The sequence below is a fragment of the Quercus suber genome, unplaced genomic scaffold (assembly GCF_002906115.3).
Source record: "Quercus suber isolate HL8 unplaced genomic scaffold, Cork oak 2.0 scaffold_83, whole genome shotgun sequence".
NCBI classification, from domain to species: Eukaryota; Viridiplantae; Streptophyta; class Magnoliopsida; order Fagales; family Fagaceae; genus Quercus; species Quercus suber.
This window is the reverse complement of record NW_027069548.1, coordinates 1,570,167-1,642,255: the sequence shown is the minus strand read 5'-3', so window position 1 is coordinate 1,642,255 and position 72,089 is coordinate 1,570,167. Positions and strand designations below refer to the sequence as shown.

The 72,089-nt window shown below is 35.3% G+C and overlaps 1 protein-coding gene, 1 long non-coding RNA gene and 1 pseudogene across 2 annotated transcripts; 2 read left to right on the top strand and 1 right to left on the bottom strand.

Annotated features, from left to right (window-relative positions):
* Nucleotides 1-12,926: 12,926 nt before the first annotated feature.
* On the bottom strand, nt 12,927-27,820 carry LOC112002048 (protein P21-like; annotated as a pseudogene).
* Nucleotides 27,821-45,910: 18,090 nt separating this feature from the next.
* LOC112002024 (uncharacterized) lies at nt 45,911-51,525 on the top strand. Its single transcript, XR_002881844.2, has 6 exons — nt 45,911-46,079; nt 47,122-47,235; nt 47,344-47,387; nt 48,884-48,981; nt 49,091-49,152; nt 51,238-51,525. It is a non-coding gene; the product is annotated as an uncharacterized LOC112002024 (long non-coding RNA).
* A 17,509-nt stretch (nt 51,526-69,034) lies between these two features.
* Nucleotides 69,035-70,862, top strand: LOC111984226 (monolignol oxidoreductase AtBBE-like 13). The gene has a single exon (XM_024015854.2). It carries the CDS (start codon nt 69,112-69,114, stop codon nt 70,729-70,731), a length of 1,620 nt encoding a protein of 539 aa, XP_023871622.2. The 5' UTR covers nt 69,035-69,111; the 3' UTR covers nt 70,732-70,862.
* Nucleotides 70,863-72,089: the final 1,227 nt, after the last annotated feature.

Below are 72,089 nucleotides of genomic sequence, written 5' to 3'. Positions count from 1 at the left end.
GTGATAGTGGAATTGGGTTTATTGGATTTTGAATCTGTGGTTGTGTTTGGGTTGAGAGGAAAGTGTGGTAAAGAAGAAAAAGAACTAACTGTGAAAGTGTGGAATAATATATCGTTGTGGAATCCTAATTGCTGATTGCTTTATTTCTATTTGAAAGGAATTCGGGTTTTAGTAAGTTTACTATATATTTAAGCTTTTGGGAAGTACTTACTTGCCCATTCGATGTAATGAGATGGTCAATCAAATAAGAATTGGGCATATTGGGGTTTCCTTGAAATGTTGCTGATCCATTTAATGGTTCAAATGTAGATCCTGAGCTTCTATTTTGTATTGTCTCTATAGCACTCTGCCTATGTTCCTTGTTTATTGATGTATGAGCGTGCTTATTAGGATGGAGATGTGGTGTAAAGAATAGTGGAGTAGTTGTCATGTCTTTAGCAAATTTAGTTTGATTACCTGCTCTAAAAGGAAAAGTTTAGATTGATTTCCTTGTGTATTTATATTTGTAGAACTTCTTGATAGAAGGGTAGTTTAACACCTTTAGTTACTATAACATTGTGTTTCCTTCTTTATTGAAATTCTTACATTGTCTCCATCAAGAGGTAAAGTTGCACTTATCTATGTGTTGCATGCAGGTAAAACTTCACTCATCTTTTTGTGCTTATCATTGGGTCTACTTAACTATTCACTAAAAGCTATCTTTGTTTTTTTTTTAAGCTCTCTTTTGTGGCTGAAGAAATTGTGAGGAACAAGGTGAAGAATACAAGTTAAATTTGGATTTTTTCTAAAAGTTGTAAACTTAGCATGAGCAAAGTAAGTATATTCTAGTTAAAAATTTATAAAACTCTATATATACTGACAGGAATTTAGACCCCTTAAACAACCAGATTGCGTAGCCTAAATTAATTAGCCAAGTTGTTACTTAGTCAAATTAAGCAATTCTAGGTTAAAACAATCCAAACAATCATATCAAGAATATAAAGCAGCGGAAAATAAATAACACAAGATATGATCACCTAGGAAACCACACGGTAAAAACCTGGGGAGGATTTGACCCACCGATCCTTAAGGCATAACAGAATTCACTATGAAAGAATTGAAGTTCTTACAGAAGGACTACAAGCTCCCCGCTCGACTTCCTAATGCTACCCACCAGTAGAACTTCCTGACACGACCACGCGCAGGCTCCGAATCCACGGACTACTTCTTTCTTGAATTCCTCAATCAGCTACAAGCTCCCCGCTTGCTTTTCTTTTAATTCCAATGGTTGCAACAGTAATGATCTTCAAGATGTTGAAATCATCTCTACCATGAAAACCCTAAGTTTTGTGTAAAGGAAAGCTCCTCAAAGATCTCACAAGAGATTCACACAAAACAGCAATGTATGAGCAACAATACAATATGGACAACCTCCAAAAACGTGGCTAGGGTTTAGTTTATATACCTAGGGTAAAAACATAAAACCCTAAACGTTTAATGAAGTAGGGCTGAGTTGGAAATTCTGCAGAAAATTCAACCTGTGCGATTTTCGATCGATCGAGTCTATTCTTCGATCGATCGAGCCAGGCCGAAAGTCCCAAGTACTTCTGCAGCCACTCGATTCCAACTTTACAATATTAAACCAACTTTGAGCAAGTCTAAATAAGACTAAATACAATGTTTTGATCATGGTTTGCCAACATTACAAATTAGAGTTCTAAATACATAAAATCCTAAGACCTTAGAACCTAACAGTGACCAATGAGGAATTCAAGAAAATTTCATCCACGGAAGTTTCCAAGGAAGCATGGACCATTCTTGAGAGCACCTATGAAGGTACCAGGGCAGTATAGAATGTAAAGCTTCAAAGACTCACTAGTAGTTTTGAAGAAATAAGGATGGAGAAGGATGAGACCTTTGATGAGTTCTACGCTAAACTCAAGGATATTGTGAATTTTGCTTTCAACTTTGGAGAATCTATAGCAGAATCCAAAATTGTTAGGAAAATCCTTAGGTCTTTACCTAAAAGATTCCATGCCAAGATCACTGCCATTGAAGAAGTGAAGGATATTGATAAAATTCCTTTGACTGAGCTTGTAGGCAACCTTCAAACCTATGAGATAAGATTAAGTTTAATGGGAAAGGGTGGAAAGAGTAGAAGCTTAGCTCTTAAAGGTATAGAGGAGGAAACTGATGACTCTAAAGATAAAGATGAAAGCGAAGATGAAGATGAAGATGATGATAAGGATGAGGATCTAACCTTCATAGCTGATGACATTATCAAACTCCTTCAATTTAGGAAAAAGGACAAGGACAAACCTCCTAAGAAATCTAAATCCTCTAGGAAGGGTAAAAGTGAGAAATGCCATATCCAGTGCTATGAGTGTAAAGGTTTTGGTCATAAAAGGATAAAGTGCCCAAACTACCTTATGAAGGAAAAGACTGAGAAGTCAAAAGATAAAGGATTGGTTGCTACCTGGAGTGATAATTGGAATAACTCTTTTGATGAGTATGTGGATGAATGTGGTCACTTTATGGCTTTTGCTACCACAACCAATAGGGTGATTGTGGAGAGTGCTAGTGACAGTAAGGATTCTTCTGATGATAAAGTACCTTAGAAGATGACCCTTCAAGAAGCCTATGATAAGCTATGCACTGAATTCATAAAATCTGAAAAAAATTCTCATCATTGTAGAAAAGAGCTTAATGAGGCAAAAACTGAAAAACCTGATCTATTAGTTAAACTAAATGATAGTACAAGTTTAGTTGAGACTCTTATTGTAGAGAACTCCTTATTAGAAAAGAAGGTCAAGAATCTTAAGGTTGAGCTTAGTCAAGCTAGAACTCAAATAGAGAAGATGTCTAGTGCAAAGCTTAATGAGGTCTTGAGTGCTCAAAAGCCTAGTTCTAATAAGGCTGGCCTACGATATGTTGACTCCTCCAGCCCTTCCTCTTCCACGGCTTCTGGATCAAGGACTGTCTTTGTGCCTCAATATGATAAAGGTAGTAAAGGTATGAAATCCATAACTGATTTGTCTAATTCAAAATCCTTTGTTAGACCTCATGTTTGTCACCATTATGGTGTTTCTGGACACATCCATCCTAATTGTTTTAAGTTGTATCCTCAAAAGCAAGTGTCCAAACAGTCACAGGTTTTCTCTCAAGGACCTACACCTTTGTTTGGAGAGTTATTAAAAGCTTTGATCTTTTTAACTCAATTTCAGGAGGATTCTAATTCTTTATGTCCTTTAGTAGACATATTAGGACACATGCCTTTTCATCTCATGGCCAAAGACTCGTGCTCTGTGGGTGAGAAATGAGCCTAAGACTTAATTGTCTTTTCTGTTGTTCTCTACCTTAATTCTTTCTATCTTAAGTAGGACTCTCTTTGCTTGATTTCTTATCTGCTTTTGGAATCATGCTTTCATACATATGCATCTTTGTTTCATGCCTTCATGCTGTTTACTTGCTTTTGTTTGGTTGTTTAGTTTTTATTTTGTTTTGTTTTCAAAAAAAAAAAAATTAAAAGGAAAAAATTATAAAAATACAAAAACAGTGTGTATTTATGTACATTGATACTTGTGTACCTTGGATGGCCATTGAAACAAAGTCTTCTAAACTTTGTATCTCTTGTAGCTTAGATGAGCATCTCTATGCACAACTAAGCAAGTGAGTTTTGTGACTCGTGTTTGTGATAAGTAAGATTAAGTAATCTCTTGTACTTATCACTCGTATCACTCTTTTTGATGGGAAAGACTTGAAAATCCTAAGAGAAAGGCATAAATAATCATCTCACCATTGTTGCCTGCAAATCATGAAATGACATTTGTATACTTCCGTATAGCAAAAGTGGAATGTCAAATGCTTAACATCATTGAGAATTTCTTTTCTATCTCTTATATGCCCATACATGGTTTGCTTAAAATAAAAAGATGCAAAGAAAAATAAAAAAGCAAAAAGAATAAATATGCTTTATATATGATTGTAAGCGTGTATTCTAAGAGATGTGGGAGTTATAGGATGTACCTCGAAGGTGATAGTCCCCATTAAACAGTTATGATTGTGTATGAGTTAAAGTGATTTTCTCATATCTCAAATCGTCATAACATGTAGACACTTATGCAATCTTGCAGTGTTTTTTACACACAACACGCAATATTCTTTGCTACTTTTAATACATGTGCAGGTACAATGTGATTTGGTCATCACAAGGAATACTTGTGTTAATGTATGCTCACTAAACTGTCTTAACTTGTTTTTTAAATATAAAATTGGTTAAACTGTTTAGTGTGTGTGTGTTTTTTGGGATCTATGTGCTTAACAAAAAATCAATTAAGAGAAACGAGAAAGAGGAAAAGAAGCATACCACAAAGCAACGATCGGGTTTTCTGAAGGACGGCTCCGTCGGCTGGGTCGAACTAATGGACGGGCTAGGAGGCAATTGTGGAGGCCACTTTTGCCTTCAACAGTGGCGATGTTAACAGCCCCGGTTTAGATTAAGCCTGCTTCTTTATTGTTGTTAGATTCAGAGAAAGGCGAGAGATAAAGATTGATGGTGGTTTTGGGTTGTGGAGAGAAATTGATAGTGAAGATGGGCAAAGAATCGGGTTTGAGAGAGGATAATTTTTTTTTATTTTTTTTTTTATTGGGTTTTATGTATTATTGGGTTTTAGTGACAAAAAAAATAATCAGAATTTTTGTTTTTTTTTTTTTGTTTTTTTAAATAATGTTGATGTGGAAAATTGTGGTGCCAGTAGAGGCTTCAATTATATATATATATATATATTAACAAGGATGAAGAAGATGGTTCATGAACTCTGGGATGCCAATGTTCAGAAGCAGCAACTGTCTATGCGTCGCCCTCAAGCTCGTTGGTCCCTTCCACCTGCTGGTACCTATAAAGCGAATTTTGATGCTGCGATATTTGATGAGCTACACTATGCAAGACTTGGCGTCATTTATCAAGATCATTCAGGCCAAGTTATCGTTGCCTTGAGTCAGAGGATTGGTCTACCCCGTACGGTGGAGATGGCTAAAGCCTTGGATGCAAGATGAGCGGTGAGTTTGCCAGAGAATTAAGCCTTTTTGATGTCATATTAGAGGGTGATTGCCTGTGGGTTGTGCAAGCTTTAAATGCTTTGGGTGGGTGCAATACTTTGTATGGTCATATAGTCAATGAAACTAAGAGGATAGGGGCTGTTTTGAGGCACTGTAGTTTTCAACATGTTGGTCGGGACAGGAAAAAATTAGCTCATTGTTTAGCTAGGAGAGCAGTTTCATCTGCAAATATTGATGTTTGGGTAAAAGATCTACCTGGGGATTTGGATGATGTGTTCCAATCTGATTTTTCTTGATTTGTCTCATTTCTTTACTAAAACTACGCTTACATTTTTTCTCCAAAATAAAAAATAACGCGGGTTCTATATAATAATTGTGGGAATATATAATATGCATTCTGGTTCTAATGGAGGAGACCTACTTTTAATTTGTCAAGTTGGGTTTACTTTATTAAACGCCGGAGGTATTATCTGCATGGGTCTAGTTGGCGGCCAGCAATGGGTGAGGCCGTGGCCAAAACGATGTAGGAACATTGGTTTACCATATCAAAGTTGGCTGAATAAGTAATAGGCGTAGAAAAGGCAAAAGAGAAGGGAGAGAGAAATGGGAAGAATACTAATGAAACTCATTTTGGCTAGCGAAATAATGGCCACAAGCAGGCTTCACTATTAATAACTTGTATTAGTTGTGGTATAATGATAATAACACAAATTGTTTTCATAGTCGTTGATATTGACCATTGTGATTGAATTGACATCATTTATACTTGGGTCTACAACTGATACTATTTTTATTATTCACTAATTTTAACAAACCTTATCAATATTTTTTTAAAAAAAACTTACTGAAAAATATTGTATTCCTAGGCTTAATGACCAATAAATGCTTCTAAAAATTTAAAGCACAGCTAAAAGTCTTGTTCATAGATGTGTCTGATTGTGTAAAATTGTGCACTGAGTTTTGATTGTTTTACATCCAACAGTGTCTACACTCTTTTACATTATACGTAAAGTGTAGGCATTTTTGGAAAATGTGCATACTAAATGTACGCGGGCATTCTATGAAATAGTGTACATTAAGGAGTGTGAAACAATAATTTCCCTATATATTTTGAGAGTCTGAGTAGTAAAGGCCACAAGCTAATTTAATCTTATTTATGTTGAGAAGTTATAGTCAAGTTAGAGGGTAAAAAGCATACATCCTCATCTATATTAACATGGAAATGTTAAAAGTATTACAAATTTTAATACAAAAGACATATAAATCAAAGTGATTTTGAATGTGATTAGTGTAACTTCCAATAACTAATTAATAAAGAAATATGTTAATTACCTTTCTATGATTGGTATCACATTAGTTTCATTATAAGTTTCACTGATAAAGAAATATGTTAATTATCTCTAATTGTGTGGATCGAGAATCAAGATATATGAGTGAAAAGGAACTATTCGATCAACAGGGTTATCATTCCGCATGAGATAGGAGTAATAGGGATAACGCTAATTTAGGTAATAGAGTTGTTGATAACCCTAGTTTAGGACAATGCTTGGATCAATGCTCTTATTGAGCATTAGACCCATAAAGATTATGACACGTGTCCAATTTTAATCACATGTTATGATCTTCAAGGGTCCAATGTATGAGCCAATATATTAACTATTGTGGTACAACATCATTTTCGGTCCTATTCTAGAATGAATAGACCTTAAGTTGTAAGTTTCTTAAGCCAGAAGAAAGAACATTCATGGTTGGGTTGTCTAACGATGGCTGCAATATGAGACTATTGACTGTATATGAGACGTAGTGCAATAAGCAAAGTTAGAGGAGACTCTGACTGTCAGTAGCGATCATTGTTGTAATGCTAAACCTACCATATTTAAAGCTCCAAATGGTGAATTGCATGCAAGACTAGTGCTCAGTTTAATTGCAATCAATGTATAAAAGATTGAAATTGAATATTGAACTGTTCTATGTCAATGTCATCCCTTAAGAAGGCGTATTGCTTAATTATTAAAATGTTCAGATTTCTCATTTCTCTAGAATTATGACTTTTTTTTTTTTTTTTCGTTTTACGCGCTTGTTCCTCTTCATCGGAATTTTGGTGCGCGACTTTTCTTTTGGTTATAGTTATATATATATTTTACAAATTTTTTACCAAAGCAGTAATTGATTTTTTTTTACCGTTTTTTATATTTTTCATAAAGATAGTATCGCAATTTTTCTAAAATGATTCATTAACAAATACTCTAAAAACAGCCCCTTATACATAACTGTGCATTCAATGACAGCATGACACAACAATACTTATGTATTTGAGATTAATTAGAGACTCTCTAATGTATTGTATTTTAAAAATCGTATCAAAGTTTTGCTTTTTGTAATTTATTAAACACTTGTATAAGATAAACATAAAAGCCTTTTTTTTTTTTTTTTTTTTTTGAGGTAAAGATAAACATAAAAGCTTAGCTCACATGCCATATCAACATATTATTGATTTTTGGGTAAATCTCTTTAAAGCTCAAAATAAACTCATATCTCATTCAGTTACATGGATTGAGCTCACATGGCCCACTAGATCCTTACTCCAAGAGGCAGATTCATGGTCCATATTTCTTCTTCATTAATTGGGATCATACCCCATGACATCATCAATATCAACATATGAATCAGGCTCAAGTAATGAATCAAAACTCGTGGCCCATATTACCTCTCTTATATTCATGGAAAGCAGCTTCTCCAACAAAAGCCCATATTTACACAAAATGACAACAAAACCCAAGGTATGTCATCTTATCTTTGGCTTATAATCCAAGTTCATGAGTCTCTTTGGGAAAACTTTGAGAGTCGTGGTTTGGAGGGCCAATAGGTATGTTCTGTAAAGCTCCAACGGTTTAAAGTTGATAAAAGAAACATGTTGCTTTGTGTGTCTTCTCCAACTCCATGAACACTAACGAGTAAGTGTGTAGCGGATAACATATGGTAAGCCTCTCTTATCACCTAGCACTTAAAATAATAAAACTCTCCATTACTCTTTTCCTAAAACTTAATATTCATCATATGACAAACACTCAAAAACTCCAGCCATCTAGATGCTGAACAACTAACTATCCATTCAATCTCTAGTTGTTCCTATACGATTTTGGGAAACCCAATCATATTATTTCACATAAACTACATTACTATTTTTAGCTAAAATCCAACTCAAACACATGACTAAATTTGATTGGCTATCTTCAATTTTCAAATATAAAATATTCATAATATCTCTAATACCCAGCTACCATCTGCTATAATCAAACCAAATATTCCTCTACATGCCGCTAGTGTAGAGCATTAAATGCCCTTCTTGCTCACCAAGATTAAGTCACAACACAGTGAGACCTTGACTAGATCTCTAAAGTTTCATTAACTATCAATCAATCATTCTATTACTTACTAAAAATGTATTGTAATAGAATCTTGGACCAAAAATACAAATACCCAAAAGAGGAAACCTTTCTAGCAAAACACTAGCAGTGTGTTCAACACACGACACCTGGCTGAAACTAACATCACCAACCATTTAATGCCCAATCCCAGCAGCCAGTTGTTATGCCCAAAATAGCAAGTCATCCTTAAAAGAAATCTTACCATTTTTCTACCAAAATCATAAAATAAATGTTGAATATTCCCTCCAGCTGCTTGACATCATCCAATTGACCTCATCTACTTTTGTCCTAAGCAACAACTATCTTATGACAATGTGACAACTTTTTCTGACAGTTGGGATAGCTTTTTCAGAACATCTGTGACAGCTAACCCAACAACCTTCAAATTACAAATTTTCCCTATTTGACTAAAAACCAAAACCAACCAAAGAAACTATATATATGTATATATATATTTTGCTAAAATTCTTTCCTTTTTTGCTAGTCTTTCCTCCAGCTACTATTACCCAAAATAGCAAGAACACCTTAAAGCTGAACATACCATTTTAGGCCAAATGCTAGGAATGATTTTCTAAGGATTTTCTAAAGATTGGGATAGATTTTGGCAAAGATTAATTACTAACCCCCCCCCCCTCCTTAAACTCAACTATAAATAAAGCCCTTCATCAATACCTCAAGACACACTAATAGAGAAGAACAACTCTCTCATAAACTTCTCTATTTTCCCTCTTCCTCTAATTATCTTCTTAAACTCTTAATGATGTTTTGAGCTTCTGAGTTCTTAGTTTCTAAATTAGAAACTAAGCTCTTCAGCCCTTAGCTCTCAAATACCCCTCATATCACTACTCATACACCTTTATCCATCCTTTAGCAGAAAATCCTAGCAACGTTGCTAAACACACTACAACACCATTACTCTTCTCATACTCATTCTCTCACTCTCCATATATAAAAAATACATCTAACTTGTTACTCATATCTCCAAATACCTAAACACGTCTCCATACTCTTCTCTTACAAAATCTTTCCTCTTGGAAAGCAATACAAGCCATCACTATAATCTTTCTAGCAACTGTAGCATAATTCTTTTACCATTTTACATATCTCTCATACATCTTACAAATTACATCTCTCACAAATTATCCATACATATTTTCATATATATTACAAACCTATCTCTCACCAAGTATCCATACTTATTACCCACACATATTACAAATACTACATCCTACAAAACATCTATATCTTCTACCATCTCCATACTTCTCAAGAGATATCAAATACTTTTACTAAAAGCCCTTCTCATGGAAGGCGTTGCTAAAGCCCTTCTCCTAAAAGGCACAAATACTTTTTACCAAATCCCTTCTCCTAGAATGCACCAAGATCTCATATCAAAGCCCTTCTCATGGAAGGCACAAACCTATCTTACAAAAGCCATTCCCATGGAATGCAATGCTGTTTATAACTTCACAATAACCAAAAGAGCATTATTATAGGAGAAATTCATTTAAGTGCATGATAAAAGGAACAAACTTAACCAGTTTCTACACACAACTGGACATACTCTCTCTCCCTCCAATTACACCAATTTTTCCCCTCCAACCTTGAAGTAATCATGGCAAACTGTCTCTCCACCGCTAGAGTCATTCTGCTAGAATGCTATCAACTCACTGATGCTATACAGCTAGAGTTACAAATCATACAAATAAGTCACTACGTTTCCACATCTCTATATCTAATTGAATACATGATTACTTCACATTTAATTACATATTACTTTATTTCAACTTCTATTACAACTATTGATCAAAACTATTATATCAAACACATATTATTTATTTATTCAACTATTATCATGGTTCTTAGACTTTAGGCTTTACCCATTTTGTAGGCCTAAAAATACGTTGGTAGCCATTGGATTATGTGACCTAATGTTGAGTTCCGGATGCAACTCCCCAAACATTCAAGTCTAACAAGGTCACCCCTTCAGTAAATAATACGTGGCTGCGCATCGAAAAACGCCCCCTTGACATATTGTATTATATAGCAATTTTTTTTTTAAATGACTAAAATGCCAAACTATTTATAATAATAAAAAATTAAGTTAAGTAGGTAATTTGGAGCGTAAGAAAAAATTCATACGGTTTTGACTTATACAATCAAGTTGAATGAGTTACAAAAAATTCACTGGATTTGATTGAGTTTGATGGGATCACTTATACACTTAAACGGTTTAATTAATTAAATACTAAAATCTGTAGTGAGCTTGTCCTAGGGGAGTATATTTATACTATCAAGCATAGGTATCAATTTTTTTCTCAGTATTTAAGATAAGAACATACTTTTTTCTATTTTAGCCAATCACTTTTTCTTTTTATTTACGTTAGATTTCCTATTCTGAAGCTAATTTCATCTAAATATATTATTTCTTTATTTATCTTTTATTGTTTTTCTCACGGTTTAAAATCCGATATTTTATTTCTCACGGTTACTAAGACACAAAAACAAATAATATGATGTGGGTAGATTTTTGGGTAATTTTTAGTTTTGGTTACTAGTCCAAGCGCATACTTTCATGCAGTTCAGATGGAAATTAAGATCTTATCTTTTATGTATTGCTTGTTGACGTCATTTGAAGATGAGGCCAAGTCTTTTTTCCATACAGCAATTCACGAAACATCATGCCAATTGGACTGTTGATCAACAACACGGAATAAATAAGAATGACTTTTCCGGACAGGATTTCTAGTAATTGGATTTTTTTTGGGTACCATATATATTGATTTCTACATATTATTTGATAATTAAGTTAATATAATTTAATTCTATATGATCAATGAGAAAATATATTGTATATGGATACAAATTACTAATCATCATATTAATCTTCTTTTTTCTTCTCGCCAAGATATAACACCAATAACAATAACTCTTAATTCCAAAATTTTGGGGTCAGCTATGAATTATTGACAAATCAATTAAAGTCAGTTATATGTACTTTTTTCATCAATTCTATTCTATGATTTCTATCTAAAGTCATATTCTTAATTTGTTACTTTCTTAATTCATAATTTTTTTTTAAATTTCTACTAATGTTAATTTGGGTCTTTCTTTTCTTTTTTTCATTCCCTCAACTCGGATTTAACTCACTTTTTATTACCGGTGTATTAATTGATACCCTTTAAACATGATTAAACTATATATCTCAAGCAACACTCTTGTCCTTTCATCAATAAGAGCTATCTCTATATTTAAGTGGATTTCCTCATTTCGAATCTTATCTGAAGTTATATTTTCTTTTTCTTTTTTTCTTTTCTCTTTTTTTTTTTTTTTTTTTTTTTTTTTTAAATTTCCTCAACTTGGATCTAACTCACTCTTTCTTACTTGTGCATTAATTGGTATCATCTAAACATGACCAAACCATCTTAAGTGACTTTCTCATATTTTCGTCAATAGGAGCAACCCTATATATTTAAGTGAATTTCCTCATTTCAAATCATATCTTTCCATCTATCTCCATTTATCCATGTTCATATTCTCATTTCAATTGTACTCATCATGTGAATATGCTGCTTCTTAACAGCCTAACATTCAATACAATAGAGCATAGTTGGTCATATAGTAATCTTATAAAATTTTCATTTTAACTTAATAGGTATTCTACGATCACACAATACCCTTGATACACTTCTCCATTTAGTTTGTATTCTTATTTAAACTTACATTCCATGAACTTTGTTTTAATCATACTTAGTCAAAATCCTTTAGATTCTAGAGTGTCTTGCCAAATTTCTAATTTGGTATTAACTTCACTTCATCAACTAAAACCATATCATCTAAAATCAAAATAAATAAATAAATAAAAAGCAAACATAGAAGGATACGATTTCCCCTTGAATTAATTTAGTAAGCTTATCAATCACTAGTCCAAAAAGAATATTGACTTAATACTTTCTTCTTGCTAAGATAGATATAGTATTTTTATCTTTGAGTATTTACCTTAATGTCATTAACACCTTTACCGATTCATCTCAACATTAGATAAGGCGCTCAATTATATTTTCAACAACCTTTTAGTGTCAATAGTTTGTTCATTCAACCTTATATGGGCGCACTTAGACTTTGATTACTTCCCCATAGGCCAATACTTGATATATCAGCCAACGAGTGAATTAGTCAAACATGTACAGAAGCACCGACATAAAGAGTTGCTAACCGTAGTTGTAAATCAAAACTAAGCATTGTTAGTTGTTAGGTTAAGCTGAAAAATAAAATTATAATTCACCAAAAAAAAAAAAAAAAAAAGTAAACAAAAACAGACATTAAGGAGGTTATGACTTATGAACGTTAAGTTCTTCCATATTTCATAGAGGTCTTTTATTATTATTGATTTTTGGCACAAGCTTACATAGATATTTTAATACAACTTACGTCAAAGTGAATACGTTTCATAGCGTCTGGGCAACACTAATTACGCATGCTCACAAAGCTTCAGAGCTTTGATTACTTACACCTCTTATTTGCATAATTGCTACTAGTTCTATGCCTCTTATACGAAAGCAAAGTTCTGCTTCAAGGGCAGAACACCACCTTATAGTTAGTCCCACCATTGCAAGTAAATGTGCTTGTTGCATCATCCTTAGGGTAGCTATAAGCACTCGGGCACCGATCCTTGAAAAATTTGGAATAATTTGTAGGTCCACAGTTTCCAGAATTGCAACAATATTCATTGGTCTTGAATACAGTACAAGGGTTGTTACACCCACTAGGAGCTTTCAATTGAGCTGGGCACTGTCCATTGATATCAGCGGTACATCTTATTCCTTTGGTGCATCCACCAGAGGTGGGACTAAATTCCATAGGAACATTAAACCCATCAACAAGAGAGATGTCAAAGAAATCCAAGTTTTGAAATTGATTTAGAGCAAATTCAGCAAGGGTGTTTGGAGGTGCACCATAAGCTTGGCATTGAAGAAGTCCACCACAGTCACCGGTTTGACATCTGCCATGCCAAAGCCATCGAAATTGCACCCAATTTGAGCCCAAATGCGGGCCCCTGTTGTGCCAGCGTTGACGTCAAGGGGCTAAGACTCGCGTGAGTTGAGCTGCTTGCCACCACCAGGAACGGCTGCTGCCTGTTAGAAATACTGAATGTAATTGTATTGTATTTCATCATGAAAGAATGTACATAGGTGCCTTTATATATGAGGCATATAGGTGCAGTACAAGTAAATATGTGTGTAGTACAAGTAAATATGTGTGCTATACAAGTAACCTAACTGAGGCTAAAGCCCACAATATATTATACATATTAACAGCCCCCCTCAAACTCAAGGTAGATGTGAGACTAGCTTAAGGTTGTCAACCAAAGTACGAAGGCGTTCCTCAGGATGTGACTTGGTGAAGATATCTGCAAGTTGATCTTTAGTGGAGATTGAGATCAGCTTGAGAGCACCATGGACAAGATGAAAACAGATAAAATGACAATCGATCTCGATGTGTTTAGTCCGTTCATGGAAGACATCATTGTGAGCAATATGAATAGCACTCTGGTTGTTACAATAAAGAGGAGTAGCAGAGGATGTAGACACACCTAAGTCTTTGAGAAGCCATCGTAGCCAAAGGAGCTCAGATGTGGTATCAACAAGGGCACGATATTCTGCTTCAGTACTGGAGTGGGCCACATGAGTTTGTTTCTTACTTCGCCAAGAAATTAGAGAAGACCCAAGAAGAAAGCAACAACCAGTGGTGGACTTGCGATCAGTGAGATCTCTTGCCCAATCAGCATCAGAAAATGCACGGAGAATAAGAGGAGACTGAGCAGAGTAGAAAAGACCATGGAAGAGAATGTCCTTTATGTATAGAAGAATGAGCAAAACAGCAGCATAATGAGTCAATCGTGGTGCAGACAGATACTGGCTCACTTGATGAACAGCATAGGAAATGTCTGGACGAGTGACAGTGAGATAAACTAAGCTGCCAACCAAGTGTCTGTAAAGAGAGGGATTAGACAATGGTTTCCCCCCTGAAGGAGTCAGATGCGCATTAAGCTCAACTGGAGTGTCAACAGTCTTGCTATCAGTGAGTCCAGCTCGAGACAAGAGTTCAGAGGCATACTTGGCTTGAGTAATATAAAGTCCATCTAGAGAATGAGTGATTTCAAGACCAAAGAAGTAGCTGAGATGTCCAAGATCTTTCATCTCAAACTACTGACTGAGAAAAGCCTTGAGTTCTTGAATGCCACTGAGGTCATCACCAATTATGATCATGTCATCCATATATAAGAGAAGTAAAATAGTGCCTTTGTCAGTGCGACGAAGAAATAAGGCAGAATCATAATGACTGGCCATATAACCCAAGCAAGAGATGGTAGAGCTGAATTTGGCAAACCAAGCTCATTGAGCTTGTTTAAGGCCATAAAGTGCACGTCGAAGGTGACAAACCTTGTTTGAGTCAACAGAGAGACCAAGAGGAGATTGCATATACACTTCTTCACTTAAATCCCTGTAAGGTTAAAATTTATCAACCATCTTGTTGGCTTTATTCCGTGCCAATTTACTTATAATTTAGCACTTAGTAACCCTGTATTTAGGTGGGTTTATTGTAAGGGTAGTGTGTAAGAAGATGTGAAGAAAAACTCAAGTATGTGCAAAGACGCAGAGCTTCATGGCTAGGACTTGCAGGTGGCTCGCGGCTACAAGCCGCCAAATGCAGGCACGTGAGATGCACACAAGGAAGCTGAAGGGTCGCGCCAGCTGTTGCACTACAGGACAAAAGTCCCAGGCTGGCCAAGCCATTACGTCGCGACTTGAACTCGCAACTTGGACAAGCCGTGAGACCAAGCTGCCAATTTACCCCGTTTAGCAAAAATTGTCTCTTCGTATTCCTTTCTCACCCCACTATATATAAACCCTTATACCCACGATTTTAAGAGAGCTTCCAAAGAGAATTTCGTGAAAGAAACCCTAGAGAAAAACAAGATTGTCTCATCCCCAATCTTTACCTTAGAGACTCTACAAATTTCTCTACTCTCTTCCTCTCCATTGTCACATCCTTAAGAGGCCATTGACCAAATCCTTATCTCACCACACCCACGTCTGTGAGAAGGTTCATTTGGTGCTAAGGGAAGCAGTTTGGAAGGAACCAATATACATTGGTTGATGCTATGGTATAGTAGCGGAATTCGGGAAGCTAAAGAAGAAATAGGTTCGGCGTAACCTCGTTGGAGCAAGAAACTTGGAGGGCTTAGGTACTTGGGTAGATTAGGCTTGGAGGGTCTTTTGCTGTTCATGTATCCCAACTACATTCTTTAGTGGATTATTTACTGCTTGGAGGGCGGTGGAGAGGTTTTACGATGAGAACTTCAATTTCCTCTTCAATAACACATTGTGTGTTGTCCGTGTGTTTGCATCTTCTTTCCCTTTATCTTTGCCTTATATTTACTATTATGGATGTGTTTATATTTGGCTTAGATTGTTTATCAATTCTGTTATGAGCTTATTATCATGTTCCGCACATTAGTTGTTTGATATAAGGCTTGAATTGGTAACTTTGTATTTGGAAGTCTAAACGTTCAAGGGTGTTTTATACATATTTTGAACTTTCAATTGGTATCAGAGCGGATGCACTCTTTGTGATTTGATTAACTGAGTGCGATCCTAGACCCCTTGGCTATGGATGCAACTGGAAAAAGGGTCATGCAAAATTGTGGCTTAGGTGTTTGTGATAATGACTCTATGAGTATGTTGGAAGGGTATTTTAAAAATGAACTCTTAGAGTTAATTAAATCCAAAAAACATGCTAAGATGTTCATTCGCATGCTGAAATACTTTGAAAATAAGAACCACACTCTACACAATAGTCTATGTGAGTCTAAATCTTTGATTGAGAAATACAAAAGAAGAAATAGAACATTGTGTGAAAAGGTTGATAATCTAAAAAGGAAAAATCAATCTAGAAAAAGCTTGGAAAATAAAGATGAATTTTTGTTTGATGGTCAAGAATACTTGTCCCATACCTGTATGTTTGTGCACACCTCATTGAAGGTATTTAACTCGTGCTTATGGTACCTTGACAGTGGATGTTCTCGTCACATGACAGGAGATAAATCACTGTTTAAGGCTCTTAAAGAAAAAGCATGTGATTATGTGACGTTCGGCGATGGGAGTCATGCTCAAGTTCTTGGCAAAGGGACGGTTGAAATACCGGGATTACCTCTACTGAAGGAAGTGCTATACATCAAAGGTTTGAAGGCAAATCTCTTAAGTATCACTCAAATATGTGATGAAGACTTTCTTGTTCAATTCTCAAAGAAGGGTTGTATAATCATTGATGAAAAATGGATTCAAGTCTTTAAGGGAAATAAGACTACTGATAATTGCTATGGAGTAGTTCCTACAGCACCTATTTCGTGTAGAAGTGCTCGCGTTAATATGCTGAAACTTTGGCATCATAGGTTTGGACATGCAAACTTCAAACAAGTATGTAAAGTCTCTAAACTTAAGGCAGTTGAAGGACTTACAAAGTTTGGAAAGGTGGAGAAGACTATATGTGGAGCATGCCAAATGGGAAAACAAACAAAGGCGAACCATCACAAGGTGAATGTGATTACTACCACACGGTGTTTGGAGCTACTTCACGTTGATCTAATGGGGCCTACACGAACTGATAGTCTTGGAGGGAAGAGATACATTATGGTGGTAGTTGATGATTTCTCAAGGTACTCTTGGGTGGAATTCCTTAGAGAGAAGTCTGAAACATGTGATAAAATACAAAGACTATGCAAGAGACTGCAGAATGAAAAAGAAGTTCCCATAGTCAAAATCAGAAATGATCATGGGAAGGAATTTGAGAATGCTAAATTTGAAACGTTTTGTGAAGAGCATGGTATCAAGAAGGAATTTTCAGCTCCAAAAACTCCACAACAAAATGGGGTGGTTAAAAGAAAGAACCGAGTGATCCAAGAGATGGCAAGAGTCATGCTACTCAACAAAAACATACCTCAAAGGTTTTGGGTTGAAGCTGTGAACACATCGCGTCACATATGTAATAGAATATATTTCCGAGCTGGGACAAAGAAGACGTCCTATGAAATATGGAGAGAAAAGAAACCCAAGGTGAAGTATTTCAAAGTGTTTAGGAGCACATGCTATATTCTAAATGACAGGAAAAATCCAGAAAAATTTGATGCTAAGAGTGATGAAGGAATATTCCTAAGATACTCCACAAATAGCCGAGCTTATAAGGTGTACAACAAGCACACTAAGACGGTGATGGAGTCAATCAATGTGGTCATAGACGACACCATATCAAAAAAGGAGATTGAGGATGATGAAAAGGGGCTCAAACTCAAGGAGAAAGAAGATGATGATGATATGTCCCTAAGTGATGATGCTGAAAAAAAGACACCTGGAAAGGAGTCCACACCTCCTATATCAAGAAGAGAGACTAGATCAACACAAGAAATCTCAAGTCCACTCACTCCTCTAGAAGTTCAAATCCCAATTTCTCGTGATGAGGAATTCTCAACTTCCAAGAAACCTTCATCAAGAGTGACTCTCAATCACCCATCGAGTAATATTATTGGGGATGTGAACGAGAGACTTCGTTTGAGAAAAGGGCCGAAGTATACTGCTAACCATGTAACATACAACTGCTATCTTGCCCAATTTAAACCTAAAAGGGTAAAAGAAGCACTGAAAGATAAGAATTGGGTAGAGTCTATGCACCAAGAGCTACACTAATTTGTTAGAAATGATGTGTGGGAATTGGTTCCAAGGCCTGAAGATACACATGTGATCGGAACCAAGTGGATTTTCAAGAACAAAACAGATGAAGATGGTGAAGTTGTTCGAAATAAGTCGAGATCGGTGGCTCAAGGGTACACTCAGGTGGAAGGCATAGATTTTGATGAATTGTTTGCTCCGGTAGCAAGACTAGAGTCCATTCGAATTCTTTTGTCTGTAGCATGCATCATGGATTTCAAGTTGTATCAAATGGATGTAAAGAGTGCCTTCTTAAACAGTTTTCTAAATGAAGAATTCTTTGTTGAACACCCAAAGGGGTTTGAAGATTCTCACTTTCCGGCTCATGTACTAAGATTGAAGAAAGCTTTGTATGGTTTGAAGCAGGCTCCAAGAGTATGGTATGATCATCTCACTACTTACCTATTGGATCGTGGGTTCAAAAGAGGTCAAGCAGATCGAACATTATTTGTTAAAAGAGATGAGAAATCCCTCCTTGTCGCTCAAGTATACGTGGATGATATTGTGTTTGGATCCACAGTTGATCACCTAGCTCATGAGTTCTCGGAAGAAATGAAAAGAGAATTTGAAATGAGCATGGTGGGAGAGTTGAACTACTTCCTAGGGCTTCAAGTGAAACAACGGAGAGATGAAATATTTATTTCTCAAGAAAAGTATGCCAAAAACATTGTCAAAAGATTTGGTCTAGACTCTAAGAAACATAATTCTACTCCCATGAGTTACTCGGCTAAGTTAAGCATTGATGCAGCCGATGTTGATGTTGATCCAACACTTTATCAAAGTATGATTGGCAATCTTCTCTATCTCACAGCAAGTAAGCCAGATATTGCATTCAGTGTCGAGGTATGTGCACAGTTTCAAGCTACTCCTAAAGAATCCCACTTAATAGCAGTGAAGCAAATCATCCGTTATGTAAATGGCACATCTGACTATGGGATTTGGTATACGAAAGATTTGAATGAGTGTTTGGCGGGATATTCAGATGCTGACTGGGCAGGGTGCATTGATGATAGAAAAAGTACTTCCGGAGGGTGCTTCTATCTTGGAAATAACTTGGTTTCATGGATGAGCAAAAAGCAAAATTCAGTATCCCTGTCAACGGCTAAAGCTGAATACATTGCAGTAGAAAGTTGTTGTGCCCAATTGTTATGGATGAGGAAGTTATTGAATGACTATGGAATCTCTCAAGACACTATATGTGTGTTCTGTGATAACACCAGTGCCATTAACTTGTCAAAGAATCCAATTCAGCACTCCAAATCAAAGCACATCGAGATCCACTATCACTTCATTCGGGACTTAGTAGAGGACAAGATTGTATACCTAGAATTCATTAATACTTACAATCAAAAGGCAGACATATTCACCAAACCTCTTGATGGCCCGAGGTTTGAATCCTTGCGTAAGACAATTGGTGTCGGTATCATTCCTTAAACTCAATCTTCCATGATATCTTACTGTGTTCTAGGCTGTTTTGTGTTTCTTATGTTTGTCTGCATTTTTTGTGGTTATCTTTTGTTTTTACTGTTTTTGTGTCAAAAAATCCAAAAACACATAAAAAGTAGAAAATCCAAAAGTTTGATCGGTTTTGTTGAGTTTTGTCTCAAAGCATCTTTTGCCTTGTACCTTTGTACTAATGGCTTTGTGCATTTAACGAGTGTAGCTTGTCTCTTATGCACTCATATCATTTTGGAAGAAATTATGAAATCTATGTGACTGTTGTAAATAGATCTTCAACCTTATCATGAATGATTAGTGAATGGTTTTGTTAATCTTGAGACATGCATAGACTCATGCCTATATATCTTCCCACTTTTTATTTTTATGCTTAAAAGAGCTCTCTAATTGTAAATCTCCAAATGAAAAGAGATATAGAGCTGTAAAAGCCCGTCGAACATACTAGTATTCGACTAGGAAAAAGGGAAAGCGACCAAATAAAATGTTTGATGCCCAAAAAGCCAAAGGCTATCTCATCAATTGAAATTTCAAAAATTTCAGGCATCTATCTCAAAATGAGATTTTCTTTGCTCAAAAATGCAAATGATATGTGAATATGGAGCCAAATGAAAAGTTTCAAAGAATTGTTATTCAATGCTTGTGGGACGTCATATATGCATGTTTCTATAATTGAGATAGGTCACATTATCTAGTGCTAGTTGTGTACGCCTTGATTGAATTGATCATTGAAGCTTCACATTAGACTAAGCACTATCCCATTTTTGTTATCCACACACAACACACAAGTCTATGTTCAATGAATGCCATATTCATTTATGCGATTGTACTTGATTAAATGTGTTTTCACATACTCAATCTTTGTTTATTAGACACAAAAAGATTTTTGAGAGTTTTTAGGTGTTTTTGGAATAGTATTTTGTTTTTTTACAAAAAGTCAAAAATTTCAAAAATAGTGTTGCCCTGTTATGGCGGCTAAGTCGTGGGTTAGCCAAGTCGCAAGCCCCTATCGCGAGCCCACTCAGAGATTTTTCGCAGTTTACTGGCAAGATAATGACCTATGCACGAAAATACTTAGAAAAATTTTCAAAATTTGGGTTTTTGCATATTTCATGGCTCAATGTGGTGACTTGTTCGCAGGTGGAAGGTCCAATCATGAGGTGTACACAGAGATTTTCGCAGCTCAGCTCACGACTCTCTCGCGGGTAGATCTTCCAGTCACGAAAAACACTTGGAAGATTTTTCAAGAATCCTGTTTCATAGTGTTTTGCGGCTTACCCTGGCGACTTACTGGCGACTTGATCCAGTCGCAAAAAATGCGTGTTTTACGTTTTGAAGACAGTTTTAAAATGATTTTTAGTTTTTTCCTCGTACTTATTGTGATTGTTCATTGTCTTCCCCATTTCGCTCTTACAAACACTCCAAGTATTTCTCTAAAAATTATCCATTTCTGCATCATTACTTCTCAAATTTTCATCAAAAAGGTATGGGTTTTCTTCCTATTCCTTCATACCTACTGTGTTGGGAATTTTTTTTTTATTTGTGCTGATTTATTATGGTTTGTGGTGTATCATGTTTGAACATGGGTTTCTGATTTAATGTTTGTAATATCTGTATGTGATGATCTCTACACTTATTTTCTCTACCTTGTGTACCTTCTTTGGTTATTGGGTGTATACACAGTCACATTGTCATGATTTGAACCTAAATCTCATGTGTTTAGGGTTTTCTTCAATATCCATGGTGTGAAAATGACACATTGCTAATAATGTTTGTTGTCTTTTCTGGTATCTCTTGTATGTGTTAAATCATGTTGCAATAACAAAATGTCTCCATTCAAGAGATCAGCTGTGAAAAGAGGAAGCAGCAAAAGGAAAGTCCCTGTCATTGAAATTGATGATTTCTCCCCTACACCAAAAAGGACTCGTTCCCCATCCGATGGTTTCGATCCTAACAAGTTTTGATCGTATGCTGCTTTTCAGATTTTTGAAAATTACTTCAAAAAGGCTACACCATTGATTCAAAGAGTCTTTGACTAACATTCTCTCTTTGACACCAACATACCTCAATGGTTTGCCTGCAAGGATTGGAATTATCTCCTCTCCAACCTTAATGATGCATATGAAAATCTGGTAAAAGAATTTTATGCCAATGCAATTGTTGATGGAGACGAACTTAAGTGCTGGGTTAGAGGACATGAGTTTACCTTAGACGCACATGACATTGATGAGGTACTTGGTCTTGAAGGTTTAGAGGAGTATGAGTTCATCAATTACAAAGACAGGATGATGTCCTTAGATAATGTCCAAGCTCGGATTGGTGGTGTTAAAGAAGGGAGATGTCTCAACACTAATGCCTTCCCTGCTGACATGAGGTGTTTGACCACCATTATAATGTACAATCTGTATCCTATCAGAAAGATGACCACTCTTACTAATTCCAGAGCTATATTCCTCATGGAGCTCAAGGAGAAAGCCATCATTGACATCAGCTCGCACATATTTGACACTATTATGGAAGAGACTAGAACCACTGCTAGGCCTAAGTTGGTCTTTCCTAGCCCCCTCATGAGGATCTTCAGAGCAAAGGGTGTTAGAATTCCTCAAGATATCAGTCATATGACTCCATTGTCAGCAATAAACAAATTCACCATCACAAGGATACAAAGTCCTCTTCCAGGTGATGGAGAGGAGGGTGTCCATGGAGAAGGTGTTTATATAGAAACTGAAGCTAAGACTGCAGGACAGACTTCCACACCAAGAAGCAGAACCAAGAGAAGCAGGACTTCCACTTCATCAGCTGCACCTCCTGATACATTTCAGATCATCCTGGAGAGACTTGATAGACTCAGAGAGGTTCAAGATCAGCATACTGAAAGGATGACGGCAATGCAAGATCAGCTTGATGTTCTTTCAGGATTGACAGCATCTACACCAACAAGGAGCAGTGACCCTTTGGCCATTCCGGTCAAAAAGAGGGAGATTTTTGGGGCAGCACTTGAGGGGGAGTGCTTATTTGAGGGGGAGTTTCATAATCCCTAATTTTTTTGGTTATAGTTTTGTTACCTTGGGTTGATTAACTGTTGCTTTTTATTGGTTTAAACTCATAACTCTTGAATGTTTGACTTAAGTTTTATATTGATGATATTACTCAGTTTTTTTAAGCATTTGTTTTGTGTTTGGTTCATTTTGTACCCATGTTGTTTATGTAAGCTTTAAGGGTTTGGTTTCATGCACTCTTGTAGGCCTTTGTGGTTTGTGCCATGCTTTATGCAGCCTTTGTGCTTTGTTAAATCAATACTTCTAACCTAATGCTATGCATTCTTTGTGAAGTACTGTCACTCTTGTGCCCGTGTAGGATTTTTCCTAGATGCACATACTTCATGTATTGTGCATTGGTTGAGTGTTGGTCATTTAAGTGATTTGCCTTGTGTTTGTCATCTTGAATGTCCAGATGTTCATTCCAAGTGTGAATGAGCATTGTGATCACTTGGTCATAGTGATTGCTTGTTTTGGTCTTGCCATGGTTTATTGCTTTACTCCATTGCGCTTAATCGCATTATGCTTGTTCCATTTGCATTACAAGTTTTCTGCATACAATGAACTTATTGTGTAGTTATGTTTCAGGAGTTCTTGTTCTTATGGTTCTAAAGCTTCACAGATTATAGAGTTAGGTGTGAGTGAGTTTTTCAACTGTTCCCAATTCACGTGTTAAGTCTAGAGTTTGTTTTAGGGTTTTGTCACGGAATAGCCAAAGAAGGAGATTGTAAGGTTAAAATTTATCAACCATCTTGTTGGCTTTATTCCGTGCCAATTTGCTTGTAATTTAACACTTAGTAATCTTGTATTTAGGTGAGTTTATTGTAAGGGTAGTATGAGAGAAGATGTGAAAAAAAGCTCAAGTATGTGCAAAGAAGCAAAGCTTCACCACTAGGACTCGCGGGTGGCTCGTGGCTACAAGCCACCAAATGCAGGCACGTGAGTTGCACACAAGGAAGCTGAAGGATCGCGCCAGCTGTCGCACTACAGGACAAAAGTCTCAGGCTGGCCAGGTCGTTACGTCGCGACTTGAACTCGCGACTTGGACAAGCCACGAGACCAAGCCGCCAATTTACCCTGTTTGGCAAAAACTGTCTTTTCATATTCCTTTCTCACCCCACTATATATAGACCCTTATACTCACGATTTTAAGAAAGCTTCCAGAGAGAATTTTGTGATAGAAACCCTAGAGAAAAACAAGATTGCCTCATCCCCAATCTTTACCTTAGAGACTCTACAAATTCCTCTACTTTCCTCCTCTCCATTATCACATCCTTGAGAGGCCATTGACCAAATCCTTATCTCACCACACCCATGTCTGTGAGAAGGTTCATTTGGTGCTAAGGGAAGCAGTTTGGAAGGAACCAATATACATTAGTTGATGCTATGGTATAGTAGCAGAATCCGGGAAGCTAAAGAAGAAATAAGTTCGGCGTAACCTCGTTGGAGCAAGATGCTTGGAGGGCTTAGGTACTTGGGTAGATTAGGCTTGGAGGGTCTTCTGCTGTTCATGTATCCCAACTACATTCTTTAGTGGATTATTTACTGCTTGGAGGGCGGCGGAGAGGTTTTACGCCGAGGACTTCGATTTCCTCTTCGATAACACATCGTGTGTTGTCCGTATGTTTGCATCTTCTTTCCCTTTATCTTTACCTTATATATACTATTATGGATGTGTTTATATTTGGCTTAGATTGTTTATCAATTCTGTTATGAGCTTGTTATCATGTTCCGCACACTAGTTGTTTGATATAAGGCTTGAATTGGTAACTTTGTATTTGGGGGTCTAAACGTTCAAGGGTGTTTTATACACATTTTGAACTTTCAATCCCTATTAAGGAATGCATTTTTGACATCCACCTGAAAAATGTCCAATTTACTGGCAGCTGCAACAGCTAAGAGGGCACGAACAAATGAGATACGAGCAACCGGAGCAAATGTCTCTTCATAATCAATCCCATACTCTTATGTGAAACCTTTTGCAACAAGACGAGATTTGTAGCACTCAATGGCCCATCAAAGCGAGTCTTAATCTTGTAATCTGCCATAAAGGGTCAATGGAAGCCTTACGATAGGTGTGAGGCTCATGTAGTGTAGCAGGGGCAGTGTAACAATGATAGTCAAGTAAATGTGTAGGAATAGATCTTACCCGAGATGAGTGACACGGTGGAATGTCTTGTGCAAGATCTTCAGGCAGAGTAGGAGCAGGAGACCCAAACTCAGGATTGGGGTTGGGTAGCTCGTCTTCAACCTGTTCATCTTCCACCTATTCATTAAAGGGTGAACTAGAAAAGGGATCAGTGACATCTGGTGGTTGGACATAGAAGTCTGTAGCAACAGAATTAGGAGCAACTGTAGGAGGATCAGGAGCAGCTACAGAAGGAATATGTGCCTCATCTGAAAAAAGATCTAAGACAGAGGAGGAAGACAGGGAAGCACTGAAATGAGAGAGCTCGACAAAAAGGCGATGTTCCCAAAAGACAACATTGCAAGAGATACGAGGACGATGAGAGATAGGATCATAACACCTATACCCCTTTTGAGTTTCGTCATAGCCAAGAAAACAACAAAGCCTTGGCCGAGGCTCAAGTTTGTTATGTTCATGTAGCTAAAGAAGAACGAAACAAGCAGAACCGAAAGAGCGAAGGTGGTGATAGTTTGGAGGTGACCCAAAAAGGCACTCATATGGAGTTTGATTTTGGATAACAGGACTCGAAATGCAATTACTAGTATGAACAGCATGAAGAGCAGTTTCACCCCGAAAAGGAGCAGGAACTTTGGCAGAGAGAAGGAGAGCACGAACAGTGTCAAGAATATGACGAAGTTTTCGTTCGACTCTACCATTTTGCTGAGAGATACCTGGACAAGTTAGTTGATGAACAGTGCCATAGGAATGAAAAATAGCTTGGAAAGCATATTGAGTATATTCAAGAGCATTATCAGATCGAAAAATTTTGATGCGTCTGGAAAACTGAGTTTCAACCATTTTTGCAAAATTAGAATATACTTCCAATAATTCAGAACGATGTTTCATATTAAAAATCTAGCTATAGCGAGAGTAATCATCAACAAAGACAACAAAATATCTAGACCCACCAATACTAGAGACAAAGGACGGCCCCCAAACATCAGAATGAATAAGGTCAAAGATATCAGTGGATATTGATTCATTAGTATTGAAAGGCAAAGATGGTTGTTTTCCTAACTGACATGAAACACAATCAAAATTTTCTGTAGACACTGAACCTAACAAACCTCTAGAACCTAATTGTTGTACCTGAAAGGAATATGCGTGACCAAGTCGAGCATGCCAAAGTGCAAGGGAAGGAGTGGAAGAAGCTGCAGTAACATAAACAGGAGCAACAAGTGGAAGATGAAGGTTGTCCACAGGAAACATACACCCAACTCTAGGACCAGTACCAAGCTCCTGTCCCGTCCTAGGATCCTGCACAACGCACCCAAAATAATCAAAGGTAATGCGATAACCCAACTCAGCTAATTGTCCCACAGAAAATAAATTATAAGAAAGGTTAGGAACATTAAAGACTCCAAGAACCGAGAGGTTGGAGGTTGAAAGTGAACCTATATTATGACCAGACATTGTGGAACCATTTGCTGTGCGAATATGAAGAAGGTGCGGTGCAGGTTTAAGGTCAGAAAATAAGGACGAGTGAGGTGTCATGTGATTGCAACAAGCAGAATCCATAAGCCAAGAGGTAGGAGACATACCAGATAAAGCTGAGAGAGATAAGTAATAAGATGCATTACCAACCATACGAGTGACATTAGCGATGATATTTATAAGGTCATCTCTGGAAATGGAGAAAGTGGATCCAGAAAACTTAGACTGTGCAGAGACAAGAGCCATTGGTTGGACACTCTCAGTGTTAGTAACAGTAGCAGCAGAAATTGAAATATTTGATTTATTGCCATGATAGCAAGTCTCAATATTGTGGCCAAAAATCACAAAAATGTTTGTTGAATCGTCAGTGACGATTATTGCAACAAGAAGAAGACATGTCCTTATTCTTCATTTAGAAGCAAAATTTGCAAAAATGGACTGCAAAAATGAAATCTACGCGAAAAACTAGGTAAGGAGCACCTGAACTGCAAAAAATCAACTCTGTCCAAAAGTCAACAGTCAAACCTGGTCAAAGTCAACCGTCAACAGAAAGGTCAACGAATGACGTCAGCAAGTTGATTGGTGATGACGTCAGTAGATGATGTGGCATTGACGTAAGCAGGTGACGTCAGCTAGGGCTGACGTGGCAGTGATGACGTCAGCAGATGACCCAGCGGCGCATAGAGCGCATGAGGCGCATGGATCAACTTCATCGAAGCTTTGGGAGGCTCGTGAGGGCGCATGCTTTGTCCGATGGAGCCAATTCTTTCTCGAAAATGCAAATCAGAGAGAGATGATTCAGATGGTGTTAGCACCAATAGGATCGGTGCAACCTTGGTGGCGCGTGGAGTGTGAGGAATTATTTGCCAAAACGTTGACTGGCACGTGATGGCGCATGGCTGGTCAGATGTCGATGTTTCTAGCGATGATGTGTAGAGCGATTGAAAACCTACACGGGGATATGTCTTATGTCCTAATCGGAGGTCAGAGGTGACAGATTCGATGATGGCAGTGGTTTTGGCGGTGGAGGAGGAGCTTCTAGTGGTGGAGATTCAACCTTGAGAACCTCTGACGGCGGGGAGCAGTCGGGAGAGGGCACTAAAAGGGTTTACTGACCACAGAAGTTCAGGCAGCGGAAAAATACCGACAAAACAAGACTACAAGACATAAGAAAATTAGAGCAGTGGCTCTGATACCATGTTATAAATACTGAATGTAATTGTATTGTATTTTATCATGAAAGAATATACATAGGTACCTTTACATAGGAGGCATATATGTGCAGTGCAAATAAATATGTGTGTTATACAAATAACCTAACTTGGCCTAAAGTCCACAATATATTATACACGTTAACACTGCCCAAACAGTGAAGGGACAATTGTTTCTTATATCAAATCTGGCTGCATGGGCTAAGGCACTAAAAAGAGTTATTAAGAGGAAGAAGAAAATGGGTAGGTGTTTGGAGAGGCTCATTGTGGGGATTAATAAGAGATTAGTAATAAGATTTAGAGGGCTTGTGCTGTGTTAGGAAATGGGTGATGGTTATATAGGCATTAAGGTTGACTATGGGATGTTATTCATGTTATGCAGGGGGCGCCTACCGAGTTCGTGCCCACTGGAATTTTCACAACCCAATTACCTTTTTTGTTAGAAAATTTGGTTGTGTTTATGATAGTTGGCTTGACTTGAATACGAGTCAACAAATGGGTCCAGGCTCCAGCAATCTAACGCCATCCCGCCTAACCCTAAGAAAAGAAAAAATCGTTATTGCTAAGTGGTTGTTTTGGGGCTTTGTGAATCATGGCCAAAAAAGTATGTGTAAGTGGCTCAATAACATCATTCAGTTTTTTGTGTAGGATAACTTGAATTCAAATATCTCTTCACTCACCCAGTGTCAGGAAATAATAATCTTTTTTTATTAAAAAAAAAACGCTAGAAAATTTTTGGACAATTAATTATCTTGGAGGAGTATTAATTAATCCCCAAAATTTTACCATTTCATGACAATCTCTATCTTAATAGGTGTGTACTCTGTCTTACTCTCTCTTTCTGATGATTAGAATTCTTCATATATATGCATCTGAATTTTAGATTAATCTAGCCCCCTACACGCACTAAAAACATAGAACGATCTTAGATATCTCTCTCTCTCCAAAATAAAATAAAATAAAAATTAGCTAAAATATTGCCCCAAATAATCTAAAATTGCCCTTATATTTATCATATCTACCTGAAATAGTAGTCAGGCAGCTCTCTTAGCAATAGCAATCCCTTGAAGATGTAAAACAAAGTCTATTATTATTATTATTATTATTATTATTCTATCTTTCTGTGACATAATGGGAGAATGAAAGGCAATTTTTTCCTTTTTACAAAACATGGTAGACATTCACTTTTCTGGGTTTTTGAAGCAAATTTATATTTGGGAAAGACCAAAGAAGGAGAAAGGCTATACTCCCCCCGAGTGACTGTACTACAGTGAGTCAGTGACTACATTCTTCTAGATCTATTCTTTGTTTTTTTTTTTTTTTTTTTTTTTGAATTGATAAATTTATAATTTGAAAAATTAAGAAAAGTCAAACACTAAACAGTTGAGTCACCGATAGCTAGTAATCATGCCTTCTTTATTAGAAAATATTCAATAGGAATCTGTTTTGCACTCTCTAAGGTTTGGTTTAGTTTTAGTTTTTTTTTTTTTTTGAAAAGTATTTATTCTATTTTATTTTATTAGATGAATCTTTTCTTTTCTTTTATTAAGTAGAGATAAAACAAGAGACAATGTAAACGTCTAAAGAAGAATAACCTTATAAAATTTTTAATATTTTTATTTATTAATCTTTAAGTCTAATACATGATATTTGATCATTTTGTATAAAATTAATTACTACTCTTTGTTTGGTTAGTACTAATTCGTCAACTTATTTAATGATTTTTTTTAGGTTGAGAGACTATTAGGTGATCCTTTTGTTAAGTAAAGATTTAATAGTATCTTTTGATAAATCAAGTTTTATCATTCTACATTTTAAAACTTATGATACCCAGTTACATTATAATGTTATATTATAGATATCTTTTTATTTATAATTTTTTATTATAAAATTATTCTAGAAAATATGTATTTGAATATAAAAAACAAAATAAAATAAAATAAAAAACTTACAAAAAAAGAATATAAAAAAGAATTAAATCTCTGAATAAATCTCTAAATTTATTAGCAATAAAAAATATGACAAAAATAAGGAAAACTTTACAAATGAACAATAAATTTATATATAAAAAAAAAGAGTTAAAAGATAAATATATATACAATAACAAGATAAAAATGAAATTAATTATCCATATTATCAATTAAAAAATTAGATGTTAAAAGTACTTGAATACAAAAGTTAATTAGTAATGTTGCATATTAAAAGGCAATAAAAAAAATCTTAAATATAAAATTAATAATATATCATGGATATTTAAATAGTAGAAAAGGTCCAATTTTAAAATTGTCACTTGGAGCCTCAAAATTCCTTTAGCTGGTCATAAATCTTAAGCAAAAGAAAATTCAAATATATCCAATATATAAAATAATTTAATCGAGAAACACAAAAAAAAAAAATGGAAGATGGATCAGAGGAGACACAAGAGTTTAGAGTACTAGCATCAAGTGTGCTAACTTTCATTAGATGTGTCAAAATGTCAAATAAATTTACTACAATAACATTCTAGTTCTAATAATAGTCATGTATATATAGGAAGATATAGAATAAATATTTGGTTATTTTTTTTAGTCAAAACTTTCTCTCTCTTCATGACCATTGGGATTAATTAATAATTATTCAAACTTTCTCTCTAGTCACTACTCTATCTCTTTAATGATGTTGGGAACATCAAAAAAGAAAGAATTAAAAAAATTAAGAAAGAATAAATAAAGCCCTAAAATAATAGAATATGTTATGTAGGGTGTACTGTAATTAAAGTGGCATGTTAAAATATACATAGTAAAATTTTAATGTGTCAAGATANGTAACCATACAAGATTTATTGACAGAACAAAAATAATAAAACAAGAAATTAAAAATATTAAGGAAGATAATTCCGTAAATATAAATAAACAGAATTTTAAAGAAATAATGAACTTGAAAGAATTTCTTAGGCCCATGATAGAAACCCCTTTAATAGAAAAAGATAACTGCAATAGACAGAATTTCCTTCGTTTAATTAACGGAGTAATCTTTCAAAACTGGCATACAGAAATTACTTTAGTAATTAATAAAGAATTTTCTTTGACAGAAATTGCTTTAATAGACTCAGGCACTGACATGAATTATATACAGAAAAAATTAATTCAGACGGCTACTAGATTAATTAATCATAAATTACCCAATGAGATATGTGATCTTTCTTTAAATTATTTTATGGAAACAAAGAAGGAAATTAAAACTAATATAACTAAAGTACCTTTCATTCTACCTTTTATTCCAAAAGAAATTAGTCTCCCTTACAATATCATTATCCTACGGGATACTAATAAAAAAGGAATCTATAGAACTAAAAGAAATTTGTCACTTTTAGAGACAGATATAAGACTTACTCACCAGTTGACAGAAAAAGACATAAAAACAAAGATTTGTTCTTATTTCCCTGTTCTACATAGACACCAATATATAATTAAAAAAATAGTCCAACCACTTTATGAAACAGAATCCCAGACAAAAGATAGAACTATGCTTGTAAGTCAATATGATAGCTTGACAGATGTACCAAATAAAATTATAGTAGATAGCATTCATGCATCCTTTGTAGTAAAAGTAATCTCAAACACTCATATTTTAATAAAAGATTTGACAGACTCCCCTTTATTAATCATTAAAGAAGATATTAATTGTAATAATTTCTTGAGTAAAGACAGATTTAACTTCTTGACAGACTTGATTTATAAGTCCCTTATAGATTTTCCCCAGACTAATTTAGTAATTAATAAAAGACTTTATGGAAAAAATGTATTCCCACAAAATGAGATATATACATACATGGACAGCACGGATAGAATCATAACAGATCTTGAAAATATTTTGGATGCTATTCACTTTGGTAGATTCCATCATGACTGCTCCAATATTATTACTACTCAGCAAGGGCACAAAAGTGTACAGGAAAAAGTTTGTTTTACTATACATATTTTGAAATTTAAAAATGATTTTCTTATAAAATATTTAAAGAAATTTTACAGAAATCCACCGATGAAAAGATTTTAAAAATATGTTTGAAAGAAACTTTGCATGAAAATGTTCATAACATTTTAAAACATAATCTTTTCCCTCAACCTCATTTGCAGTCAAGACATAATCCTTTTCCCAAATCCATTTGCAGACTAATATGAGTAACAGAAATTCTCAGGCAGACAGGAAAGGAAAGGGCAAGGCACTTGCAGTGCCCAAACATTTTCGAAAGCCTACAGTAAGAATTATAGACGGGCAGGAAGGCGTCTCGTTAGAGACAATATCCCTTCAGGATACATTGCAAGCAGAAGCAATGTATTCATGTGGTGAAAATAGTATAACTCTGCAAAAAGTGCTCTGCACTGATCTCATGTTTCAGGACGGAGAATTTACAGACCTCCCCCTTCATATTAAACTACTTCTTGATAATTTACAGGCAGCCTTTACCCTTAAACAGAAAGACTTATTCCAAAAGACCCTTCAGGCTTTGGAATTACACCTTGTTAACACTGGGGCATTTGTTGAAGCTCTCGGTTGTCAACTCCCTGGCAAGGAGGATGGAGATTCAAGCTCCACAAAGACAGAATCACAGTCTCTAAAGAGCTATCTTATGGGAACAAGCTTTTCAAAGCTCCACCCTAAGATTCAGCAAAAAACGAGGCTTGCCATCAGAAATTTACTTCCTGAAATCCAACAGCAAATATTAACCCATACAGCTTTAACCAGTTCTTATGACAGGTGGATGCATCTTTTTAAGGTACTTGTTTCTACAGCATTTATCAGGACAGAAGATATGACAGGCGAAATATGGTTATCTCATAAAGCTACATGGTATGAGAGTTTTGGAAATGCAGACAGAGTTTATGAAAGAACAAGTGACAGATATGATCCCTACCCGGGATTACTTATCAATACAGAGACAGAAGATCCAGTAATCTGTGATCCTTTATGGTTATCTGAAATGTTAGAAGCAGGGTTTATTAGCAAATTAGTGATAACTTCTGCAATTCAGATTAGTTTATTCCCTAAAGTCATTAAAGAAGCAGCAGCACAGATTGGAGGACTTAATTATATGAAGATGGAAATCTGGAGTACACTTCCAGTATGGGACAGTGGTTATTATATGGAATCTCAGCCAGCACATATTTTGGTTCTTATCCGTGATTGGGGCTTTCTTCCTGAATACAACTGGTATTCAGGAGATACTTTCTTATCACTCGATGACCCAAGTGCTCTGGCTCAAGAATGGTCTAATTTCAAGTGTAACAAGATTTATGAAGTGCAGAAAGACTTAGACAGAGATTTCCACTTATATGGCTACACTGACAGGATAGCTGTGTATGGTCCAAGACCTTCAGCAAGAAGGCTTATTGGGAAAAGAAGGATTGTAAAAGATCCCAGATTAATGACAGCCAAGGATCGTGTTCCTGTTTTCATTCTAATTTCATATTGCGCTTTATGCAATGATTATGGAGTTCCCCATGAGCATGAGCAGTATGAGGAGTATGAGTATAACCCTGATCCGATAGATTATGATAATTATACAGATACAGACTGATGCAGAGTGAGAAGATGGACAGAAGAGAAGATAGACAGAAGAATTTTCCCAGACAGACAAATATGACAGATCACTATTCACTCCTGACAGATCACTATTCACCAGAGACACAGGACAGATCACTATTCACCAGCATGCCTCCTGACAGATCACTATTCACCAGCATGCCTCCTGACAGATCACTATTCACCAGCATGCCTCCTAACAGATAGACAGATTTTAGACAAGGCAGATATTTTAAGATTTTACTGACAGATTAACTTGAGTTCACTTTACTTAACTCAGGTTACTTTTAGAAGCTTACCATGGTTCACTTCATCTATAAAAGGATAGACTCCGAAGACAGAAGACAGGTCCAACTCTAAGGTCCAAAGTTTAGGTTCAATTCCAAAGTCCAAGTTGCAGAGAAAGTTTTAGAAAGCCTTTTAGAAAGCCTTGTAATAGCCATCCCTTTCAGAAAGACTTTTGTATTCCTTTTCCTTTTGTAATCTTGTAACCTTTCTTCTCAGACAGTTTATTTTGTAACACTTCAGACAGTGTTTTGTTTTCAAGTTTAATCAAAGACAGAAGTATTTTCAAGTAAGATTTTATCAGTTTCAGTTTTCATATTCCATACTCTGTTTTAACTTATTTTTGAATATATCTGTTTTGCTATTTTCTTCTTTATCATCTATTTTATCATTGTTTATGCTTCTATATTACTGCTGTGCTCTCTCCTGGGTAGTTAATGGCTCTGATACCATTAACATCAGACGATTATTTGCTATCATGACAATTGAGAAATTATTTTAGTAAAAAAAAAATTGTATATATATATATATATAATTTGGGGATAAAAAAATATTATTGTTACACTAGATGATTATTTGCTATTATATGGCGGTGGCGGTGGCAGTGACGATGACGATGGCAGTGGCAATGGCGGTGGCGGTGGCGATGGTTGTGATTGTTATTTATTGTAGTGGATATATTATTTTATTATAGTATATATAATATTTTATTGTATTGTTTATCTATACTAATATTTAAGGGGCTTCCCCTGTTTAGACCGGATTTTTTTTTTCCAAAATATCCCTACACTTCTAGGTTTAAGTAGGGACAAAATTAAAGGATAGTCTAGTAAAAATACATGTCTAACATGCACTAAAACATTGCCTACAAAATAAGAACACTCTTCCACTAACCCATATACTACTATTTAAAGGGATTCCCCTATTTAGACCAAATTTTTTTGTTCCAAAATATCCCTACACCCCTAGGTTTAAGTAGAGACAAAATTAAAAGATAGTCTGGTACAAATACATGACTAACTTGCATTAAAACACTGCCTACAAAATAGGAACACTTTTCCACTAACCCACTTCTTCAAAATAACTATACGTTTTTTTTTTTTTTAAATAGAAAAATAAGTTAAATAACCCATGTTGCTGCTGTTTTTTTCCTTCAAAAAAACACCCCATGTCTATCCAAAAACAAAACTAAATATCAAAAAATAAAAAATAAAAAGTAAATAGATATACAAATTTTTTTGAATAAGTAGATACATCTTTAACTCCTACTAAAATGTTACCTACAAAATAAAACCACTCTTCTGATGGTTTTCAAATTGCTCTTCTTTTCTCTTTTCTCTTTTTTTTTTTTTTTTTTTTTTTTTTTTTTGGTAAAGGTTAATATTTTGCATCCATTATAATTTGAAATTACTATATGTTAGGACATATGTGTTTTCACTTGTTAAGAACATATGTCACTTATTTTATGTAAATTGGCTAATCCTTTGACAAAACGCACTCTACTTGTAATTGGGTAGTTCTAGGTATTTTTAATACTTCAAGAAACAAGGTTTCAAGGTCAAGTGGTGAAGTCATCAAGTCTGTCCAATAAAAAGCAAGCTGAAGTGCAATTTCATTGAAGCTCGACACCTACTCGATAGCTACCTCGACACCTGCTATCTGTCAAGATTTAATATTTCAGATTTTCTGATCTGATTTTCTTGGGATCCGTGAATATGCTTTTGGGCCTTCCTTTCTCCAAACCCTAAACATATAAAAGGATTGTTTTAAGAGCCGTCTAGGGTGACACAAGTTGCAAACTCATTGAGCAATCTTTGTTCAAGAAAATTGTGATCAAAAGACGAAGTTCTTGACCTAGTTCATATTCTCTGAAGAAGTTGCTGTGTATTTGCACCATAGGGTTTTGTGATCAAGCATCTTCTTGATCTTCATCGTGTAGGATGAATTGAAGAACTTTGCAGCCAACCTTTCTTCCTTAAGTTGGAGTTCTGAAGTCGCGTACTAGGATCCGCGCATTGGTTAGTCATGTACTTAGGAGCCGTGCATCAAAGGTGGGAACTGTCGCTACAGATCAAGTCCAATTGGATATTGGGGTAAGGGTTCAACTGTAGGTTGATAAGGTACTTGAGATTCCTTTACTTGTAACCGCTTGATTTGATAATAGTGGAGTTTCGGGAGTGGTGACCTGAAAATCACCGGGTGGGGTTTTTGCAGCGAGGTTTTTCCCCATTTGTAAACAAATCACCGTGTCTTTTATTTTTCACTGCATATTTAGTTATTTGGTGATTTGTTTGTGCTTCCACGCAATTGCATGATAAATTGATTAATTAATAACTTGGCTAATTAATTAATTGGTTTAATCACAAGGGATCATTCAGATTGTGGCCTATCAAGTGGTATCAGAGCAGGCACACTCTGATTAGGTTTAATCTTTGCTGTGTTGATCCATTGACCCCTGCTTGTCAAGGATAGAGGACAATCATTAATTATACCTCATTTATTTGATGGCACTAACTACGCATACTGGAAAGTACGTATGAGAGCTTTCTTGCAGTCTTTAGATGAGAAGGTGTGGCAGGCTGTAGAGATTGGTTGGACCAAGCCAAAAGAAGAACAGGCTGATTGGGATGACGCAAAGATCAAGGCGGCTAACTTCAACAGCAGAGCGTTAAATGTCCTATTTAGCGCAGTCACCAATAAGGAGTTCAAGAAGATATCCTCAACTGAAACTGCTAAGGAGGCTTGGATCATCCTCCAAACAACCTACGAAGGAACAAAGGCTGTCAAAGATTCAAAACTTCAGAGGCTCACTACAAGCTTTGAAGAAATTAAGATGGAGGAGGATGAGTCGTTTAATGAGTTCTATGCCAAGCTAAAAGACATAGTGAACTCAGCCTTCAATCTTGGGAAAACCATCCTTGAACCCAAGATTGTAAGAAAGATGCTCAGATCTCTACCTGAGAGATTCCATGCCAAGATTACGGCAATAGAAGAATCAAAGGACATTGACAAAATTCCTTTGACTGAGCTGGTTGGAAACTTACAGACCTACGAGCTAGGACTATCTAGGATTGGCAAAACCAGTTAGGCAAGAGCATGGCCTTGAAGGCAAAGAGCAGTGATATAGATGAGTCTTCTGATGATGAAGATTCTAAGATGAAGTCCTACATTACAAGACAGTTTAAGAAGTTTATGAAGAATGCCAATGGGAGGAACTTCGACAAGGACCGCAGACAATCCAGTTCTTCTCAGTTTAAGAACCAAGACAAAGGGAAGAAGGACACTAAGGATGGCGGTCAGTACACTATTCCAGCTAGACCAAAGTGCTTCGGATGTCATGGATTTGGTCACATGAAGCATGAATGCCCAACATATCTCAAGAGCTTTGGGAAAAGTAAGGCACTTGCTGCAACCTTGAGTGACACTGAGCCTGAAGATGATTCCAACAATGAGGATGACAGAATCTTAAATGCCTTCACTGCCACAGTCAATCCTACTGAGGGGATTGTTGAAGAAGTGGATGAAGAAAAAGAATTGGTGGAGTCCAAATTTGAGAAGATGGATGATCAAGATGATATCCACTCAGCTTATGAGAAGCTTTACAAGCTTTCTGAGAAGCATGAGAAATTATATAGGCTGGCCACCAAGAAGCTCGGTGATGTGGAACTTAATCGTGAAGAGTTGTCCACAAAGGTTGATGAGGCGAATCAAACTATTGGAGCATTGAGGTTTGAAAACAACTTTTTGGCTGAGAAGACCAAAATGCTTGAAGCTGAGCTGTTTCAAGTTAGAGCTCAATTGGAGAGGACTTTAAGTGCAAAGCTTGATGAGATGCTTGGCAATCAGAAATCTGCTTCAGATCGAATGGCTTGGGGTATGGTCTTTCTTTCTCTAATACTGCTTCTACTAGTAATACTGTTTTTGTTTCTCCTACTAATAACACTGAAATTGAGAACACTGATGTCAAAATTGAATTAGCTAGTGAGAACTTAGACAATGGTAAATCTATCTTAGGAGCACCCCCTAAACAAGATAAGAAATATGCTAAAAACCCTAGGGCTAAGAAGGCTAACTCTCAAAAGCCTAAATAAAAGAAGCAGCATCTCTGTCATCATTATGGAGCTGTCGGTCATACTCGACCAAAATGCTATAAGTGGCTAGCCACTCAACAGAGCAATGACATGATAGCATCTAGAAGCCAAAATCAGCTTCAATCCTCTCTTGCTCCTCTTGGAGATATTCTAAAAGCCCTCTTGCTTCTTTCTAACTTGAACGGTTTCAATTCTTCCCCCTTACCACCGGTTCAAGGATTCAATCAAAGGAAAGGTTCTTCCAAGGTGTGGAAGAAAAAGAACTCTAAGTGATTTCATCACTTTCTTTTCCCTTCTTGTTTTTTATTGCATTACTTGTGTGTTTTGCATTTTTGTTGAGTCAGTCTAGTTTTATGCTTTGCTTTATTTAACATGTTTTATGTGTTTACTTTCAATTTTATTTATTTTGTTTTTAATATAAAAATAAAAATAAAAATTGAAAAATCAGAAAAAATACAAAAACAGTGTGTATTTTGTGTACTTTAGTACTTGTGTACCTTGGATGGCCATTGAAACAAAGTTTCTAAACTTTATATCTCTTGTAACTTAGATGAGCATCTTTATGCACAACTAAGCAAGTGAGTTTTGTGGCTCTTGTTTGTGATGAGTAAGATTAAGTTATCTCTTAAACTTAACACTCGTATCACTCTTTTTGATGGGTAAGACTAGAAAATCTTAAGAGAAAGGTATAAATAACCATCTCACCACTGTTGCTCGCCAATCATAAATGACACCTGTATGCTTTAGCATAGCAAAAGTGCATTGTCAAAGACATTCGTATGCTTCGGCATAGCAAAAGTGCGATGTCAAATGCTTAACATCTTGGGTATTTCTTTTCTCTTTTTTATATGCCCATGTATGGTATGCTAAAATAAAAGAAAATATGCAAAGAAAATAAAAAAAGCAAAATGATCAAAAATGCTTTAAATATGGTTGCAAGCGTGTATTCTAGGAGATGTGAGAGTTATAGGATATACCTCGAAGGTGATAGTCCCTATCAAATAGTTATGATTGTGTGTGAGTTAAAGTTATTTTCTCATATCTCAAATCGTCATAACATGTATACACATATGCAATCTTGCGATGTTTTTCACACATAACACGCAATATTCTTTGCTACTTTTGATACATGTGCAGGTATAATGTGATTTGGCCATCACAAGTGTTTACATGTGCTAATGGTATGCTCACTAAACTGTCTTAACTTGTTTTTGAAAAATAAAATTGGTTAGACTTGTTTAGTGTGTGTGTGTGCGTTTTCGAGGATCCATGTGCTTAAATTCTTGTTGAGAGATGATTTTGAGAGCTTTATATGTTAAATGGATCATTGGTTGAGGTGTATGATGTATTGCATTCATGTCTGTGTTTTTCTCTTCTCGAAAAACTGTTTTTAACTGCTTGCTCGACCTCTCCTCGACACCTCCTCGATACCTGGTCTTCTGTCGAGTTTCTCAAGCCTTTTTCTTATCGCAATCTCAACACCTCTTCGACACCTGATGGATCGATCGAAAAAGTTTATGTCCCCTCGATATCTCCTCAACACCTTGTCCATCAATCAAGCTTCTAATCTTTGATATTTGATCTTGCACCTCGATACCTCCATCTGTCGACGGCCATTTCTCTCAATACCTCCTCGATAGCTTCCTCGATACCTCTCGACACCTCAGCTGTCGAGATTTACTGAGGTGTCTATTTAAGAAATTTTCGCGATTCAGACTTCATTCTCTCAATCTCTCTCGATCTGTCTGTGGCTGTTCACCTCCCAAACACCCTTTTCTCACTCAAATCTTCAAACCCTCTTGATTTTCGGCCCTCTCTTGGTCCCAATCACTTGGTAAGTGCATTTTTCCCTTCCTTTTTCATGCATTGCATGTTTTGAAACCTAGGTTTTGGGATTTTTTTTGAAAATTTTGGGGTTTTTCAAAATTGATGAGTTTTTATTGAAATTTTGGGTTAGGTTTTCGTTTAAATGCTTTCAAAATGACATACATTGCATTCCATGTGCATTAGAATCACTTTTACATGCATTTAGATGTGTGCTTTATGCTGTGTGCTGGTAGGATTGGATTGGGCTGAGCCCATGATGTCTTTTGCTTTGCATGTCACATGCTCATGCATTCCTATGCATACGTTCTTTTTGTTCATCATATTTGCTCTATTTTGAACTGTGTTGGGACTTTTCTGATTGTCTCCCTCTCTATCTCTTTCTCCTTCTTTTACGTTAGTAGTATCTATGGCACCCAAACGTAAATCCACTCCTGCTCGGAACCCTCTGCGTTCTGGAACTTCCTCTTCTTCTGACTCTACTCCTCTTAACCTTCGGTTCCGTGATGGAGATGCCCACAAGGCATTTACGAAGAACTTTTCTCGACGAGGTGTTCATTCGGAATGCCAAGTCATTCTAGCGGACTTCGCCGACACTGACCTTCCCTCTATCATTCACAATAGGGGATGGGGGTCACTGTGTGACATCCCGGTTACTTGTCCCCTTGTGCTGATTCAGGAGTTTTACTCTAACATGCACAGGATAGATCATTCAATACCTCCCTTTTTCACTCGCGTTCAAGGTACGCGCATCCCTGTCACACTGCAGCTAGTTGCGGATGTGCTTAGGGTTCCTTAGATAGAGTTTCTTGACTATCCTTCTTGTGAGCGTCTGAGGATTGTGTCCAAAGATGAGCTCATCTCCGCCTTTTGTCAGCGCCCTGCTGATTAGGATGAGCATCAGTACACATTATGTAGACTTTTTGCTAAAGGTCCTAGATTTCTAAACATGGTGATGACATTTGTACTCCATCCTCTCTCTCACTACAACTCTATCACAGAGCCTCGTGCTCGATTTTTGTTATCACTTCTTGAGCATCTCACTATAGATTTTCCTTCTCACTTTATTCTTTCCATCATAGATGTTCATCTTGATTCGGCATCCCGTGATAAGCTCATCTTTCCTTCCGCTATCACAAGGATCTTACGCCATTTTTTCGTTCCCTTTATTATGTCGGACCAGTTCACACACATATCTGCCATAGATGCCGCTACCGTAAAACGTAGTGAGGCTCAGTTTAGGTCGCGACAGACGGATTCCACTCCTCCCTCCCGTTCGACTCCGTCCAGATCAGCTCCATCTACATCCTCTCCTTCTTCTTCTATGGGTGATGTATCTCTAGGAGACATTATGGCACAGTTGCAGCGCATGGACACTCGCCTTGATACACTCTCTGTTGAGTTGTATCAGGTGAATGTTCATGTTGGTCATATTGCATGACGGCAAGCGACCGTGGGTGGTTTTACTCCAAAGGCTACTCCTTCACCACCTACTCTAACAGCTTCAGATTCTGAGGATGATGAGGATGATGATGATGATGATGATGGAGATGCTAGCTCTACTGATGAGATGTCTATATGACCCTCTACCCTTTGTCACTCATGACAAAAAGGGTGAGTAGTTTTGGGGTTATGAGAGTAGTCATCTTAGGGGGAGAGTTAGTATAGGACATTTTGATAGGGGGAGTGTTGATATTCTTGAGGGATGTAGTGAGGTTTTTATGTATCTTTTCTTTTCTATTCTTTATAGATACATTAATCTTGTATATGAGGTCCTTTGACCATTTTTACATACATTGTACTTATACTTCTTTATATATGTGGATGTATGTTTCTTTCACCTCTCTTCATGTGTTGTTTCTTCTCTATCTTTATACACATGTTCTTTATATTTGTATGCAATCTATTATTTCTGTTTCACACAAGATGCCTTGATGAGTTTTGTTCAAAGTGTTTCAGAAATACAGGTTGTCAAAGTCTATTTGCCATAAACTCTCTTCTTGCAAAGTTTTTCAAGAGTTTGTGTTAGGATAGATTTTATTGTATTCAACAAGTGAATATGAGTTTAGTGATTTATAACTTCTCTCATATGTTCATTTGCTTGTTGTGGTTTTGTCACGGATTGCCAAAGGGGGAGATTGTTAGGACATATGTGTTTTCACTTGTTAAGAACATATGTCACTTATTTTATGTAAATTGGCTAATCTTTTGACAAAACGCACTCTACTTGTAATTGGGTAGTTCTAGGTGTTTTTAATACTTCAAGAAACAAGGTTTCAAGGTCAAGTGTTGAAGTCATCAAGTCTGTCCAAGAAAAAGCAAGCTGAAGTGCAATTTCATTAAATCTCGACACCTGCTCGATAGCTACCTCGACACTTGCTATCTGTTGAGATTTAATATTTCAGGTTTTCTGATCTGATTTTCTTGGGATCCGTGAATATGCTTTTGGGCCTTCCTTTCTCCAAACCCTAAACATTTAAAAGGATTGTTTTAAGAGCCGTCTAGGGTGACACAAGTTGCAAACTCATTGAGCAATCTCTGTTCAAGCAAATTGTGATCAAAAGACGAAGTTCTTGACCTAGTTCAACTTCTCTGAAGAAGTTGCTGTGTATTTGCACCATAGGGTTTTGTGACCAAGCATCTTCCTAATCTTCATCGTGTAGGATGAACTGAAGAACTTTGCAGCTAACCTTTCTTCCTTAAGTTAGTGTTCTGAAGTCGCATACTAGGATCCGCGCATTGGTTAGTCACATACTTGGGAGCCGTGCATCAAATGTGGGAATTGTCGCTACAGATCAAGTCCAATTGGGTATTAGGGTAAGGGTTCAACTGTAGGTTGGTAAGGTACTTGGGATTCCTTTACTTGTAACCGCTTGATTTGATAATAATGGAGTTTCGGAAGTGGTGACCTGAAAATCACCCGGTGGAGTTTTTGCCGCGAGGTTTTTCCCCATTCATAAATAAATCACCGTGTCTTTTATTTTCTGCTACATATTTAGTTATTTGGTGATTTGTTTGTGCTTCCACGCAATTGCATGATAAATTGATTAATTAATAACTTGGTTAATTAATTAATTGGTTTAATCACAAGGGGTCATTCAGATTGTGGCCTATCACTATATTTTTCAATTACAAAAATACCTAGGGATGTGATGAGTGTTCTGTGTTTTGGATGAAATAATTTACTCATCACATCCTTAGGTTTTTTTTGTGATTGAAAAATGTAGTAAACCCAAATTATAATAGATTCAAATTATTAACTTTTACCAACAAAAAAAAAAAAAAATAGAAGAGCCTCTGAGCACACAAGTTAGCGCATCCTTAAAGGCTAATATTATTTTATTGCGTTGAAAACTAAAATAAAACCACTGAGGTTGGGTGGTTTATAAAGTGTGAAAGGCCAAAAATGTTTTGACTCATTTGGTATAATTAACCAATTAATTAGCCAAGTGAATTAATTAGGTTCAATTACATACAATATGCATGGTAGTACAAACAAATCACCAAATAAGTAAATGCAGCGGAATTTAAATTTGACACAGGTGATTTGTTTACGAATAGGGAAAACTATCGAGGCAAAACCTCATCGAGTGAATTTAAGGTCACTACTCCCGAAAATCCACTATTATCAAAACAAGCGGTTACAAGTAAAAGGAATCCTAATACCTAATATCAATCAACAATTAAACCCTTACCCCAATACATAATTGGACTTGCAATGTAGTGACAATCTCTCCTTTCAATGCACAGTTCCAAGTATGTGACTAACCAATCAATACACGGATCCTAGTACATGACTGACACACCAACTTAAGAAAAATATTGACTGCAAAGTTCTTCAGTTCATCCATACGATGAAAATCAAGAACCTTCTTGGTTATAAAACCCTTAGCGCACAAATGCAGCAACTTCTACAAGGAAGAAGATAAACTAGGACAAATTGTCTCCGGTCACAATTAGCATGCACGATGACTTTACATCAAGTTGCATAATCTTGCATCAAGTGAAACAACCCTTGAAATAATCCTTATATATGTCTAGAGTTGTGAGAAAAGAAACCCTACACAAATAACTTGGATATGCATGAAAAACAGATATGAAAATCTGAATTTCACAATTCTCGATAGATACAACTTCTGTCAAGAGCTGTCGAGAATTAAACATTAATCTCAATAGATACATCTATCGAGATAGTTGTCGAGATTTAATGATCAACACTTCTTCACTTGATTCTTGAACAGACTTGCATTGCTTTAATACTAGACTTGAACTCTTATTCTTTTAAGTATTAAACACATCCTAAATCTACCCAATTACAAATAAAATGTGTTTTGTCAAAAGATTAGCTAATTTACAATAACATATGTTCTAACAAGTTCCATATATGTCCTAACAAAGTGAGAAGGTAAAATAAATAAAATAACTTTTAGTGGAACCAAATAGCTAAAATTATGGCTCCACCAATGTGATGCCCTTAGAACTTACCTTCTAAGCTTTCCAACCTCGAGTAGACTTTGATCAAAACGTGCAAAAAGAATAAAGTTACAAAATTGGAAGAACGTCACAGGCACTTGCGCTTGCGCCTTGCGCACGGTGAGCATGGAATGCATAAATTGTATGTTCTAATCAAAAAGGACGAAAATCAAAACCCACCTGTCAAGATATTACAGAGGGGTCACATAATCTAGAAAGTAAGATAGAAATAAATGGCGCTAGCTAGGAGGAGAAATAAACGGCCATAGGAGGAAAAGTCTCAGAGAGGAGGACGAAAATCAAAACCCACCTGTCAAGATATTACAGAGGGGTCACATAATCTAGAAAGTAAGATAGAAATAAATGGCGGTAGGAGGAGAAATAAATAGCCATATGAGGAAAAGTCTCAGAGAGGACCTTAGCATCAGCACTAAGCCCTCGGTTCGTGGCATCTGCGAGAGAAAGGGACATTTAACATTTCCACTTGCATGCAAATTTACTTCGATGTTGGTGGCCTAACATTCATAGTTTAATACACCATTCATGTCTTTTTTGTTGAGAAGAATACCCCATTCAAGTCAAAACTCAAACTTTACACATTATATAATCAAACATAAGATGATTTGATTCTCAAAAAAATATATATTATTAGTTCATTTGTTAAAAAGGAATTTATCATCTCTCTAAACTTTAATGAGTATATATAAACAATTTCTAAATTGTTATAAATAAATAAATAAACGTCTTCTATCAAAATTATGTTCACGATCTTTCATATATATAATAAAATTAATCAATTATTATCTTCATGGTGAAACTCTTAAGAATCTCCTTTCATGTTTAAATTATCAAATTGTATGCAAAGAGCCAAGTTTCATGTTTAAAAAACTCATTTCATAATTACCATGGAAACTAAAAGAACCAATATAATTAAGAATTTAAGATGAATTAACATATTAATCAAATGAATAGATTTTTATTTTTTATGAAATTGCTAATCCCTTACATATATAGTTCAGATATTGTTATATATTCTTAAATTGGGATATTTTAGCATATCAAGTTCATTGTTTTTTGAGTGCAGTTGTGGTGTCTCTTTGTGTTAGAACTCCTTTCCTTCTCCCCTGTGTGTCCTCTGTGTGTGTGTGTTTGTTTCTAAAAAAAAAAAAAAGTTCATTGTGCAATAAATACCAATGACGGTCAAACGGAATTTTTTTTATGCTTCAATGATGATATGATTTAAAGCAAATGTCAAAACATATAATTTTTTTTTTTTTTACAACTTATTAAAATAACAAGTTATGATTAGTGTAGTATATATTAAAATGTAAATATGTAAATAGGTGCACAAGTTATAAATATATGTGTAAAATAATGGAGGTAAACAAAATGTGAGAATATTTAACCTTTAATTTAACACAAGCAAAGTTTGATAACAATAGATGAAAGCAACTATGATTCATACATTTAGAAAGATGCTGGTCAAGAGACTCAAGACTATATCGGTTATTAGCCCCTGTGTAAGGTGTACGTGTGTCCACAACACAAGTTTCAGGTTTATTTATTACCTCCACTACAAGAAAATGTATTTTTAGTGACGAAAAAATTTGTCACTAAAAGTCGAGTTTTTCGTCACTAAGAACCTTAATTGACGAAATTGGACTTTTAGTGACAAAATTCGTTTCATCACTGTAGCCCTGTCACTAAAAGTCTTGGCGATGAAAAATTTCGTCACTAAAAGTTCGATTTGTTTAAAAAAAAAAAAAAAAACTTTTAGCAATGAAAACGTTTCGTCGCTAAATGTTTTCCTCGCTAAAAACAATATTTAGTGACAAAATATTTCGTCACTAAAACCATGTTAGTTTATTAAATCATATTTAGTGACGAACAATTTCATCACTAAAACTATTTTCGAGTACATATAGTGACGAAAAAATTCGTCACTAAAACTATTTCTATTAACTATATAAAAAGCAGCTATCCCGCTACAGTGATTTGTTACTGTGCATATAACATGTTTCACTATTCATCTACAGTTCAAAGTTTCGTGAGTCCCTTTATTTTGTCCGTTTGTGGAGGGCTGAAGCGTTTTAGCTGAATATATAAAACAACCAAAGGATCTGGAACTCTCCAGATAACTTCTTTCACTCTTTTCTCTCTGGAACTCTCTATATCTCTTCTCTCTCTCTCTTTTCTCTATATCATTTCAAGACGACAGGACCAGATTGGCTCTGGAAGAAAGGAAAAAAAAAAAAAAAACATGGGAAGAAAAACTGACTAATTTTTACAGTAAGCATCTCTTTTTTATTTATTTTCTCCGTTTCTTCGAAATTTCCTTTTTTTTTTTTTTTTTTTTGGGTTCTCAAGATCTATGTTTGTATTTTTTTCCTTGTGGGTTTCAATCTTTGATTGTTTGCTAATACAGGTGTTTTGATAAAGAAAGGAGATTTAGTTCTCCGTTTCTTCAAAATTTCCTTCTTTTTTTTTAGTGGGGGGGGGTTCTCAAGATTTGTGTTTGTATTTATTTCCTTGTGGGTTTCAATCTTTGATTGTTTGCTAATACCAAATCTCCTTTCTTTATCAAAACCTAAAAGATCCGTATCAGCTAATATGGGTATTAACCATTCCTTATCAAAACTCTGAGTTACTCCCTCTTATCTTCTTCCTCCCAAATCACCTATCTGTCCTATGATTTGAACTCCTTCACAACGCAGCCTCAGTATAGATCGAAGAAGGATTTGGGACTCAAGAACATTTGCCGCAGATTTGCATGAGAGATTAAAAAAAAAAAATGGAGCTCAAGAGCTCAAACGCTATTTGTGATCTCTGTAGGTTGGTGGATGTGCTAGAGATGGACGGTTGCAACTCTGTTCTATTTACTTTTTTTGGTTTCTGGTACTACAAAATCATGGTTGCAGGGAAAATTGGGGTTTTTACTCATATGAGTCAGAATATTTTGTGCCATATTTAGATTATATGAATGAAAGTTTGGATATTTTTTAGTCTGATTGGTTGAATTTGTGTTGTGTTTGCTATCTGTAGTGTTATTCTTTGCAATTATCTTTGCACGTGAGTTTAAAAGTTTGGATTTTTACTCAGATTAGATAATTTTTGTGTGTTAATATTTGCTATTAGGTGTTTTTTGTGATATCATGTATGTAATTATGTGTGTATGTATATGAATGAAAGTTTGGTTTTTTTTTTTTTTTAAAACTAATATCCTATGAATTTTGTGTATGCAAGTGTTCTTTTTGTGGAGTATGATTGGTTTTTCATAGATGAATCATTGTAATCTGTAATCTTCAGTAGAATGCCTTTTTGGTTGTTGTAGGTAAAGAGATTAGAGGCTCTATCTTTGATCTGAAGGGGCCCTGTGGTTTACCCCAAGCCACGGTGAGTCGTGGTATTAGCTAAAAATCCACTGAGGTCCTTGAGATGGCACAAGGTAAAAAAAATTTGTGACCTATTCTTTATATTTTCATGGTTCTGTTGAATGTTATAAGCTGTTGAGGATTTTAGATTTATAGGCTTTTGTTTTTGTTCACACTGACAGTCATCAAGCAAAGGTTGTGATTCCATGGCTGCAACAGAGCAAGGGTGAGTTGTATTTTCATGTTTGCTTTGATTTCAGGTTTAAATGCTTAAAATTTTAATATATGAAGAAGAGGCTTGGTTTTTTGTGTATAACCGATGGATGAATTATTTTCTCTTTGGCTTATTTGAGAAAGAATTTTGTGAAAAAAATTTATGAAAGAGGTTTTTTGGTTAGAAATATTTTGTGTTTAATGATTTGGATGGATCTAATGCTATAATTTTTAGTTTGTTTTGGAAAATGGATTGTCATAATTATGGTGTTCCTCTTCACAACTATATATATATATATATATATATTAAATATATGTTATGTGGTAATTGATTAAGAACGAGGTATTGAGCAATTTCTTCAATTTTTTTAAATATAAATAAAACCTTAGGAGCAGTGTGTGTTGTCTTTGATTGTTAATTTATTTTAATGTCTAAGTGAGTGTAGTACATCTGAATAGTTATTTGAGATTATGTTTGCAGTTTGCACAAATGCGGTGGTGAATTTGTTTTGTAATAGAACAATTATGTATAGAGATTTTGTTGTCAGAGGTGTTAGTTAGATACTTAATATTTTTGTGATAATTTGTGGTTTTAAATGAGTACTTGGATTGAAAAGGCTTATCATTGAGATAATTTGATAATGTTACAAGCATTTTAACCTAATAGTTGCCAATTATATCATAAAAAATTTAATCTGCAATAATTATGCTATAGAAAAAACAGCTTTTTTCATATATATTTGACTTTATTAGATCCTTCAAATTTTGTTTTTTATTCTTTTTTTTTTTTTTTAAATTGCATGTACTTGATTAGTCAATAATAATATGCCTTCGTCATGATTGACAAAATTGTGAGAGTAATATGTTTTTTTTTCCTTTTCTTTTTGAGGTTGTTCTTGAGAAGTTGGATTTTTCTGTGATTTTTTTTCCCCTTGTATTTAAAACTCAACAGACCCCCAAATTCAATGAAGCCTAAACTTGCCTCACTTCTTTTGCTAAAGCTTTGGATAATACCCTTATTTTGATTGATCAGAAACCTCTACCTTCAATGTTGGCCAAGCAATATGATAATTGTTTGATTGTTTATCTTTATAGCTTTGTTTGTAATTGTATATTCTTGTTGTTTATACTTCTTACTCCCCATTGACTCAATTTTCTTTTTAATATATATTTTTGTTATATGAGTTAGTAGTTTTCTATGGCTCCCACTAAAGGATATGTCACTTTTGTTAGATAAAGGTAAAATAGCACTGTCATTACAATTTTAGGTTCCTTTAACAGATTATACTTTTCCAATGCATACAAATTATTTTGCTTACTTGTTCACTAAAGGATATGTGTTATTTCTTATTTTATCAATTTTTGAATGGGTATCAAGTGTTTGCTTGGCTTTTGAATTAATCAAACGTGCTGTTACTCTTACCTTTGAATTAATCAAACATGTTGAATTATGCCATGTAATTGATATTGACATGTACATGTTATTACCTTTTAACTTTTGCTATTCAGCTAGCGATTATGGACTGCAGCTATGATTTGTTGAGCTTGTTTGAGTTGTGAAATTGAAGCTCTCTCTTTCCAAAGACTACCGATCACACATGCAGTAGGTAAATCTCTTTGTAACCTTTTTTTCCCACTTTGATTCATTCATTCCTTCTATTTTATTGTTTTTCTTGATAAACTTTTTCCAATTTTTGTTCTGTTTTTACTTAATAGAACAACATCCTAATGAGGTCAGATTTTCAAGGTTCGAGGACATGAAAGCAAATGTCCATAAGGTTCTTTTCCTCTCTTTCTTCTTTTGATTTTATGATTTGAGAAGATAATATTGAATTTCATGTGATTGAGTTAGTAAATAGGATTTGGGATGGGTTTTTTGCATTCAAAGTTTCAGTTTTTTATAAGTGCTTATGCATATGCATGTTTGTGAAAATGCCAAAAATGGCTATTTTATATTTTTTGTTCTCTATGCATAATTTTCCCTTTCCTTACCTTAGTTATGTAATAGGTCATGGTAATGTTTTTGATGTGTTTGGATTTGGTTAGCTTCTTGTAATGGCAATAGCTATGCTTTGCCATGCTTGGCCGAGCATTGCATTTTAAGGATAATGTCTTAATTCTTCAAAGGAAAAAAAAAAAAAAAAAAAAAAAAAAAAAAAAAAAAAAAAAGAAAGAAAGAAAGATAAATTGTTGATATTTGTCTATATGCGTGTTTGTCATGTTTGTGAAGCTTAGGCCGTGTCATTGAGTTCATGACAGCTTGCCCACAATGTGTTGATGGGTTGTTTGTCCAACAATTCTTTAAGTGCTTTAGCCTTCTTGCTTAAGCTCCCTTTGTTAGATCATGTCTTCATCCATGATGAACAACATCTTGGCCACTAAAAGTTATAAAATTTTTGAACATATTGAATTGCCAAGTCTTATCAATTTTTTTTCATAAATGATAGATACATAAATTTTATCAATTTGAAAATAGAATTATTACACTTTAGAACACACTGCATTTACAATAAAGAACAAACTAACTCTATGCAGCTTTACCAGAATAGAAACATAATGCTTATCAAGTATCAACTAAAGAAACTTTCAGAGTTTCTATGAAAAACCTGACATTACAAAAGGGCCCAAGCATTAATAGTAAAAAAAAAGAAATGCAATGAAATGTAGTGGAAAAGATCAACAAACCCTTATTTTCCTTAAGCTTGTAAGATTTCGCGTGGTTAGAACATCTAGAGTTGTCCGTGAGGGAAATTTAGAGTTACTCATGTACAATGGTTAGAACAAGATACAACTAATTTACACTTCGGCAAATAATATAATAGATAATAATACAGCTTGTAGAGTTGTTGTGCCTCCTAGTTGTTATGAAGAATCATTAGTTCAAGTTTGTTTTTTTGCTAATCTTCTAGAAAGACTTGTTATAAGAATTGGCATTTGGTGGAGTGTTAAATGACAAAGGTGAGTGTTTTCTCACTATCTCATGTAATCAGTATTCATGGTCACTACTAATACAGAATGTTCCCTTTTTATATTTTCTTTATTACCTTATTGATGTTTTGATATAATTTTAAGGAAAATTCAAAGTTGGTATTAGTTCTGAGAATATGGACTGATGCATACAACAGATACTCTAAGCCATTGGTAGACATCATAAAAGCAACCGTAGTGATTTCAAAATTTTATTCTATGTATTTGTTAGCTTATTAAAATGTCCATACTCCTTATCCTTTCTTGTCAAAGGAATTGAGAAAAAGGTAAGAAAAAACGATAAGGGATATGAATTTTGAAGTTCTTGGATATCTAATCTTTCTCAAATATAAAGAAATTATTCTAATTTAGTCTTTTGTATATATGGAAGCTATTTTGGACTTTGGTTGCTTCAATGATGGTATATATAAAATCTCTCAGTTTTGATTTTCAAAAATGCAAATATGCACAACTTCAAACTTTTTCCTCTAAATCTTCATGCAGGCTGCACTCCAAGTTATGGATTCTACTTCTTTTGCTTGATTGGATTTAATTTTATATATTTTTTCAATTTAAGTATATCATATTTTTGCAAGTGTTAATTCAGGTTCACCATATGATTATGTCAGTTAATTTAGCTTCATTGTGTTATTTCAACATATCTAAACTGGGTGTTTGCTTTTTGTTTCAATTTTTATTTTTATTTAGAATTTTATTTGGTAGTCATGCTTGGAAAGTTGGAAAGTTGGAATGGTGATATAGGGTGTTTTATTTGCTACCTAACATTGATTGTTTTTTCTTGCTTAAAAGGGTGTTCGCTAAAACTAAGTAAGCTAAAATGTAAGATGATATAGAAGGTAGTATGAATAACAAAAATTTCGTTATGATGGTTGCAGGCATTTGATGAAGAGCTTCTATTACAGCATATGACAACATTAATTGCGAAAAATTAAATATTGTTACAATGTTGTAGCAAAACTCAGTTGGTTATAGTTGAAGGGTGATATTTGTAACTTGTAAGCATTCTTAGAAGTTTTTATTGAATGGATATTGTTTTTAACAAATATGTCCTAAGACTATCGCTGTGTAATAGATATTCATATTTGAATATTTAATCTAAATTTGTGTAATTAAAATTCTTATATGGATGAGATTAGCATTATAAGACATAATTTTTTTTGTTACATGGTTTCATATTTCTTTAAATAAAAACTCTATATTGATTTTCTTACTTAAGTCAAGGGGCAAGGCAGCACGTGCCTTGCACGTGCCACCCAACCTAGTTTAAGAAAATCCATGCACATATAGCGACGAAAATTTTCGTCACTAAAACCATTTCTTACAAAATTCCACTGCATTTAGTGACGAAATATTTCATCACTAAAACTATTTTTTGTTGCCATATTTGTGACGAAAAAATTCGCCAATAAAACTGATTTTCTGTTTTTATTATTTTCATGACGTTGATATTAACCTGTAACTTGTCATTACATTATTAAAACCTCACATTTGATTAACACATTCATTTCAACAACACATTTATAAAAAATCGATCCATACATTCCACAAGTTAAAATTAAAACAAGTATCAAATTCAAACTCCTTCCATACAATAATTGTTTGCAACACATACCGTAACTTAAGATGTTTTATAACAATACAAAAAATGTAGCATAATATAATTAGAACCCCCTAAAGCCAAAAGTAAATCCCCTAAAGCCACCAATAAGAAATCTGCACAAATATAAAAACACTACTACATTGAAATCGTAAAGTAAAAACATTAACTATGTTATAAAAAACATTTCTAACAATTAGTTTCAAATGATACATAAAAAATGAAGTGTTTTAAAAAGATAAAGTACTAACCAATAAGTGATTTAACTTGAAGATGAACCACCCCCATAGTTAAAACCATCATCATAACCCTTGCTCCTCAAAAAAATTAAGAATATTCTTTTGGATCTCATCTTGCTTAGCTCGTGCCTCTTGCTCCTTAGCTCGCTCCTCTTCGTCCCTAACTCTTGCCTCTTTGAGCTAAATTATCTCATTTTCTAACCGATGAATATACTCTACCGAGGAACTAGATAAGGCAGTGGTTACTAGAGAAGAGGAAGGTCTCATGCCAAGTTCTTTTACAATACCAGATTTTTTTCTTAAAAACCAAGTTTGAGATCTCCTCTTGTGTAAGAGGAATTGCATTAGGATCTTGACAATGATCCTCTTGTACTTTAAGAATAGTTTCCTACCATTTGAAAAAAAAAATCACAACATTAATACTACATATGTAATAGCTTTACAAACATGATAAGGATGAAATAATAGGGATGGAATGATACACATACATATGTCTCTTCATCCTCATGGTGTATCCACTTATTTGTATTTGGATTAAAATGAACATCTTTGTAGACTTTTGCCAATTCAGGAACTTGACCGCCATTATTATTTGTTTAATTAATTAACATTCGAGTGTTAGTTATTTATAGTTAATTAATCACAACATGTAATATACAAAGGTTTAAGAAAATGAAAAAACACGCGCCTACTCATCAACTCTAACAGCATGTGTCTTTGTCCCACATCTATGTTTACCTGAAGTTTTGCTTCTATTTTCAGAGTTAATTCTTGATTTTTCCTAATAAAGAACATTCAAGATATTTATTAGATCATGAATAAAACAGTATACATTTACTTCATCTAAGTATTAATCTAATCATTTGACAACATAATATAATAAATATTGGATAATAATAATATAAACATAAATAATTTACCAGCCAGTCTATATTGGTCCATTTCCCTTCAATGAGTCCAGTCCACTGCTCAAGTGTGACATTCTTTGCTGGGTAGCTTTTTTGCATAGTCAGCACCATGAGATTGTACAAGCTTTTTATAAGTTTGATACAACTTGTTAGAGCCGCTACTTAATAATCTTTCACATTTTGTATTTATTGTTTTTGTTACCAAGTTAGAATCTCCTTCAAGCTCAAACTGATCCTGTAAAATGAAGTATATATGTATTATAAAAATATTATTATATGAATTTAATATACTTAGTGACAACAAAGACGGGTTAGACGTTATTAATATAAATTTACCATAATATTTTAAAACACCACATCTCTAGTAGCAGTATCAACACTTTTCCAATTTTTTACGTTGTAACTGGACAAATTACTTCGCACTTGTACACCAATTTGATTGACAAGCTTGCACGCATTCTTCCCAACAGGAGCATCATACTCTGCAACTATACGTACTGGTAGTTTACCACTTTTTTCAACAAGTGCCCTTACTGCTATACCATGTGTTGTTCCACGGGTATTTCTGCTAGTAGATCCTATTTAAAAATTATCAATGTTATAAAATTATACATTTTATGTACATTAAGTATAATCTCAATAATAAAGACAAGGTACAGTTGCAATTATATATGTTCTATGTAATTACCAGTCGTGCTAGTTAATGCGTCGGTAGCCTCTGCACTCGAAGAACTTTGGGCGGGAGGATTTGCTTCAAGAGGTGTTTCCGTAGATTGAACCGTAGATTGGACCACCGGGATAGATGTCTCACCTCGCGAGCGTGTAAGTCATCCTGGTGCCATCTGTAACTAGAAACATGCATATAATGGAACAACAAAGTCATTACAAATAATAGAACAACAAAGTTATTATCTATTGTACCCTATGGAACATCTATTATACCTTATGGATTAAAGAGTTAGATGACTCAACATCATTCTCATCATCACCAATAAGTGGTACATAATCATCATCTACCACAACATTAGCTCTACTTCTTTTCCCTTTTGCACAATTGGACTGAGCAAAATCCTTTAAAAAAGTTGAGATGTGCTTCAATCCCAAAGCATCAATTATCTCTTGGTTTTGCCTCATTCTATCCAATCTTGCCATCTCATACCTCGGTATATTATGAGTATATTTGGCCTTTTTGGGCATTTTTTGAAACTATGTATTGACATGAAAGATAAGTACAATTAGTACTAACTTAACATTATAATCTACACCATTATCCATATCAAGCAATTTACAAGTGCAAAATTTGAACACAATTGCTATTAACTCAACACAACAAATGACCACATTAATATTCATATCAAGTTCAAGATAAGCACAAAACATCTTAATAACAATTACTACTAACTTTATATATTATAGTCCACACCATTATCCATATCAAGCAATTCACAAGTACTAAATTTAAACACAATTACTACTAACTCAACACAACAAATGACCATATTAATATTCATATCAAGTTTAAGATAAGCATAAAACATCTTAATAACAATTGCTACATAGACAAGCATAAAACTTTAAGACAATCACATAACATTTAAGACAATTGTTATGAACTCTACATATCATAATCCATATCAAGATCAACATCAAGTATGCCATGCTCTTCATTTTGATTAGCGTCTCTTGAAGTTCCACCTTCAGGAACAACCTCAATTTCAACATCACCCATACAATACTTAATAATATTGTCTTCCACATTGATAGGGACAATATCAACAATTGCTTCTTGTTGGAATGCGTCACTATCTTCTGTATTATCATTGGATTCTCCACCCCCGACTTCTGGGACATCAAACACTCCCCTATGTTGGATGTATTGCACAATTTTCCAAGGGTCACGCAATTTCGTATCTTAAAGGTAGAAAACTTGTTTCACTTGAATAGGAAGTATAAAAGGGTCATTTTGATACCATCGACTTGTAACATCAATGCTCGTGCAATGTGCATCGGTTCTTATCATTCTCCTTCGACCATTGGTACTAGTATTGTACTATTCACACTAGAACAAAACAACTTTATGGCGAAACATATGCTCTAATTCCCAAATTTTGCACACATGACTATAGAGGTCGTGCATTTCTACCTCATGGTCCCCTTCGGTACATACACCACTGTTTTGGGTTACACGACGAAACATATACTTTAAATAAGGCTCTAGCTTAGGACTATTATATAGCAAGTACCAATGAGCAGTATCAAGCAATGCACGAGACAAGTCGCCATCATTCCTCCTACCACCTGTAGGTCAGGCAGTCTGTGAAAAAACTATCAATCCTTCGCTAGATTCACTAAAATCTTCATTTCTTTCTCTTCAGTTATGCACAGTTTCGATCCCATCAATATACAAAGACCAATTGTTAATACATTCTTTAAGAATGTAAGCCTCTGCAATCGAACCTTCTGGTCGAGCTCGGTTGGAAACGTATCTTTTCAATTTTCCAAGGTACCTACGAGGAAAAAATATACACAGAATGTGATTTTATACCACGTGGGAAATATGCAATTGATGAATGCATCAAAAGATCTAGTTACCTTTCAATTGGATACATCTACCGGTATTGTACTGGGCCTTCTAGAATTGCTTCTCGAGGCAAGTGAACAGTAAGATGGACCATAACATCAAAGAATGCTAGAGGAAAGTACCTCTCAAGTTTGCATAGTATAAGAACTATACGCTCTTCTAGTTTCTCCAATTCACTCCACTTTAAGGTCCTTGAGCATAAGTCTTAGAAGAGGTTGCCTAACTCAAATAATACAATACTAATGTCTTTATCTGCAAACCCTCGCAACCCAATTGGAAGAATTCATTGTAGTAGCACATGACAGTCATGGCTTTTCAAACCAGATAATCTACTATTTTTTACATTCACTGACCTTGATATGTTGGCTGCATAGCCATCCGGATACTTGACTGATTTCAAAAAGTCATAAAAATCATCACTTTCATTAGGGCTTAATGAAAAGAAAGCTCGAGGCTTGTCATATGATCCATTAGGACGTTGTATCAAATACAACGTGTGCCTAAAGTTCATATTTTGCAAGTCTATCCGTGCCTTGTCAGTGTCCTTGTTTTTCCCCTCAATGTCCAACAAAGTATCATAAGTACTCTCACTAATGTTCTTCTCCACATGCATGACATCAATGTTGTGCTTAAACTTCTTATTTTTCCAATATGGAAGCTTGTACAAAATACTTACCTTTGACCAATTTAGCTCCCCAATAAGTTGTCTCTTCTTGTTACTTGGATGCTTTCCTAAAATTATATTTGGCATTCTATCTAGCTGCTCTTGTATCTTCCCCTCTTGTAACTCTAAAAATCTCTTCCATTTCTTCAGTAAACCATTATACAACCGACTATGTCTCCAACGATGTTCCATAGGTAAATAAGCACGATGGTTAATAAATCCAATTTTACTTTTTAAAGCTTCTCAATATGGTTGATCATTTCAAGTGTAACAAGAATGATAACCCTTTGTCCTCTACCTGGACACGTTACCAAATCCAGGATAGTCATGTATTGTCCACAACAAAGTTGCACACATCTGAAAATGCTCTTTACAATAAGCATCATAAGTTTTTACACCTTCTTCCCACAACTCCTTCAACTCATCAACCAATGGTTTCAAGTAAATATCAATCTCATTCCTCGATTGATAGAGACTGGGAATAAGTAAAGACAACATAAAATATGGCTCCTTCATAACCAACCAAGGCAGTAGATTATAGGGGATAAGTATGACAGGCCACATAATATAGTTGTTGTTCATATTTCCAAAAGGATTAAATCCATCTGTAGCCAACCCTAACCTTACATTACGAGGTTTGAGTGAAGCGTCACAATCGGAGTGAAGCGTCGCAATCGGATGTTGCAAAGGAAGCATCGCCGGCAATCGAGAGCAAAAGCGTTGCCGGTCAATGCAAAAGCGTCGCCAGCGCTGAATCGTCGCGATTAAGAAGCACTGCCTATGCTTGAATCGTCGCGATCGAGAAGCGTCGCTCTGAATGTTGTCGGCGCTTGAATCGTCATGATCGGAAGTGTCGTCGATGTTTGAAGCATCGCGATCACGGGCTAAAGCGTCGTCGGCATCTGAGGTGAAGCATCGCCGTCGTCGAGGTGAAGCGTCGCGATCGACGACAATGACGACGGCGTGCGAATGGGTTTTGGCAACGAATGGGTTTTGGGAGAGGATGGGCAATGAATGGGTTTTTTTGGCAACGAATTATGAAGGAATGGGAAAATAAAAGGCTGAGGTAGTGGGCTTTAGCGACGAATTATTTTCCGTTGCCAATGCTCATTTCGTCGTTGCAAAAGGTGCTTTTTTTTTTTTTTAATGTTTTTTAGTGACGAATGTCAGTTTTGTCACTAAAGAACCCAAGCTTTAGAGACGAAATTCATATTTCGTCACTAAAGCATACTTTTAGTGACGAAATATGATTTCGTCGCTAAAAACATATAAGGATAAAACTATTATTTTTTTTAGTGACGAAATTCACATTTCGTCACTAAAACATACTTTTAGTGACGAATTGTGATTTCATCGCTAAAAACATATTAGGGTAAAACTATTATTGTTTTTAGTGACGAAATTCACATTTCATCACTAAAGCATACTTTTAGTGACAAATTGTGATTTTGTCGCTAAAAACATATAGGGATAATTACAGTAAACCCACCTGAGGTTTGGCCCGTTTTCACTTTGCCTACTTAGATGAACTTTAAATTCCTTTTATTCAGGTTGCTGTAGCAAAAGAATCACCTCATGGAATTCTTGTTAAAGGGTAAATCCAATATTTCTTGATTTTAAATGATATGTTTTTCAAAATCTTGTGCAGTATTTTCCTTTCCTTGCTTCTCTCTCAAGAACTAAGAGCAAAGTAAGGACAGAGCAACCCTTCAGTCCTAAGGCAAGTTTAGGATTCTTCAGAAACCAAGGATAGTCATGGTCATTCACAGAGATTAAAAGCTTTGGGTTCAACATTTTAGGGTGGACATGTGGAATGGCATGCCTAAGAATTTTCTAACTTCTATATAAGTTAAATGGCAGCTCTCAAAAGGAAGTGAAGTCTTATCTGGATACTGTGGTAGGTGAAGAAAGAGAGGACACACAAAGCAAAGTTGTATGGAACATTACCTGGTCCTGGTCTGAGACCTGCACTCTGTAAATTCTGCATTTACTGAACTATTTCTATTATCCTTGAACTTTCTACAGATAATGTGACCAGTTTACACATAATTGTAGTGGCTTTGAAACTTCCCAAACAAAAAGAAAATTTAAAAAAAAAAAAAAAAAAAATAAAAAAAAACACAGAAAGGAAGTAATAAAAATACGGATTATAACAGTTACTTATCTGGATGATTTTCTGATCTTATGAGAAATGCCGTTTAGCAAAAGCACTTGACTTAGTTTTGTTATAAGTATTTTCCATGTCCAGCACCGTGTACTAAACATTTCTGAGCTTTACATATTTGATTTTCAAATTAGAAGAGTTGGGAATGATTTGGAGATTATGTACATTTGAAATCACAATGAAGCTGAATTGTGGCATTTAACTTTTGACAGTAAATGCAAAACTAAGAGATTAAGAATCAATATGTTTATCCATTTAAAATTTAATTAATACTAATATCTTGTTCAATTATAGTGATGAATGCTTTTTCTTTGATAGTGTATGAATGTCATTCCACGTTTGCACGCTCTCTGCCCACTATTTCATTGTTCTATTAATACTTGCTTCCTTTGGTTGTTTGTTTTGTAGTACTTGTTGAAGAATATAAATGGGGCCATTTGATCCTAGCGAATCACAATAATGTACTTCTTTTAGTAACAACTGAGCTAATTAGTACTAGTTTATTATTTTTGTCCACCCTCAAAAATTAGGAGCATTGCTTCCTCCTATCATATAAAAGCTAGGACTTTCTATTCATATGAGAGTAAGGAGCATTACTCTTGTAATATTGAATAAATTCNCGTTTTCACTTTGCCTACCCGTGGTTCAAAACTTATCACTTTGCTCACCTGAACTTCAATCCGTTACTCCCCCGTTGCCCACCTCACCCCCAGACGTTAGACAAACACGTTTTAATTCCAAATTAGAACATATCACGGATCAAACAACACAAACTCACTCTCTTCTCACTCTCTTTCCCTCGCGAGCCCTAGGAACGCGAAAATCCATTTCTGCATCTGATATTGACATTCTGTTGCAAGTGTAAACCCAGACGAGCAACAGGTTGTTCGAGGGACTAAAATCCTGGTAAGAAATCAGTCACTGTTTGGGTTTTTACTTTGGGCTCGTGGTTGTTTATTGTGTTTTTAGTAATCAATCAATGGTCAATGTTACATGTAATGGAATGAGAATATTGGTTGTGTTTGTTGATGCTTATGAAAAATGTGACCACCTTTCTTTGGATTTGTGTTTATTTGTGGGCATTTTGTCTGTCGTGGTCATTGTGTCTCACAGTGGCCCCAAGTTTCTATTAGCTTTAAATTTTAGTGTTTGCATGTGCTATTTATTAAAACAGAATAAAAAACAAAGCAGAAAATGTGCTCCCTCTGTGTGTGTTATGTGGTCCCTCTGTGTGTGTTGCATCCCAAAAGCAAAACAGAATACTTTGGTGTTTCTATTACTCTTTTGTTGTTTACAATTCTTTAATTGTTAATTGTATACGTGTCAAATGGTAATTTGTTATTGCAGATGGATGAGGAAGTGAAATTGGAGGTACATTATGGGGGTGTTTTCTGTGGAACCCTAGTTTAGAATACTTTGGTGGGAAAGTTGAAATAGTGTATAGGGATCCTGATTTGCTTAGTTATTTTGAACTAAAAGGTATATGTGAGGAATTGGGGATTGATGAACCGTGTAGGGTCATTATTTAGGTCCTGGGGGCAACTTGGAGCAAGACTTGAGGCTCATACAAGATGATCAAGATGTGGTACCCCTTACAAGCCTAATGAGGGAGGGCCAAGAGACACCATCATACTGTATGTGGAGAGTGGTAATGCTCCACTTGCAGTTGAAGTTCCTGATGGTGCAGGGGTTGGTGTAGGAGCTGGTGTAAGGGTTGGTGTAGGAGCTGGTGCAGAGGGTGCAGGGGTGCAGAGGGTGCAGGGGCTGGTGCAGGGGTGCAGGGGGTGCTACAGGGGGTGATGATCTGGAGGAGGAGTTGGATTGGTTGAATGAAGGTCTGGAAGGAGAAAACTTTGCTGATGACATTTTTGGTGAGTCTTCTCCACCTCATCCAAACACTGATACACCTCATCATCCAAACACTGATACACCTCATCAGCCAAACACAGATGCACCTGGCCCAAGCAATGTTCCTCCTCCAAACATAGATTTAGATGAAGAGTGGGCTGAACCAGCTTTAGAGGATGATATTGCAAGTGTGGATAGTTCTGATGATGAGCAGGGTGGCAATTTGGAGTTCAATGAGAGGACTGATATGGAAAATGTTAGGTTGGCAAAAGGGATGAGGTTCCCAAACTCCCAGGTGTTTAGGAAGGCTTTGAGGGAGTATGTAATTCAGCATCACATTGATGTCAAGTGGAAGTTGAATGAGAAGAAGAAGATTTCTGTACATTCTAAGAACAGTTGTGGATGGAGGTGTTATGCCTCAATGGTGACTGGAGAATGCACATTTGAGATCAAGACATTTTATCCTGAGTGTACCTGCCCCCTAACATTTAAAAATGGGCAAGTTACATCAGCCTATGTGGCAAAGAGGTATTTGGGGGATTTTTGTAAGAATCCTAATTGGGAGGTCTGGTGTTAAGCACCATGTGATGCAGAAGGTTTCAGTTGATTTAAGTCTTAGTCAGGTGTATAGAGCAAGGGCGGCAGCTAGGGGGCTGATTACTGGGAATGAAGAGGCTCGTATGGCTTACTTAGAGATTATCAGAAATGATATTAAGGACAGATGTAGGAAGTAGGGTGATTCTGCAAACAGAGATGGAAAATGAGAATGCAGAGCCCAATTTTAAAAGGATGTACATTAGGTACAATGCTCAGAAGGTTGGCTTTCTAGGTGGTTGTAGACCCTTTGTTGGGCTGGATGGATGCCACTTGAAGGGTAGGTTTGGTGGGCAATTATTGTCTGCCACTGCCAAGGATGGAAATGACAATATTTTCCAGTGGCAATGGCTGTGGTTGAGCAAGAGACAAAGGATAGCTGGATCTGGTTTTTGGAGCAGTTTGCAGATGACATTGGCAGGCCAGAGGAGCTCAATCTGGTATTCATCAGTGACAGGCAGAAGGTATTATCATCTAGCTCATGTTCATGCCTTCATTACATGCTTAGCTTTTTACATGCTTACTTGCTTACTTGATTGCAGGGCCTTTTACCTGCAATGGAGACTCTGTTCCCAACTGTGGAGCACAGGTATTGTGTGAAGCACATATACAACAACTTCAAGGTTAACCACAAGGGCATGGAGTTGAAGAGTGTACTGTGGAGGTGTGCTGGCACAACATCAACAGGGGAATTTGTAGGGGGATGGACCATCTTAAGAGTTTGGATGAAGAAGCTTGGAAGTACCTGGCTGATATAGAGCCTGCACAGTGGACCAGATCCCACTTTTCTTCAAGAGCTTTGACAGATTGTATGGTAAACAATCTGAGTGAGAGTTTTAACTCTATGATTGTGAAGGCTAGAGACAAGCCCATCTTATCAATGCTGGAGTGGATCAGAGTTAGGCTTATGAGCAGCTGTATATAAAGAAGACTGGCATAGAAAAGTATGGTGGCAAGTTGTGTCCAAGCATACAAAAAAGTTGGAGCAGTTAAAATTAGAGTCTAAGGGTTTCTGTGCAATGCCTTCTGGGAGGTATGTGTATGAGGTTGGCAATGAGAGGGAAAGACATGTGGTGGACTTGGTAAATAGGACATGCAGTTGTAGATTATGGAATTTGACAGGAATCCCCTGCAAGCATGGAGTTGCAGCCATTTGTGTGAATCGTGAGAAACCAGAAGACTACACCCATCCATAATAAATTCCCCCCCCCCCCCAAAAAAAAAAAATCTCCTTCTCAAGTCAATGATTTTCACAAAGTATGTTTTTCTTATGCAATTATTCAATGTAGCTGGTGTACTTCACCATACTATTTTCTCTCACATAAAGATATATTTTACATGTGAATCACACCAAACAAAATCCACATTTACATGTGAAGAAAGTGTAGTCCGTTGGCCGTAAAAAACAATTTCCTTGTTTTCCTCTAAATGTTTAGTTCCTTTTGTTATTATAACTTTAAAGAAGATTTGGTGGATAATTTTCTTATTTTCCCATACATGTTTTAGTTCCTTTTGTTATTATAACTTTTAAGAAGATTTGGTGGAATGCGTGAAGAGCCTCAAGAGAGATAAAAGGCATAGTTGACTCATTATTTATGCAACAGGGGCTAGGTCCTGCTTTCAAAAACATGTAAAAGTACAAACCTTGAATTTAGTTTTGACTTATTTTGATAGTAAATTCTGACTTCTTAAGATTTGTTAATTATCTCATCTCAAATGCCTTTACAACAGTTTTTATTCCTTTTTCTTTAATTAGTGAATCTTAAGCTTACAATCCTATTCTTCCACCTTTCGTACAAAGAGAAAATGTTATTTGAGCAAGATTCCACTTGTGGTACCTTTGCAATCATTACTAATAAATCTAATATCTTTCCCAATCACAATATAATGCGTCTATGTTTTGTATGTCAAATTATCAATACATTCAGCCTTTTGAGATACATTTTATGTTATGTTTTTTTTTTTCGTAGTTTAATGAGTCATGTGATTATTTAAATAAATATACATAAATGGTTTTATAATTCACTACATAAGGTAGAAAATATAGTTTTAAACTAGTTTAGAGTCAAACTTTGTCCAATAAATAAAGAATTTATTTGAAATTGGAGTTTAAATTTAACCAATACTGGTTTATTTAAAAAAAAACAAAGTGAATTTGAATTTAAGAATATTAGAGCAGTAATACAATCTGCTTACCGTAAAGTATTGCTCGTGAGTTGTGAATTTATAGTTTTTCTTTTTTTCTTTTTTTTTTTCTTTTTTTGATGACCATAAAAATTGAAATTATCTCCACTAGAAACCGTAATTGAAAATTTAAATTATTTTCAACAATTGTAGGAACGCACTAAATTAGCAATTCAGTCCCAAATCTTTGAACACACTTGGGATATCAAAATCAATTATCCTTGGTTGATATTAATCTTTGTTGTTCTACATATAATGCGAATGCATCAATTTAAACCTCAGTGTGGTCTTACATGGCATCGATTATCCTGTACTAGTTTTTCATTGGAATCTCTAGGAAACAGTGGCACAAACAATCACCCACTCCACTCATTTTAAAATTGCTTCTTAAAATTTATCCAAACTAGCTAGTGGCCATAAATTAAAGAAAGGCTTAAAAATTCTTACTAGTACGAGCAAATATTATTCAGACCAAAAAGTGGTTGAACCGTTGGCATCTTACAAATAGTTAATTGACACCTTATGCATACTCAGATATTAGACTTCCATGGAAGAAAACAAAGAATGTGAAGACTGACCACTAAATGAAGAGGAAAGTGGGTACAAATACGAATATGTGATTTGTTTTGAACGTGGAGATGGGATATATTGGCGCATTAGATTTTAGACCTATTCAAGCATGATTGTGAGTCGGGGTAGTTGATTTGTCAGATTGGAGTTGATTTATTTGACACTAAGGGATTGAAAATGAAGTTTCATTTCGGACTTTCTGGTGGGTTTGGACTTTGGAACAAGTTATGGCACTGATTCAGAATTTGCGGGACACAAGAAGTCAGTCCTTGCGCATTAAGCGGCAATCCCATGTTCATGTGATAGATATGGAACCGTGATAGAAGTGTTTTATGTATGTTGGATCATCCCAAGGTTATCTGAAACTGAAGTATTTTAATGTAAGAGTTCCATGAAATCAGAGATATTCCTTTCAATTGTATGAGGAATCCATATCGATTTTCTGCATATATAATCACAGTGATATAACATTTCTATTTTCTATATATGTATATAGATACATATACACAGACAACTTACAACACATGTCCCATCAAAATAAAAAAATAAAATAAAAAACTTACAACAAGTGTCTCGCACTCTAAAGAAAAAGACTCGCTTGTGAAGTATTCTATATTTGCCTCTTTTTTGGAGATCCAAAATTATGCCTTTAAAATCAACACATGCACCCAACAGTCCCAGACTTAAGGGTCTTTTTTTATTTTTATTTTTTATTTTTAGTTCACCGTAAAAAAGGCTGTGCGTACAACTCATGTCACACTCTAAAATTAGGGGTGTTATTGCATAGTCCCGAATTATGCTCATTCTCTTTCATAGAGATATGGGTCTCATTCCTTTGTGAGAGAGAAAGAGTATAGTCCAGGACTATACAATAATAATTTTTTCAAAAATAATAGATGACTTTTAAAGAAAACATATATCCATTATAGAAAATACAACATGAGTATGATAACTCTTCAACTTAATGGCTCAAAATATGTTTTATTCTTATTCAAATATTGATCAATCATTTCAATTTTTATCCCAATTAGTTGTGTTACACTCCACTTGCTTTGCTTTAAAATGTATTTAGCAAAAACATTTTTAGGTATTTTATGTGATATAAAATTTCCAAGCACAAACCACCAAAACCAATGCCTCCAACCACTACTGGCAACTCCAACCACTTGACCGGCGATCTAGACCATCTAACCTGTGATCCAACCACTAGATGGAGGGGAGAGCCATTATGTGTTTTTGTCAAATGTTTTACTAAGGGATTTTTTTGTAAAATGCTTTACAAAATTTTACCAAGGATTTTAAAAATGATTTTTGCAATCAATGGAAAACATTTTCAGGTTTGACCAACTTTTACAATGAAACAAATAAAGTAAAATATTGAAAATGTTTACCTAAAAACTTTTTACGGTGAAATAAACGGTGTAATAGTTATTGTTTTGCAGTAATTTTAAATTTTAGAGCTATGGATATTTTTCATTTAAATTTTAAACTACTAAAATGTTCCATTTAAATCACAAAATATCTAAAAATGTTTCATTTTAATCTCTCAAACTTCCTTAAAATTGTTCCTAGAGATGGAGGAAGGTATTAAAACTAAGGGAGCATGTGAGAAGCTACTTCAACCGACAAATTGGTGATGGCAGTAAAGTGGGATTGTGGTTTGAAAATTGACATCCTCAAGAGATGGGAGTAAAGCAGATAGTTACCCTGTTGCAATGATTTCTAGTGTGCCCATCAATTGGAAAATGGAATTGGATAACCTCCTAGATATGAAGCTTGGATAGTGGAACTTTTAGTGTGGGATAAAACTATTATGCCAGAGCAAGTGATGGGGGAGTGGGTAGTTCACTAGAAAATGTGGGGGAAGATTAGACGACTCTTGCAGCCACTCTCTATCAGTTCATCAAGGTCAAGTACAAAAAGTATGGGGTTTGTAGATATTTTAAATTTTTCTCTTTTATTTTTGGAGATATAGGTAGGTACTAGGCAGTATGGGTTAGTAGAATAATGTTTACATTATTAATGTACATTCCATTACCTTCCAATTTAATAAGGGTATCCTTCTCAAAAAAAAAAAAATTTAATAAGGGTACAATCGTATCAGCAAACAGTAAATTGTGAAAGAGCATTACATAAGATTGACGTGGTGCTTATTATAGAAATTATGGGTAATTCACTAAAAAAATGTGTTGGAATGTTGGCCACCCTTAAAAAAAATATTTCATATATTGCACTTTCGGACAAATATTTCCTGATCTCCGAGACCACATCTACATCAGTCGATTCAAAGAAAAAGAAAGTAACTTAAAAAAATAATTACACAGTATTTCACTATTTTGTAAAATGTAAAGTCACTTTATTGAAAGAAATTGCAAAGCATTGCCACTAGTCTTTTCTGTCTAATTAGTTGTAGTTAAAATTGTGGGGGGTTCATGTGAATTATGGGCACTGGCAAAGTAAGTTTTTTGTAATTGACACTGCCTTTCTAAAACAGGAATAGTACATGGTGGTGCCACAGACAGAAGACTTTTATCTAGAATCAATGTGAAAGCTTTAATTTCAATCAATAGTCTATTGTTCGTTGTTCAACATACCAATCTTTTTCCTTTATTTCTTTTCATGATCAAAATTTGATAAAGCTTTCCCTTTCTATTATTGACTTGTTTGCTGTTTATTTTATATATAATCACGTGAGGCTTGTCCCACGTTTTTTCATTTAATTGATATTATCCTCCAATTAGTGGTTACCGTTCTCCTTTTTTCTGTTTTTTTGACCCTCTCAAAACTTTAACCTACTTTATGATTAATTTTAAAGTTTTACACTTTTTGACGTTAGAACAACAGTGTCTTATAATCCACCTAACATCATATGACCCACCTCTCAAATGTGTTATGCCATTTTTTAACAAAATTTTCATAATCCTTGTTATTCATGATAAAAAATTATCAATAACAGAAATGGAACTCACCTGTTTATGAGATGCCTGCTTTACGAAACGCGTGTAAGATTCTTCTCCTATTTTACTTGTAATGAGACAAAGAATTTATACTCCACAATTTGTATTTATTACTCAATATATTGCTTGATACGAGATAAAAATGTTGATATCTCTATCATGCATATCTTTTTAACTATCCAAATTACAAAAGCTTGAATTGAAAATCATCACCATTAGTCCATTTGGATACATGCAATATTTCAAATCAGTGTGCATACACTTATTTTAAAAAGAAATTAAATCCTATCAAAAACTCAATGTAATGAAATTTTAATTTTAATTTTTCTGAATTAGGGAGCTTAACTTAAGCCTTGAACATTTAAATATGATATAGACTATAAGTTTTTAATGAAACAACTTATTGTCATCTGATTTATTTTTGCTTGAAAAATATGCTGAGCAGAAGTATAATTGAAATGAGGTTTTAGAAAATTATAGGGAAAAATAAAAAAGAAGAAGTAGAAGCAAGCTAAACCAAACCGACAAGTTCTTAGCTTGTTGATATGAAGGCTCTATTTCAAACAGAGTTAATAAACTTATACGCAACACTTAGAGTTTTAGCTTGAAGATTCTGCAAAGCATTTCTTAAATGGCTTTTGTTACTTTTGTATAGATTGTGGTTGCCTGTAAGGGTGGTCTTACAAAGGCTACTACTCTTCCTCATGAGTGTTTTTTTTTTTTTTTTGGCCTTGAAATTATTGCAATTATGTTGTTTTACTGTGAGTTTCTTTTTGGTCTGTGAGTTGAAATTGTAACTGTTTTATTGTGGTTTATAAATTCTCTCACTCAGCCTAATACTATTAATTTTTCTTTTCAAGCCCGTGATTATATATACAGACATCATATGATTAAACTATTGATTTGGTTTAAGCTGGTGTGTCCGTTTATTAAGAAAAAAAACAAGTTATGTCATGTCATGTGATTGCTATGCCTTTAGTTAATGGTTAAATGCACAATCACAATCAGCTGCTCTCTCTCTTTCATTTGATTGCTACAGAACGTAAATTTGAAAATCTGTGTCTCTCATATGATTGCTATAGAACAATAAATTTGAAAATTTTAGTGATGGCGTTTACTCGTGGTTTAGGAAAATTGAATCTTTATCTATAACCAATGAACCCAATATAGTTCGTCGAAAAATTGTCATGACATTACAATCACATGTGACATTGATAAAGGAATCTTAGTTAGGACTTCAAATCACTACACAAACTGTGCTTATTAAATGCATAAAGCGTTTGTATTGAACAAAAATCCAGTTTATAAGTTATATGAATCTTGCATTAAATTTTATTCTTTATATAATAATTATACTAAGGGTGCGTTTATTTGAAGGTGAAATAGAATAGATGAATAACTTTGGAAAAAATATATATATATGAAGGAAAACTTTTTGGAGCGTATTTGGCTGGATGGGGAGAAAGAAAAATAAATAGTGGGATTCATGTGTTTTCTCTTAAGGCTCACCAAAATATTTTCTATTCAAAATTGAGAGAAAAGTGAGTGGGGATAAATTTTTTCTTGTTTGACAAAGTAAAGTTGCCTTTTTTTTTTTTTTTCCTTTGGCAGAAAGTAACGTTGCCTTTTTTTTTTTTTTTGTCAATTTTTTTTCTTTTAGGCCTGGGCGTTCCCCTTTCTTTTCTTTTTCTTTTTTTTCTTTTTATTTTTTATTTTTTAGGGCCTGGGTGTGATAGTTGTTTTTTATTTTATTTTTTAAGGTGTGATTTTTATTTTGGGATGTGATTTTTATTTTTTTAATAAATTTGGGTAATTGCTCTTTTTTGGTAGTTATTTGTCACTTTTTTTGTTTTAATTGTGCATCATTCTTTAACAAAGGCATATGAGTAAATTTATTCAAACTCATTTTTTCCATCCTTTCACTTTTCCACTCTCAACCAAACAAAAAAGAGAGAAAATAAAATATTTTTTATCGTCTTACTTTTCAATCTTCTCACAATTCTCTATCCTCCCACTTTTCCATATATCCAACCACGGAGCCTAAATCTGAACACAGGGAAGAACTAATATGTAAACTAGCAAAATTTGGTTTGAATTGCCGAAAGTGGTTCTAGAGTCTAGACAATTCTGAGGCCTTTTTTCTACAAGCTAGGAAGAAATAAATTAAATCTCTAAATATCTTGGATCATGGGACTCATGCTGCAACAAATTAAAAGGTCTATTTCCACAATCACCTAATTACGCGGAAGACCCTTTTGAGGTTCATGACGTAAATGTTGATCCCAATCAACCCTTGACGTTTGCATTAGGTCAAGTATACGTTGGGGTCACGATAAGAGCCAAACCAAAGCCCATAAATAAGAGTGCTATGTTCAGTTAACATTATACTTAGGGGACACAAAAAAACAATTAATCAAAAGAAGAAGAGAAAAAAAAGAAAACAATGGTGTCTCCAAAATCTTCTTCAATGTGTTCAATGTTTTTGTTCCTTGTGCTGTCGGCTGCTTCATTGGCAGCTTCAGCTTCAGCTTCAGTTCAAGAAAATTTCATCCAATGTCTCGATGATAATTCCGAGTTTTCCATTCCAATAGCCTCAGCCTTTTTCACCCCAAACAACTCTTCCTTCACTACTGTCCTCAACTCCTCTGCACAAAACCTTAGGTACTTAGTGCCTTCAGTGCCAAAGCCTGAGTTCATTTTTTTGCCTATGCATGAAGCACATGTCCAAGCAGCTGTAATTTGTTCCAAAAAGCTTGGAATTCATCTCAGAGTACGCAGTGGAGGCCATGACTATGAGGGTCTCTCCTATGTATCAGAACTTGAATCACCTTTCATAATAGTTGACTTGGCCAAGCTTAGATCCGTTGATGTTGATATAGCAGACAATAGTGCATGGGTTCAGGCCGGTGCTACTATTGGCGAAGTTTACTACAGAATTTATGAGAAAAGCAAAGTCCATGGCTTCCCAGCTGGTCTTTGTACCAGCTTAGGCATTGGTGGGCACATAACTGGAGGTGCATATGGTACCATGATGAGAAAATATGGTCTTGGTGCTGACAATGTTATTGATGCTCGAATTGTTGATGCAAATGGCAATGTTCTTGACAGAGAAGCCATGGGAGAAGATCATTTTTGGGCAATTAGAGGTGGTGGAGGAGCAAGCTTTGGAGTAATTCTTTGGTGGAAGATAAAGCTAGTTCCTGTCCCAGAAACTGTCACAGTTTTCACAGTTACTAGGACCTTAGAACAAGGTGGAACAAAGCTCCTCTATAAATGGCAACAAGTTGCTGCTGATAAGCTTGATGAAGATCTCTTTATCAGAGTCATCATCTCACCTGCACCCAAAGCTGGTGCTAAAGGTGAGAAAACAATCACAACTTCTTACAATGCTTTATTTCTTGGTGGTGCTGATAGATTACTCCAAGTCATGCAAGGAAGTTTCCCAGAGTTGGGTTTAACCAAAAAGGATTGTCTTGAAACAAGCTGGATTAAATCAGTGCTTTATATTGCTCAGTTCCCAAGTGGAACACCCCCAGAAGTTTTGCTCCAAGGAAAATCCACATTCAAGAACTATTTCAAAGCCAAATCAGACTTTGTCAGAGAACCAATTCCAGAGACAGGACTTGAGGGACTCTGGCAAAGGTTATTACAAGAAGACAGTCCTTTGATGATCTTTAATCCATATGGGGGAATGATGAGCAGGATTCCAGAGTCAGAAATCCCATTTCCTCACAGAAATGGAACTTTGTTCAAAATCCAGTACGTAACTTTGTGGGAAGAAGCAGGTGATAAAATTGCAGCAAAGCATTTTGACTGGATTAGGAAGCTTTACAACTACATGACTCCTTATGTTTCCTCGTTTCCAAGGGAAGCTTATGTGAATTATAGAGATCTTGATTTGGGGATAAACAACCACACAAATTTTGTACAAGCAAGTTCTTGGGGGAACAGGTATTTCAAGGACAACTTCGACAGATTGGTAAAAGTGAAGAGCAAGGTTGACCCAGACAACTTTTTCAGGCACGAACAGAGCATCCCCGTTCTTCCAGTCTCTTCAAAGTAATGGGTGTGAATGATACGGATGGTAAATGCTCGGATTGGTTGGACAATATCACTTTGTCTTTGTTACTATAGCTACAGTAGTGGGTGTCGGTTAGTCAATATTTTAATAAACGAATGTTATGTTTATGTAGAGTCAAGTGTTGCAGAAAATCGATGTCTCAAAAAAAAAAAAAAAAAAAAAGTGTTGTAGAAAATCGATGTAATGCTACTTTGTTCAAAATCCAGTACGTAACTTTGTGGGAAGAAGCAGGTGATAAAATTGCAGCAAAACATTTTGACTGGATTAGGAAGCTTTACAACTACATGACTCCTTATGTTTCCTCGTTTCCAAGGGAAGCTTATGTGAATTATAGAGATCTTGATTTGGGGATAAACAACCACACAAATTTTGTACAAGCAAGTTCTTGGGGGAACAGGTATTTCAAGGACAACTTCGACAGATTGGTAAAAGTGAAGAGCAAGGTTGACCCAGACAACTTTTTCAGACACGAACAGAGCATCCCAGTTCTTCCAGTCTCTTCAAAGTAATGGGTGTGAATGATACGGATGGTAAATGCTCGGATTGGTTGGACAACATTACTTTGTCTCTGTTACTATAGCTACAGTAGTGGGTGTCGGTTAGTCAATATTTTAATAAACGAATGTTATGTTTATGTAGAGTCAAGTGTTGCAGAAAATCGATGTCTCCAAAAAAAAAAAAAAGTGTTGTAGAAAATCGATGTAATGCTTTCTTTTCCCTAAAATGATATTACTCTCTGTTGTTAAAGTGACCTTCCTTGTATCAAGTGATTACCGTTTATTAAAAAATAATAAATGGTAATAAATGTGTATCAAGAAAGAAGATTACCATTTATTAAAGATTTGAGTCAATTATAGTATAAATGTTTTATAATTTTAAGAAGGTTTCAAACTAAAAGTCTAAGAGTAATCACATTAGTTAATGTAAAATTTTTATCTATTTTGTAAGAAAAAATCTATTTTTTTTATTTTACACATTCACTTTTACAAAATTCACACATCAGTTTATTTATTCTACACATTTATTTAATAAAATAATTATTTTTTTTAACATTGTCATCTCTCAACATAACAGCCACCATCATCAAGCAATCACCATCATCAACCCAACCTCCGGCCTCTCACTGAGCAACAAGATCGACATCAGCATCCAAAAAAAAAAAAAACCAGAAAACCAAAAAAACAACCCAAAGAACAAATCAGCAACCCACCGACCCACACCCACTGGTCAACCCACCGACCCACACCCACAATCACCGATACCATCAACCCACACCCACAATCACTATCACAACAACTTAAGCTCAACCAAAAACAAAAACAAAAAAACAGATCGGCAAT

What these genes read in the sequence shown, in the direction of transcription:
- LOC111984226 (XM_024015854.2), top strand. Translation starts at nt 69,112, where the DNA reads ATGGTGTCTCCAAAATCTTCTTCAATGTGTTCAATGTTTTTGTTCCTT.